Here is a 72089-nt window from a genome sequence, read left to right as displayed (position 1 = left end):
ACTTAGACATCCAGCCATTGAGTGATGACAATCTGCTATACATCTCATCACCACGGTAAGCAGGGAGGGGACCAGAGCATATTACAGTGTCTGACATCGTGCTTGCAAGTTCACACACCTCTTTAAAGTTATTTTTAGTGATCTCCGACTGGCGAAGTCGAACATCATTAGCGCCGGCATGAATAACAATCTTACTGTATTTACGTTTAGCATTAGCCAGCACTTTTAAATTTGCCAAGATGTCAGGCGCTCTGGCTCCCGGTAAACATTTGACTATGGTGGCTGGTGTCTCTATATTCACGTTCCGTACAATAGAATCACCAATAACTAGAGCACTTTCATCAGGTTTCTCAGTGGGTGCATCACTGAGTGGGGAGAACCTGTTTAATGTTTTGATCGGAACAGAAGAGCTGTGTTTTGACCCACGACTACGCTGCCTCACCGTCACCCAGTTGCCCTGCTGCAAGGGCTCTGCTGGAACCGGACAATGTACAGGAATCCCTGAGCTAGACGCATCCAAAGCCATATCTAGAGCCCTAACATTCTTACTGTCCTCAATTAAAGTTTGGATGCGTGTCTCTAATTCTGAAATCTTCTCTGTCAGCCTAACTGTTTCCCTGCATTTATCACATGTGAATCCCTCATCAGCGACAGAGATAGATAAACTGTACATGTGGCAAGAGGTGCAAATAACAATTGTAGGAGAAGCCATTACTCACCGTGCTTGATGAAATATTCTTACTGCGGTTGTTTGATGAACTTGTGGAAAACTGCAGCGTGAGAGAGGAGAGGAGAGGAGAAAAGAAAACGCTAATGACAAGCTAACGAGTGCTAACGCTTTGCAGGTGTGCTGCAGTCACGGAAGAGTGAACGATCAAAGTTAATCTGATAAGATTGATCGGTAATATCAGAAATATGGTGTGAATTAAGTTATATTTTACAATTAAAAAACAAAACAAACAAACAGACAGTGATAGTAAGAAAGATTATAGAGAAAAAATATAAAATAAAAACAGCTACATGGAGCTATGATTAGCTACAGAAGGCCAACAGGAAGTAGAGAAAACACTGTCCAACAGCGACACCAACAGGCACCAGCATAACATCAAGCATTTCATGCTCCTATCGCTGGCCAATCAGTGGTAATCTACAGGCCCCCTCGGTGAGCCATACATGCATTGAATTTGGGCCCAATGACTCGAAGGTCATTTTAAAAGCCAGGCGTAGCTATGTCCCTAAAGTGCTTTCGACCCCGTTCAGAGCACAGGTCATTTCCTTCCCAGCACTGCCTCCATTACTCTGTCCAGTAAGGGTTTTGAGGATATACATTGAGAATTCACAGCCTTTCCAGCAATCTGACCAGCTTTTTGTCTGCTTTGGTGGCCGCACCAAATGGTCTTCAGTCTCCAAGCAGCACCTCTCACGTTGGATAGTTGACGCTGTTGCTCTGTGTTACTCCTCTATGGGCCATAGGAGTAACAGCACACTCCACTAGAGGGATGGCCTCTTCATGGGCCTGGTCTAGTGGTGTCTCTATCATGGACATCTGTGAGGCGGCCGGCTGGTCCCCAAGGTGTCCAAGATAAGTCTTGTCGTTCCCTACCGTGGCACGGCACGGTTGAATTCGTTCCCCATACACAGTATGAGTGAAGTATCGAAAGGGAACGTAATCGGTTACGAATGTAACCTGAGATGACCTAATTTCCTCTGGCGATTTGCCTGCTTATATAGCCATTATCCCCACCCATTTTGGCGGGTTTTGGAGCGCTGCATCACCACAGCGCTGTCATTGGTTTAAAAAAGTTTACCAGATTTAACCAAAGGCAGTGCAGTTGCACAGCATTTTAAAAAATGGCTTCGGTATAGAGGAAAAAAGGAACTTGTCCCCATACGCAGTACTTGTTCCATATCTCAGGGAACCGAGGTTACGTTCGTAACCGAGTACATTTTGTTCCATGAATAAAGCAGGTTTTGAACGAATCAAGAGAGCCAATGATTCAATGGCCCATTCAGATGGACACTTTCCCTGCATACCATCTGCCCTGAATATTACTGAAAATTACTAATATCACATAGAATTTAGGATGGATAGTATGCACATTGGAACGCAGGCTTGTTTAGTTTCTCATTGAATCAACTGTTTTGAGCGAATTGTTTGATTTGAACGATTCAATAAATCATTTATCAAAACAGGGGCTTGCTGCCATCTACTGGTGGTTTTATAGTAATCATTATTAATCCATGACAGGCCTAAACCAGCCAAGGTTTCAGCACAAAAGCACATTTAGCTAATTATTGGTTAATTATCCATTTTGACAAAAATTACTCCATTTCAGGCCCAGGGGGGAAACAGGCTTATAAATAATAGTTAATTAAATGATTACATTTTGTAATCATTATGTAAAATTAGCTACAGGACACCCCCCAACCCTTTGGCCTTCTCAAGCCAACTTAATTAATAACAACAACATTACAGCAGAAGTGACACATGTAGCTCAGTTCAGAATTAAACAATTGCCAATAACCATTCCGCTCATAGAAAAGACATTAGCTCACATTCAGATCAATTCCTCTCAAATGGAATCATTATAAATATTGGTCATTCTTTATTAACATGAATTTAAATAGATTTCTAAATGTTTTTTATATGAAAAAGAAAACAGAACTATTTTATACTTTGATAAAAATGTGACACATTACATATTTCTGAAGCACTAAGGAAGAAGTAATTGTAGATACAGTTCTGCATGAAGCTCCAAGTTGGTGGTATAACGCAACAGCATGATGTGTAATGGCTGAGTAATAGAAAACTAGCATTAAACAGTGATGCCTACAGTTGCCGAGAGAGCTCCACGCGCTGCAACTTCAGAAAACACTTGCAAATAGAAAAAGCATCAGCAAATCAAGAAAACATCTTTATCAGTTTGACAGCAGTTTGACAGCATTTGCAGCATGTGTGTTGTCAAATTGATTGAGTTGTTTTCTTTATTTGCAGGAGTTTTATTTTTTATTTTTGCAGCGCGTAGATGCCACAGTTTATTAGGCTTTTATTTTGAAATACTGTAAAGATTAACTTGGTTCAAAAGTCATCTTGGACTTTTTTTTTTTCTGTTTTTTTACATTAATGGAGTCACAATTTGTAGAGAATGAAGACACCACTTGACATGATTCCGTACATTTACTGTCAAGAGGTGTTAGGACCCAAATCCAGTCTAATGCAGAACAAAGCCTAAATAGACCCACATGCAAATTATTCAACTCTTAATACTTTTATGTTGAATCTATCCCATCATCCAATTCACCGAGTTGAAATTTGTGCTTTGTGAGCTTAGAGGCATGAAAATAAACACAGTGCTGCAATGAGATACATATAGATGGTCTGTGTAGTTCAATGGATGTCTTATTAAGGTTGTAGGAAACCTTTAATGGCTTATCGATCCTGAACAAAAGTGGAGGTAAATAAGGTTTTTATGCCGGGGGCTTCACTTTCTTTTTACATCAAAGGCTTGCCATTAAGCCATCCATTCCTTTGATTTAAACACATTAATAGATTTATTAATACATAAGCACATTTTACACAATAAGGAAAAAGTAAATACGTCCAATAGAGGGAAAATAAAAATACAGATTTTGTAAAAGAAATTAGAGTTTGTGTTTTTCATTTGTTGATTCTGACTGGTTAACTGATTAAAATAGTGGTATGACTATTATAAAAGACATTAAACCATACAGATGTAACTGTCTGATTCATCTTGCAGGAACATAACTTTAATGTAAAGATGTATTTTACTTTATTTCCACAAATGGGATATATATATATATATATATATATATATATATATATATATATATATCCAAATTAAATTGTTTTTTTTTATATTTTCTTTTTGTTTACAGCATAAATTTAGTCACAAATTGTAGGAATTATTTTGTTGATTGGCCTGTTTTTACACGTGTAAAGCACATGTACACACATTTTTTCAACCAAATAATGAAAATTGTGCCTGCCAACCTCATGTCTATGAGGACATACATCATCTTATATGTAATGCCATTTTAGATGAAACATTGACATATCAGATGCTAAGTACAGAAAGAAACAATTGCTTGTTTTAGCCATTTTTTTTTAATCGTGGAACTGTTGCAGGCACCAGCAAGAACTGAAACAGAAAATCACTTTCATAATAAAATGGCATAGAAGAGGTTCCAGATAAATGAGTGTTATATTTTTTTTCTATTACATGATATATATTAAAATATTCTGTCAGTGCAAAACAGACTTTCATATAGCTGGAATCCTGATACATAAAAGCTTTAAACACTGTCTGCAGAGACCAATATATTCATTATTGTGAATGTTAGATTTAATCCTGCTGAATCAAGTTTTGGACTGTAACAAAACAGTATCAGTTTGATGCAAACACATAAAGTGAAAGAAGAAAAAAATCAAGCTTTCACGGCTTATTGATTCATTCATTTCACCCCATGTTGCAAACCAAGCACATCAATTGATTCCAATCCTGTGGACAGATAAGTAATTGTCACGGGAGAGTGTTTAAAAAAAAAAAAAATGCATGCACACACACAAACACCTAGAATGTCTGTGGTATTGTTAATTAGCATCTTAACACCTAAAATAGAAAGGGCAATCCTTGGAAGACTGGATAATTGATTTCTTATTGTTTTCATATTACTGTAATAAGGCATGTCATAAATCAAGTACCCTTAATTAGTCTGAGCTTCAGGGAGTAATGTAACTGTCTGATTCATCCTGCAGGAACATAACTTTTATGTGAAGATTCATCTTACTTTCTTTCCACAAATGGGATTTACTATTTTGATTAATCCCAAGTGATAAGTGTGTAAATTCCTTGTATTTTAAAATCTACTTTTAATAGATTTTGTTGTAGAATAGTTAAAATATACTTCTACAAGCTCATATTGAGTACTGATATAGAACTTACACTTTTGTTTTATTCTTGATCAAACTAAATAAATGTGTAAGTTACATTTGTTTTTTTTTCTGTAGTATTTACTTGACCACAAAATATTTTTATCAGTGTAGGTAGATAGATAGAAAGACAGACAAATAGATATACAGATCTTTTCAATTCATGCATTCCCTGGGAATCAAATACATGATCTTGATGATAATAGCATGCTTTACTACTTGAGGAATGTTATTTTTTTTTAGCTTTCATCCAAACTTCTTTCAAAACCAATCATTTCAAAATGTTTGAAATTTCTTTCTGCAATCCTGCCTGACAACATGTCATATGTAGGCCCTTAAAATGATCTTCATGTTCTCTTCAACTTTACCCATCTGCAATCTACAGTATATTTATCATGGCACACCACTGAACTGAATAGGCAGCATTCCGTTTTAAATTCTTTACCTGATGGAAGCTTTCCATCGAGTGCTGTTGAAATTGCAATTGGACACTAATTGCAGGGACAGATTCCCTCGAGCTACTAGGGTTAAGTGCCATTTACTCAATGTGAGCGAGCAGGATTGTTGACCCAAATGTTGCACTGGAATGAGTCATAAGAACAGTAGCAAGTGCATATATAAAATCACTGATGATTACAAGATACTGATTCTTGTACTGATACACTGTTAAACAGTGTGCATAAAAGTCTGAGATCAATAGTAATTTGCTATGTTTATTTTCTAATTTAATTCCTTTTTGTTTATAAATGAGTGAAAAAATTTTGAATTTCAGGTTTAGTATTCGGTATTTCCACAGGTCTCCAAAATGGTCTCCATGAAACGACAGATTTATTTGAAAGATAACCATGAAATTTGAAGATGTGAACTAGCAATCGTTCAACTTTTGAAATTGAACTTTTTCATCTTGAAATCTGAAATTTAGATTTTTTCAATTCATTTATAGGACAAAAAATAAATAATGAAATTAGAAATAGCAATGGCCAAATCGAAGCGGTTTCCCTAATCAGTGGGCTCAGTCAAGATGTTATGAGGTTTATTGTGTGATATTGCTTACAATAAAGAACAGCTATTTATGTAGTACAGTAGATAACTTACATTTTAAATAAAGAAATATGTATTTATTTATTCATTCATTCATTAGTTCATTCATTCATTCATTCATTCATTCATGCATAGATGCTCTGCCACTAAAATTAGTTCAACAAATCAACAGCAGAACCATTGAAAACATATTGAAATATGTTTGTTTGTATATATGTTTTAAATAATTTTTCAGTGTTCCTACTTTTTTTCCCCAAAATTTGCTAGGAACTTCTGAGTGAGAATTATTTAAAAATGCATTTTATACCAGTGTTTGCTTGTTTGGTTGTAACTGTAATGCATTTAAGCTGCAAAACATTTTTAATCAATAAGAGCAGTTACAGAATCATTTTCTCAAACAATGTGCTTCTCAACATTAAACTGCAGCTGAGGCGATTTTCACTCATCCAAAGAGAGGTACTGAATAGGACAAATAAAGAACTGCTCAAATCCACTCTTAGCCCCAGTTTGTGAAGACAGTTCCATCATTCTCCACAGCAATGATTAAGTCTCCAGCATCAGCTGCAATAAACAGCTCCACTGGAGATTCCTCCAGCTCCATCCTCTGCACTGCATGAGAACCAGCACAGCTGAATGTGGCTTTCCCTCGTATTGCTGCTCTCACCCAGCTTCTTTCTGCTACTACAGATAACATAGAAGGTCTTCTTTTTTGTCACTAGGATCGATAAATGCTATGTCTTGTTTTTTTTCAATGAGTCAAATATTATTGGATAAAATGAAAAATGAGTAATGTCATTTAAATGCCAGAAAAGAAAGTGCCCCCCAAGCACACAGTCATTAGTGAGATTAGTGTGCAAATGGATTTGTTATGCAACACCCTTGATGAATTTTCAAGAAATCCATCCCATCGTTTCCCCGTTTTAGAAATCTGCAATTATTCTGCTATTACATTTGAGAGTATTTTTTTAAAACACCCTCTGTGTTTTTATTACACAAACATAAGCCAATTCTATATCCTTCAGGTTTTCAACAAATGAATGCAAGCATATGAGCATCATTTCCATAATGCTGCTGCACTGTAATGTGTAGATTTCCATCAACTAATTGGAGAACAATGAAAAACACAATCTATCTCAGACTGCACAGGCACAGAGGCTTCCAACAGCCATAAACATATTTTTTCCTAAAGCTATCTTAAATTTAATAATGACTGACACAGCCACAATGGTGTTGCATATAAAGATGCCCAATCCTGTTTCAACAGGATTCAAGTGACAAATACTCAAAGAAAGAACTGCTCCAGCCTCCAATTAAAGTAGCTTCATTACACATGCAGTTTCAATTAAATTCAGCATTTAGTTCATAAATCAAGGCAGAAGGCTAGAGAGTTTATCACTGCCCGAGAGAATTCCTTACCACTATCCAGTACTCTTTCCCTGCGAGAGACAGAGAAAAAAAAACTATTTGGATATTACAAAACCTCCTCAATCAGATGCTTTTAGATTGTAGGTAAATTAATTAAAACATAAAGACAAGGTTTGCTTGTGGGATCCAGAAAAACTGTCTGTGCCATCGCTTTTAGACTTCATTGAAAGTTCCTCACTGAATAGTTCACACTTTGAATCACTAATGCAAAATAACTGCAGGGAAACACTGATGTAAACAGATAGTTCACCCCAAAATGCAAATTGTCTCATGTCAAAATGTCTCATTTATTCACCTTCATTTTGTTCCAAACCCATATGCCGTTGCTTTTTTCTCTGAAATATAAATGTAGAAAAAGAGAGAGCAAAAAAAAGGTACAAAGGTGTCACTGGGAAGATGCCCTATGGTACAAAAGCTAAAAGGTACATTTTTTTTTCCTTATTTACCCCTAAATGGTACCTAAAGTATGCATCAGTAGCCTTTAAAAGGATTTTGTCCCAGTGACTTTTTTTTTTCAGAAGAGTGTATAAACAGGGCATGTCAAGATGCAAACAACGCGCCACAAAAGTCATCCATTATGTATTCCATGTCTGTTGAAAACATAAGTAATTATTCATTGATAATCATGCCATCACACAAGGCTCATATCTAGCACACATTCACCTTAAACAAGTCACAAGGCGTAAAAGGAAACAACAGCACTTGATTTATATAGAGTAGCTAAAAGACAGCAAATCTTATCAAGATGACGAATGATGAAAAATTGGTAAATCTTCACTCTGCAGATTAGTATATTTATTTTGCCCTTCCAGAATTCTAGAATATGAATTGTCCAAATACGTATGCAAATAAATATGCATTGCAGACAATAGCATTTCCAACGGCATCTACCTGTATCTACTTATGTAAATGCTCACAAAGCCCTCCTACATTATTCACCAGATTAAATTATTGCTATTGAAACAATATATTCTACATTCTGCAGGATCATTTACAGCACAATATGTGGCTATAATAAGGATGCCTTTAAAAGCATGTTGTAGGCATTCGATTCACAGATGGTAGTTTAGCAGAAGAACCAGACCGAGGAAAAGAACTGCTAAAGAGATCCGCCCGGAAGGTCAGAACACTAATGGCCAATAACAGATGCTTTTCCAAAGATATGTGGATCAAACCACTTTCATCTCAATCATTTCAAACGCCTCTGTATCACACGAGTCATGACTCATGACTCAGATAACTTGTGGATGCTGTTCTCTGTAACACCTCATTGCCTTTTATATAATCCTGCATCCACTAAGAAATGACTGTCCTGTTTTTGGGTTGCTGTGCAGTCCAATCATTCATAGAACAGTTATAGAAAAGACATATACATGTGGTCAAGATGATGTTTTGATCACCTTTTAAAAATGGCTTTTGACATACAGAAAATATATCACGACACTGACTAACTTGGTTCAGTGAGTCAGTGAGTTATTGATTCAAGAACCAATTGGAATGATTCAGTCCGATAAGTGAACAAATCATTTAAACCGTTTTTGTGAACCAGAACAACAAATTCATTAAGTTGTTAATTAATGTTTTTTTGGGGGGAGTGAGAGTCCATACCATAAAAATCAATTTGAATTGCCTTCTGTTGTTCATGTCTTCTTACTTCAACCACTTGTAAATATTGGCAGGCATTGTGTACTGTTGGTTATTTGGATCGCCATTTGAATCCCCACATGAGTCACTGCTCACCAAAACCTTTTTTGAAATATGGAATATGGAACAGCAATGCAGAAAAGATTTATTGACAGAAAGGTACAGAGCACACATGGATTCTGAAATATTCAAAATAAACACACGTTTATTCTGAAATAATTTATAAAGCAGCTCAGAAAGGTTACTACTTTAATTATAGATGTATATTCTTCATTTATTTTGTTCCACATTCAGTTTCAGGTGTACACAATGCAATAATATTTGAAGAGTTATGTTCTGAGCTCAATAGTATATCTGTAAAGTCATTTTGTCATACATATAAGAGGAAAACAATATGTATTGGTTTTGGATTTTGAGCTAATTATTTTACAGGCAGCCTTGGATCTCCAAAAGTAATATTTCAATAATCACCACAGAAGAACAAATACCAACCCAACAGCTTGTACCTACAACGTTTTGGCAGAAACTGAAACCAATTACAAGACATAATCTGAGAAATAATTCATGTAAGAATTCTTGATTGTCAGAAATTTCACTTGAAGGTTCTATGTTCTGTGCCAAGTCATTAGATCTCAGCTACAGCAGAATAGTGAATATGATGAGATGAGTCCAGAAGATTGAGCTTCCTGCCCTATGGGAAATCCATCCATGCTTAAAAGAGATTTTCATTACATGGACTTTGGATCTTTCTCCAGTAACCAGAAATAAAATAAGCAAGCTAAAAAATATTTAAGTCCATGTTTTGAACAATCATGCATCTGAACCACATACTGTATATGGCATATGCAATTCCTGTCTGGAGATTTGAAACTCAGAAAGTAAATATTGTATGTAATATGCAAATATAAAATCTTCCACATCTCTCTTTGAATTTCTCACTCCTCATGTATCATTCCCTCATATATCATATCAAGATTTGATTTCTTGCTCGACTTAGCACACTAAAATAGAACAGGTTACATCTCAGCATGTCTTATGCCCTTAGGAGTCTGTTCAGAGATATCTGGCCCTTGATCATGACATGCACCCGATTTGAAAAGACCAGTGAACTAAGAGGCAACATCATGCTCATTTCATCTTTTGAAATCGTCAAAGCCTCTTAAACTAAGCATGCCTTAGCTACCTTCAGTTACAGCATGTCAGTGTGCAGTAGCATCTGTTGTGTTTAGACATGGAAATAAAAGTGATTAAAAGTTAATAAATGTTTTCTTAAAATGTATATACAGTATATACCATATAAAATGACAAAATGACAGTTTTCTGTTGATTTTTATGATTATTTTAAATGGTTTAATTGAGTGGTTGGATACACTGATGAAATTTAGAAAAGTAAAATTGCTGAAACTTTGTAGAAAACTTGATAAGTCAAGAATCCTGTTTCCAAAAATATTAGAATAATACCATTTGAGTTTCATTAAATTACCATCCCAACAGAATAAATTCCAGGTATCTCTTGATCTTTGAAACCACAATAACAGGGAAGACTGCTGACTTGGGAATGGTCCAGAAGACGATCACTGACAAAGAGAGTGAGCCACAGAAGGTCATTACTGAAAGGGGGGCTATTCACAGAGTGCTGTGTCAAAGCATATCAAATTCAAAGTTGACAGGAAGGAAGAAATTGTGTCGGAAAAGGTGCACAAGCAACAGGAATTACTGCATACTTGAGAATACTGTCAAGCAAAGCCTATTCAAACACTTTACATTATTATCACAAATGAGTTGAATCTGCTGATGAAAGAGAAGGGGAGGGGGAGGCAATCAGCCTCGAGTGTTCACTTTCAGCGCTGAGGAGTGTTGAGAAAAGGAACATCATACAGGAGTCTAGCCTCCCTTCTGGTATATCAACCAGTCATCATAGAGACGTAAATTACGTTATATTTGTTTGAACATTTCCCAGAGCAGCTGAGCTGATAATTTAACAAGTATTAATAATGAGTAGCGATATTGTATATATTTTAGTGGAGTTGTTCTCCAGATATTAGCATAAAAAAATTAGATTTTTATTTTTATAAAAGTTTAATAAACTTAGTTAATATTAAGTGCATTTTAGGCACCATATTGCCTGTTTTAGCTCTATTTCACCAACGAAAAAAGTTGAAAACTAAGCTACAGCAATTACAGCACTGTAATTGTGTCTTTGAGAAACACACTGAGGAGGTGTTTCCTAACTGAATGAATCTGCTTTTTGAACAAATCAGACATTGACATAATAACTTATTTTTATTTAGCTTTTTTTTTTTTTCTCTCTTTTACGTCTATACTGATCTCACTATACAGTTGTGTATAGGTGTATGTCTAAGAGAGTGTAGTCATGTCTTAATTTTGCTAGGCATGGTCAATGTTTTTATATATGCTTTTATACCTATATTTTTTAATTATAACTGTGAAGAAACAACATTGCTATTAAATGTGCTATATAAATAAATAAATGTTGAAGTTCAAATTCCATTGTATTTTAGTAGCTTGATTGTGTAAACAACTTCAAAAACATTGCAACAAAATGTTTGAAGAATGTTTTGGTCAATTTAGTCAGCTTTTTCATCGAACCAGAAAGAAACTTTGAGAAGAAGGATAATGGAACGGTCTCCTTGCAAAAGTCATTGATGATTAGGGTGCTGTGGCTTCTGCTGGTGTTAATTTTGTTATCTGGTGTTAAAGTCTAAAGTCAATGCAGCCATCTACCATGAGATTTTGGAGCACTTTATGCTTCCTTCTGCTGACAAGCTTTGTGGAGATGCTGATTTCCTTTTCCAGCAGGACTTAGCACCTGCCCAAAGTGCCAAAACCACTTCCAAGTGCTTTACTGACCATGATATTACTGTGCTCGACTGGCCAGTCAACATGCCTGACCTGAATCCCATATGGAATCTATGGGATATTTTCAAGAGAAAGATGAAAAACAGTCGATCAAAAAATACAGATGAGCTCAAGGCTCAATAGTGCCTCAGCAGCCCACAGGCTGATCGCTTCCAAGTATTGATTGCTTAAATGAACATACTTTAAAGGACTTCAACTTTCTGTTTTGCGAATCGTTTTTTGATTGATCTTAGGAAATATTCTATTATTTTTAGAGACTGGATTTTTTTACTTTTATGAGCTGGAGATGATAAATGGAAAAATATACAGAAAATATGAGGGCCCGGTTCCCCAAAACGTTCTTATCGCTAAGTAGTTCTTAACCTATTCCTTAACCTCTTTCTTAACCTTATGGCACGATACCTTACACGTTTGTACGCTAAGTATATCTTCTGTAAGTCACACTTTCATAAGGTTGGTCTGGACCATTCGTAAGCTCTCTCTTAGCGTTGTTTGAGCTCAAGACATAGTTACCGTCACTGTACAGGAGTCTTTAGAAATCAGCGCAGCGCAGTTCAAGTCAAACTATGGTATGACAACAATGATTTTATGTTATGGAAATTTTAAGACTCATAATAAAATACGTTTGCAATGGATACAGGCCTATTTATGAAGTTGTCTTTATGTGGTATCAGAACTCATATGGTGGTAATTAGCATAGGCTATTTTGTAATGTAATTAAAGCGTTTAAATTGGCAATCACTTTTGATAATTAAAATCTGGCAAACAATTTGGCCCTAAATGGCTAAGATCTATAAATGGGTAAGCATGGTGGTGTCCAGTAAGCCACCAAATATAGCGATCCAACGTGTCCTTGTATTGAATCAAAGAGGGAGCCGGACGCTGAGCCGTTTAGTCCATGTCAATTTTTTTATTCGGCAAAACTTAATTTACATTTTGCCTGACGTGGCTATATAAAAAAAAAAATGCCTCCCAAGACAACTCATTATGGAGCTGCTGGACCTTCTCAGACCTGCGCTTGCCAGGCTAACGCGGCGGAATTTTGCTTTGAGTCCTAAAGGCCAGCTGCTTGCAGCGCTACTTTTTTTTTTTTTTTTGCTACAGGGAGCTTCTTCGAGGTCATGGGAGAGGGCTACGGCCTAATCAAGACCTCGGTGTGGAGGTGCGTCCACACTGTCACCAACGCCCTTCTGCGCCATGCTGGGAATTACATCCTAGTGGATGGCACACTCATCCCTATCGCCAATCCATCAGTGATTGATCAGGCCTACATATCGCGAAAGGGATACCCGGCCATAAACGTGCAGGTTATAGTGGACCATAGGGGTGTGATCTCTGACCTGGTGGCAAGGTCCAGCAAAACTTCAAGTTTCTCTGACAAGAGGCTTGGTGCCTTTTTTTACGTTGCTTACCCATCATATTCTGTATCTAACTCACTCTCTCTGTTCATTGTAGATAGGTTGCTTTTTATTGAAAACATTAACCAATGGCAATCAATACTGCATTAAACAGAAGTAACTGCAGCTGCTTGCCAATCAATTCTGATTGTAAAGTACCTTACCATTAATATAAAGTGTATTGCATAATTTTTAGAAGTCGTTAAACCCATGTCAAGAAGCGGCACAAGTGGCACAACAGGATAAGGAGGGTGGATGATTAGCGAGGGATACCTGGTTCATCTACCCGTCACAACATATCGTGTGAACATTTTAGTGACCATCTGATAATTTAATTCATAGTCTATATTTTACTGATAACTTAAACTATGTTAAAATTAATGTTACTGCAATAATTTGAGGAATGTTTAATTTGTATAGAACGTGTTGTCTTTCTTAAAGCTGTATTGCACCTTCGCGTGAAGTGGAAAATCGATTAATGAGCAATCGATGCCAACAAATTCAGCCCCCTGACTTTGGACAGCGCTCTTGTAACGTCGGATGTAAGAGGCAACATGCTAAGAAGCTTCCTAAGGGACACTTCGGGGAACACACTTAGGAACATAAACAACTTTGGTAAGATATATCTTTCGAGGTCTTCTTAGCGCGCTAAGAGTGAGCGTTATCGGGGAACCGGGCCCAGGTGATTCTGTGCTTCCTTCTTTGCTGTAATATCTAGATCAAGAATATTGTCCAGTTTTGGATTATTTTACTTTATGGTGTAATAGGATGAAATTTTATTTTAATCTGTCAAAACAAAAGAAATGATCATCAATTTTCGTAAGAAAATACTTGCACTTCGAAGGGGTAGTCATTAATGACACACAGGTTAATTTAGTCGTGGAATACAAGTGTTTAGGAACAGATGCATCATTAAAAAGTCACATTAAAAGATTGTTTGTGCTGAGGAACCTGAATAATTTAATATACAGAGAGTCATTCTCAGGACTTTCAATACTCAATTTATTGAAAGTATCATGTCCTTTTCCTTTATTTGTTGGTTTTCCTTATTGTCTACAAAGAACAAACCTCGTTTGCAAGGTATTGTTAATATGTGCTAAAAAATGTTAAGTGTTCCCTTGCGAAGTACATCTTATTATGAACCGCTAGTAATGAGGATGGCACATAAAATAACAGGAGACTGCACACACCCTTTGAGTTATTATTTTGAGTGCCCCTTGGGCGACATTTAAGGTCAATTAGATGTTCCACAAATCGGTAAAAATGTTCCTTTGTGTCTGAAGCAATATGTTTATGTAATAAATGTAGTTGATTTACATTATTTATGTAATAATTTTATTTTATGCTTTTAACTCCCCTCCCCCCACCCCACCCCCCATGTATCTGGTGTATTTTTATGTGTGTATTAATTGTTTTATACAGATTGTGAAGCAAAACACGAAAGTCTGAATTAATTGCCTCAAAGGGATTAATACAGCTCTAAATTAAAAACTGTAAACTCTAAAAACATCATAGAGTAACATCATAGAGCAAGCAAAAGGCAGTTGGCTTTTTAAAAAGGATAAAATACATGTCTTTTTCATCATTTACTCACAAAGTTACAAACATGACTTTTTCTTCTTCTCTGAAAAAACAATTTCTCTAATGACAACATATCTCAAGTGTTTCCAGTGTTGTTTTGTACACCACTGACTTGCAATGTTTAGACAAAGACACATGAAACATTCTGCAGAAGAAAAGGTCATACAGGTTTAAAAAATAAATAAAAAAATAAAAAATAAAAAAAAAGATATATATATTTATTTATATTATATATTTATGTATTTATTTATTTATTAGGGCAGTATTTCATTTCATGTGAAGTATTTCTTTAAAGTCTATTTCTACAGAAGCTACAATGAAATTTTGATTTTCATATTTCTGAGTGGTCAATATCATCCTCCTTATTCTGTCTTGGATTCATCCAATCAACATCAGCAAAATTAGAGCTTGATTGGAAAAAATGAACTGACAGACACACAAAGGCCTGGTGTATATTTTTTACTATTATAATCCACATCATATTGAACTGGCTTCTGCATTTAAAATAAGACAAAGCATAGCCATTCCTTCAAACAGATCCAGATATCAGTATCTGAGCATGGCTTATTCACATGATTGCTCAAGTGAAAAGCCCATTCATCTGATTAGTATTGTTATAAACATATTAAGAATGGACTATCTGCAGATGTGTGAAGAATGGTGATAATCCAGTTAATCCCAAATCGAGTGGCAGAAGCATAATGATAAATTGCACACTGGGATGTTAAAGTGAAAACTGGTTAAGATGTGTAATATTGTTTTTGCATTTTATTCCCCAAATGAGCTGCTCAAAGCACCCTAGCAATATTGTTATGCCACAATAACTCAAAACCGTTATTCAAAAGTCATATTTTGCAGGCAGTTAGTAAACAGAGTTGAGTGCTAATGCATATGAAGTATGAAAATGGCAACACTAACAGGTGCTACATTTACAGCAGTCAAATTAACTTATGATGTCAATGACAAGCCTGGCATCATCAGTGTTTGTATACGGAGCCCTGCACATGACATGCAAGAAAGAAAAAAAAAATTGTGCGCACGATTTATTAAGTCGTTCCCTTAATTTAGTAAAACATGCACACGATTACTATTGCGTTCCCTCGATTTACTATTGCGCTCGCTTGATTTAGCAAATCGAGGGAACTAATTAGTAAATCGTGCGCACAATTTATAAATCGAGTGAACGCGATAGTAAATCGAGGGAATGCTATAGTAATCGTCTGCACATTTTAGTACATCAAGGGAACAAATTAGTAAATCGTGCAAACGATTTAGCCTTATATTTTTTCCTGCGTGTCATATGCGGGGCTCCGTATTTGTAGGTATTTAAGGGTGCTATTTATTATTTTTACCTATATATAAAATAATTCAAAGGTAATGTTCGAACATACATATTGGGACATACGTTGAAGAGAGAAGTCTGTTTTTTGGACTAAACATTAGAAGGTTAAGAAAATAAATCAATAAAAACCAATGATACATAAACTCTCAGAAAAAAAATGGTATAAAACTCTCACTAGATGATACCATTTCAAAAGGTAATAATATGCACCATTTAGATACTAATGTGTATATTTAAGTTATAGTTCACCCAAAAAAAATTTATTCTGTCATTAATTACTCACCTTCATGTCGTTCCAAACCCATAAGACCTTTATTCATCTTCGTAACACAAATTATGTCATTTTTGATGAAATCCAAGAGCTTTCTGACTCTGCAACTACAGTACCATGTTCAACACCCAGAACATGGATATCAATAAGGACATCATTAAAATAGTCCATGTGACTTCAGTGGTTAAACCTTAATTTATGAAACTACCAGAATACTTTGTGTAAGTATAACCCATCTCTCCCGGGTCCTCACCTCCACACCTCGTCCTTGCTCGAGTGGGCCTCGAACCCAGGTCCCCGGCATGGGAGGCGGACACACTAACAAGGTGGCTAAATGACTGCAGCCACTAACACCTGTCTAGTGCATCTCTTGAGATCCGGGAAGTGAGGCTTACAGCACACCACCTACCTACTGGCCTCCATTACACTCATCTCCCAAAACCTGACTCCCATCCGGGTCACGGCACCAATGCAATCCCTCTCTCCTGTGTCCTTAGGGCCACACCTCACTCTCGCTCCAAGTGGGCCTCGAACCCGGGTGTCTGGCAGTGGAGGTGGACGCACTAACAAGGAGGCTCCATTACATAAGCAAAGAAAACTAAAATAAGAACCTCTTTGAGGCCTCACAAAAGTTCATGAAGAGATAAAACTAATCCATTTGAACTGAGCAGTTTAGTCCAAACTTCTGAAAAGACTTGATTGATTTATATAATTAATATAATAAATATAATGGAAGCTTGAGTATGCATGTTTGACATGTGAAAACCAATGAGGTTCATTTATGTGTGTTGCGCAGCTTGTTTGAGCTTCAATTAGAGACAATAAGATTTGTTCTCATGCATCAAGCAAATATGGCTGAGCTTCTGTTCATGTTCACTACATATGTGAATAAAAGCCTAAATTTAATTATATTCATCATAAGAAAGTAATTAAAGCGTCAAAGTGTTTAGGCTTGGGTAACATGATAGAATCCTTCAAACATGTTCACCATGACTGTTGGATGTTTTCCCACCTTCAGGATAACAGGTGCAAAAGAACAGGTGGGTTGATGGCACAGGCATTACTATGCATACAGACTACCTCAAATGCTGCGGCTGCATTGTGTCAATGCTTTGTGTTGTGTTGGAATCTGCTCCAGCCCTGCATATTGGAACATCTGGAAACAGACATCAGCTATATTTGATCCTCACTCTGAAGTGCATGTAGGAGCAGGTGGTTGATGAGCAGTAAGGTGACTGGACCCCATTTCCAAATGTCTCTTCTGGGCATTCACTGACTTCAGATCATTTGAACCCCTTTTCTTAAGCCAGAATTGAGGTCTCCTTGACATTTTTAAAGAGATTTGTGAACGCCAGCTCCCTTGGCGCATAGTTTAAAATTACATGGATGTGAGAGACTGGGGTACATTTCTAGCCCCTCAGCATTTGTTGCCAGAAGCATATATTTGTGGGATTTGTTGGACTATGAGAAAGTGGGTCCAAAATAAATTCCTGTGAAGGTGATGCACCACATCGACATGATGAAAAAGTGTCTCGGTCCGTGATTTCTCAATAAGGGGCTATAAGGACAAGCTCTACATAGATCATATCTCTGTGAGAGAAAATGAAAACCAAATGGTCCAATTCAGCAATGTCTTCTTATCAATTATAATGAAAACAGTATAAGACAGTCAACAAGCAATCATATCCCAAGGACCATTTATTGTGGCTCCACTGGACGTTTATAACATCAGGACCATGGACAGTGACCAAGCAAGTGCTTACGTAGGACCAAGGAGACACAGTTCAAAACACTGCATAGTTTAAACACAAATGTACTATAAATGTTAATAATAAGGTATGACAACCCATCCCTCTGGAATTCCTGGATATGCTATCACCTCATATATAAAGAAACATAACATTATTTGGACAAATGTTGAACAATCATCATATCAAATGCATCCCACAAGATCAACATCTCTATATCATTATAAGTCTCCTGTCATGTTTAACAGTAGGTGACAGATTGAGGGTTAGGATCCTGTGGCTTTCCTCAAACATTACCAACATGTATGGGGATGTTGGAAATAGAGTGGATGTTGGAAATAGAGTGGCTGATGACTCACCAGACCCTGTTACTTTTTTTATTTTATTTTTTATGTTATTCATAATTAAACGTAAATCAAACTTTAACAAAGCTGTTGTGTGCAACAAATTGACATTTTCAAATGAACGAACTGAATAAATGTATTTATTTAAATTGTTTAAATATTTTAAAAGTAATTATTTTTGTCTTTTTAATTCCTTTATTTCTTTAATTTCTTAAAATAAAGGGACAATAACCTGCCAAAAATCCCCCCAAATAATTAAGACATGTTTATGGTCTTGGCCCAAATCATACTAATCTAGTTTAATTTACCCCGTTGCTTAACTATCTAATGTGTCATATCACAAGCAAGATTATAAATACAGAAATCACAAACTCTCTCTAAAAATGAAGGACTGCGATTTCTGTCAGTGAAATATGTGTGTGTGACTGCAAACCAGGCATACCTACCAAAAAATGACCACAGATCGGGCATTATTATGCACAAAATGTAGTAAGGAAATAAAAGAGGAGAAATAGAGGCACAGTGAATCAGGTGCCCCAGTTGAGTCATTTCCTGTAAGGAGAGAAATGCCTTGTGGGAGTGTTTCACACACTCGTGTTCCTTTTGTACATTCCTCCATTGATTAGTAACAGCTCTCACACAGTGCAGATAAGGCATCTCTATTTGTTGTGTCTCTATGGCTGCTGGCCACTGCAAAACTGACACATCCTAAATCTTACTGCGCCAGATGTGCAGTTTCAGGGCATGTTCAGAAAGTATAATGCTGTATGCTGTAAATCAATTTTGGCCTAAGGACAAACTGATCAAGCTCTTGTAAAGTGTCTAAGTTGGAGATCAAACAACTCAGGCAAACAGCAAGATGCACCTTCAACTTGTAGTGGCCCTTGAGCGTTTATATCCTTTACTATATTGTGTCTTGCAGCAAATACATTTTATTTATCCATTTCCACATGAGCTTCACTCAGCTTTTATCACTGTTCTGTGTTGGTCACAAGAGTGGATGAGTTTGCTCATATCCCCACTTGATATACTGCATTTTGTTGGTGTATACTAAAATTTGTAATTTCATCAGCAAACTGTAACTCTGGCATATCCTCGCTTATTCATGGTTGTTTTGTTTCCACATTCAAATTCTGCTGTTTTATTAGAATACTTCTTTCAGAAGCTATTTAAAGTAACAGCCCAATAGTTGGTGTTATTAATAACCATGTGCGCAACCATGCTGTTGGAGACCAATTTCTTTATGACTGTACCTTTGAAAATTAACCATGATTTTATAAAACCAAAAACCATGGTTATTATAGTTTAACCATGGTTTTGCCACACTAACCATATTTTAACCATGGTTTACATAATATGTATTAAAACTGTGGTTATACAAACAGTAATCAATATGCCACAAAACCATGGTTACTACACTTTTACTGAAATAAAACCATTGTTAGTTTTTATTTTCTTTGTGACTGTATGACTGTGCATCAATTAAATTCTGCCTAAAATAATTTAGCTTATTTTAGAGGGGTTTGAATTATGCTGCATGTTTTGCACAGAGCATTTCTATTTTACCTTTGCTTAACTCATTCTCTTTACCTTTTTATTAGTAAGTAAGTTCTACTCTCATATAGAAATGTATGATAAAGACAGAAATGCTGTGCTAAGGTTTAGCCCTTCAGTATTCATAAGTATCTACAGGGTCTCTGAAATTGAGCCTCGTAGATTAACCAGTAACCATTTCATATAAAGATTTATTCTTGCAGTTTGTGATGGTTCCTTGTGTTAAATGATGTTGGCTTTAAGATTTTTTAAGCTCACTATTTGGTGTGCACTGGTAAACGCACATAATTTTAGTGTGGGAACATTCCATTTCCAATAGAGCAAGACACCAGGGAGTATCTCAGAGTGGGAAAGAGATACACCAAGTGTTATCGGGAGGTTAGGGATTAGTCTCATTTGAGTTACACCGGATTTAATAAAAATCCTGTGCACACATGACTGATGCTGAACTATTCTTAAAAGTACTCCATCTAGTCCTACGAGTGTAGATCAGTGGTTCAGAAACTAAACCTCCCCATCAGCTTCAACACAAATCATAAACATGTTGAGCCCAGAGGGGCTTTATTTAATTTTATTATTTTTTTACACTGCTCAGCTGGGCCATTTTGATTTGAGTAACAGCAGAACCAAATATTTATTTTCAATCGATGAGGACTAGAATCTCACAGTTGTCATTTTAAAAGCCTTTGAACACATTTATTTTCATCAATCACAATTTGGCAATTACAATAGTTGAACTAGAGTCAGAATATCTAACAAAAACATTGGCAGTACACAGCTTTTTGACCAAACATATTCAAAAAAAAGAGAAAAAGGAGACACTATAGTAAATATTACAGTTATTTAAAAAAATGCACTATTATGTGCAAAATCAGACAACACCATTATCAAAAAAGCTAGTCATTTGTCATTTGTCATTTGCTAGTCAATGTAACACATAGCTTCATCCCATCATTTTTATCCATTCTTAAAGGAATAGTTTACCCTCATTTGCTGAAAAATTTCTCATCCTCAGGCCATCTAAGACATAGTTGAGTTTGTTTCTTCTTCGGAACTGATTTGGGGAAATTACATAATTTGCTCACCAGTATATTCAACGCTATCTCATGACCAATACGTACGTATTTTACAATGTGGCTAATTCGTACAAATTTGTACGACCTCACTCGTATGATTTTATACTATTTGTCTAAGCCCCAGTGACGTTTAGGTTTAGGGGGGGGGTTAGGTGTAGGTCATTCGTACAAATTCATACGAATTGTGCAACTGGTAAAATACGTACGATTTGGCAAAAATCTTATGAATTTGTACAAGTGTGGTTGTACGAATTCATACGAATAAGCCACCTTGTAAAATATGTACAAATCGACGTGAGATCGGGTTGGTATATTCTCTGCAGTGAATAAGTGCCATCAGAATAACAGTCAAAATAGCTGGTAATAACATCACAATAATCCACAAGTAAATCTACATGACTTGATAAATTAGTGCCTTGTGTAGCTAAATGTGTCACGTTTGTAATAAATGCATACAGACATTTTTAACTTCCAACCACTGCTTTTGGGTAAAATATGAGTTCACTCTATACATTATATTGCTTCCTTCAGTGAAAAAGTCATCTTGTCTGAATCAGGAGAAAATGCTCACATCAAGCACACATATATGTGTATGTATATATATATATATATATATATATATATATATATATATATATATATATATATGTTGGTGGATTTTGATGTTAGAGGACAGGACTTTTCACTGGAGGAAGCATTATAATGGATTACTATTGATATGGATTTTAGCCAGAAGCGAGTTTGTTTCTTACAAATACACAGTTTTTCACTTCACAAAATGTTAAATGATGAACTGGATTGAAGTGGATTATTTGTGGATTACTATATGTTTTTATCAGCTGTTTGGACTCTCATTCTGACGGCACCCATTCACTGCAGAGGATCCATTGGTGAGCAAGCGATGTAAGGCTGAAATTTTCAAATCTCTTCCAAAGAAGAAACAAACTCATCCACATCTTTAATGGCCTGTGGGGTAAGAACATTTTTAGCCTGGGAAAATGGCAAGGTTGTGATTTTAAAAAGAAAACCATAGCTCAAACATAGTTAAAAACGTTAATTTTCACAAGCTATCAATAATTTATACAGAAAGTTTAACTTATAGTTACATGACTGATGATTATACAATCATAGACCTACATAAAAGAAAATTGCAGCTTATCTAATTAAATATAATAATACTGTTTTAGATAATACATGTACGCACCAGCACAAACATCCACAAGTATACGGAGTGTTATGCTTACATAACTACAGTATACACAGAAAATCAAATGTCCTTGTGTTCATTTGTAATAGAAATGGCTCACAAAAATCCATTGAGCCTCGGACATCAGACACAATTAAACATTTAAAAGAAGAAAAAGAGAAGTATATCTCTTTAAACTGTACACAATGGAATCAACAAAATGCATGACAAACTATGACATACTGTACAGTTGCTGAATGTATTCCATTAGGAGTATATGGGCCTTTTAACTTATAAACATACATGAATTTCAGAAACACAGTGATAAGGCAATAAGCACATTCTCCGATGCTTTGACACGCATACATTCACAAGTGTTCTTTTAGACAGATGTGAGTTGATAATGGGGTGATCATTTATACATTTTGTCCAGTCTGTTAGCAATGCTGTGTACAACACTGTCAAAACATGTCCATGATGTTTTCTACATTCATGGTTAATACTTTCAAATGGTCTTAGCACATTCACTGGGCAGGTGCATTGGCCTATTGACAAGAACATCAGTTGTAGGCTTGTAGAAGTGCAGTTATGCACAAATTAAAGGTTACTGATATGCAAGATGTTAGACATCAACCATATTAACACTGAAACATAGACACTAATGCAAGGGGGAAAATGGGTTCAATGAAAATCACTAAAAGGACACAGAACAATGCAAGAGTTTGAGAGAGCTGATATGAGACAAGAAACCAGGCTACACAATGCCAGAAGTGCTTTGTTTAAACAACATTGAAGGACAAAGACAATGTTCTTTAATATTGTGACTGTGAGAGTCATTAACCCTATATTTGTCCATAGGTTATGTAGTCCATATTCATTAAAGTAAAAGCGTGATTTATCAGTTCATTGATGACTCTTTAAATGATTATATACAGTGAAATGTACACTTCCCATTCAAAAGTTTGGGGTCGGTAAAATCTGAATGTTTATAAAGGCTGCATTTATTTTACAGTAAAACAAAAAACAATAAAACTGGACATTTTTATGTAATTTATTCTTGTGATGGCAGAGCTGAAATTTCAGCATCAATATCAATAATATTTTTCTTTTCTTTAGGATTTTCATTTAATTAAATATTTAACATTTAATTATTTAAATATTTTGAACCATTGTCACTTTTTATCAAATACATTTTTCCTTGACAAATAAAAGTATATTTTATTATATAAATCTTACTGACCAAAAACTTTTACATATGAACATTAAGGATTTTAAAGATGCTTTTGTACAATTATTTTTATCAATTTCTTAATCTTATGTGTTATCAAGGATATATTCAGGGATTCAGTTTTTTTCTGTAAATAATAATAATAATAAAAGGTATTTGTTTTTGTTTTCTTCCCTTAAAAGCTGGCATACTTTAATAATGCCCACATTAATTGATCTTACGTCTTACCATGAGAAAGACACAAGGTGTCAGAAAAAAAAAAAACTGTAAAAATGCAAACATTACAATTACAATTGTTAAAACAAAACAAATCACTATATTATGATGAATATATGCAGTATGTATATATAAATAACAGAATTGTAATTAATTTATTTATTTATTCGTGGGGGGGGGGGGGTGTTTAACCTGTTTAAATATGTGAGCCCTCCAGATTCCCGTAACACAGAGCTTAACTTAAGAGCACAGACGTGGAGTCTATCATGATTCATGAGAGTCAAGTACAAACCCTGGAAAACAACCTAAGGACAAGATAAGAGAGAAATGTAAATGGGTCACTTGCATCACTCCAAGGCTGAGCAAGGTAAGGTTCATCCAGGTATTGAAATTATTTCCTTCATGTTAAGGAAAATCTTCAACCTGGTTTACTTGTTTTTTTGTTTTTGTTTTTTGACAAGACCAACAAATGAGGTATGACAACATCAATAATAAAATAATTGTTATTAAAAATTATAACAGCTTATATATTATAACTATATTTACTTTTACACTTTTATTAACATTTATATTTACTAAATCAAATTTGTACTTCTGATACATGCAAAGCCACACGTCTATAAGCCATTGCTCCAGTCTTTTGTTACATAAACTAAGAAAAATTCGAATTTACTGTAGTCCTTGAGAAATCTGTGTGGAAATGTTTTTGTTAGTTTTTTTTTCACTTTCTTAGAAAATACATATTTTTTTTTCCTAGAAACATCAGCGCCTGTTCCGTGACTACTGTCTTTGAAGAAAGCAAACGAGATCTAACCAGGGCAGAATGTGGACGGCCCAATGATCAACGACAAGAAGACAAAAATAATTTGAGGAAAATCAGACCCCTCACTGCTGCTCAGCTGGAAGCTTCACTGAACAGTACAAACAAAACACCAGCCTTGCGCCAGAGTTTCAGTGAACAATCTTCATATTCCATTTCTGCAAAGATGATAGGAAATGTATTACACTTGCTGTCCTGTGGCAAAACATGAAGGCCGTTGCATTTTTAAACTAATGGCGATTGATTGCGATACATTTGGTAATAAACAGATTGTGGCAGATAAATACAGTGAGAACTTATGTGTGGTCCCTCTGCCTCATCCGATCACAAGCATCTAAAACCCACAGCTGTGGATGGAGAGCACTTTGAAAGATGCATCCAGATGAGTGCAGATGTAGCCACAGTCATCTTACATCCTGGCCATGTTCTGGATCAAATACAGTATAATATTTCATACTAGTCAGTTGAAATGATTAATCAGCTGGGCTGATTAGGCATTAGATGATTAATTTTACATTGTATACGTTTTGATTAAGAGTTAACTAATTTTAAGCTTTTCAATTATGTGCCAGCTAGCATACTATTTGCAAATGTGAAACTGAAGTATATTATGAACAGTTTACATCACCAAAAATGTTATGTTAGTAAGAAATTAATAGTTATATTCATAAAAGATGCATTATAGTGATCAAAACAACAGTAAGACATTTCCAACAGACAGCAGCAAATCAGCATATTAGAATGATTTCTGAAGGATCATGTGACTCTGAAGACTGGCGTAATGATGCTGAAAATTCAGCTGTAATAATGTTTAATGTACTGCATTTTTGCACAATCGAATGCATACGACTGCACATTATATTTTAAAAACCCAAGACACATTATGCAAACATTTCAAACAGCATCATGCTACATTATTTTGTCAAGACCTTGCTCTGTCCATGTTTAATTTAGCATATAGCGTCTAGTTATTGTAAAATAAAAATAAAAATTTGATCAGCAGACCAACGAAACCAAGTAACAACAAAGAAAACTGACGGTTCTTTCATCACACTGGAAATGAATGGTCATGAAAAGTAATATGCATTGCACGAAAGGGATACAGCATCCCATGCAGTGCTCTCTGCCAAATGAACAAGTCATCCAGCTATTCCATGCAAACAGAAAATAAAATCATAAAATCTGCATACTGTACATACATATAGTGCAGTAGCAGTCTACAAGGTCAAATTTCAAAATTGATCTTTGCTATGCTAATACGATGATGCACAATTGGTTTACCATCTCATCAATTACATTAAATGTTTTAGATGAAACAGGAAAGAATATGAAGCTAACAAATTTCCCTACACGATTCAGCCAAGCAGCTCGTGTGCTGGAAACACACCTGCTTATTTACCAGCTCAGGATCGGTCTCAACCTTTTCAAACATGAGAGATTTTAACAAGAATTGAGCGTTCAGCTCCAGGGAGAAATCAAAACTTTGGCATTCAGGTAGCATGCTGTCCTTGCTAACCACATGATGAAAGAGGACCTGATTGGCATCAAAGGGCAGCCGCTATCTACAATTTCTGCTATAGACAAAGTGCTCCTCAGATGCTGGACAATATTGGTCTTTGTGGTGATGAGTGCTGGGGGTGACTCAAATTTTTTTAAGGCATAGCGCACCAGACATACGCCACAAAACATTACTGTATGAGGATGATGTTTATGTGTTATACACTCACATTTTCAATTAACGATATGACAAATAAACAGTCTACTTTTCAATTCTCATCACCTCCTTCCCATTTACAGAATGAGGCTTTGTTAAAACGGCTGTTCTTGGTACTTCAGTACAAATCTTACGTCAAAGTCCATCTCAGCAGAATTCCTCCTTCAGGTCGCTCGGCATATACGTCACTTCTTTGCTCTTGTTAGGGTTGGAGCAGCCGTTGTGCTGGTGGTGGTGAAGGCTCTTTCGGCCTAGGTGACCGGTTGGCTCTGAGGGGTCACACACAGCTACGATGGTGCTCTCTATTCGTGAGAGTGTGTACATGCTGCTCTGGCGCGCTACTTTATGCTGCATGGCCCGCAGCTCAAGCTCGTCATAGTCTGACACCCGCACAAAAGGGCACCAGCGGAAAACCCGTTTGAAGCCGGCCCGAAACCTGAGCACAGACAAGGACATATACAAAGCCAGATGAAAAACTGAACAAATCTATGGGCAAAAATGCAATAATATATTAAAAATACAGTTATTTCATTAGTTAAAATCTCTAAAAATATTTACTGACACATCGCTTGAGACTTACTGATATGAAAATTATAATGTGCATAATGCACATTTCTTAATAAGCCTAAAACATCCTAATGATTTTTGGTATGAAAGAAAAATGTATAATTTTGACCCATACAATGTGTTTTTTTTTTTTGTTTTTTGTTTTTTGACTATTGCTAAAAATATACCCCAGCGGCTTAAGACATATATTTTAATATATCTTTAGTTGGACCTCAGCCCTACTTCCTCACAATTACAATGCATTAAGTACACAATTAGTTGTTGTAGTTTAACAGACTTTAAGGATACCAGTTTAGCATACTAAAGATACACTTGTAGGATATTTTTATTACATACATAAAAATATACATGTATTTGTAATATACTAAGGATGAGATGAATGCATTTCAAATGCATTTTAGTATATTTATTTTTAAGTGGGGCCTTAATGCATGATTTTATTTCTTTCACTTTTATATGTTGCAACTACAAATTTTAACACAGTGTTTGTTATTTCAAACTTTATTTTACAATTACCTTTTTTATTTTTATTTTTATCTTATTTTTTTACCCTGATGTGCAAACAGGCTTTCATAAGAATGAAAATGGTAAGAAAGAATCTTTGCAAATGGCCAAAAGCCATTAAACACGATAAATTTGTGAAGTCCAAGTACTGCACAGGACAAAGAGAAAACCAATATCACAGGTTAGATATCAGAGTCTTTTTTTTTTTTTTTTTTCGTTGTATTCAACTCTTTGATAATGATTTTCTGGTTATTGGATAGCATATGGTTGCAAATTGTCATGCTCCAGTACTGGTCATTTTGAACTGAGCCAAATGGGACCTGAAGAAAATAGATGTGGATTATTTATCATTCAGTCTTGCATTTTAGCCATGTATTCCATCTGTGGTGCATTTACATAAAGTCAATGTTATGGCTGTCCCAGACTGATCACGTTAATGGTGGATAGCAACAGTTGCCAGGCTACAACTGGTAGAGTGCTCAAAAAAAAAAAAAAAAAAAAAAACAAACTGCAGCGCTGAGTAAAGGTCATTATGGGGAGCCATATAACAGACTTCTATATAGCTCTCATAGTAAGGTGCAGTAAGCCTTTAACCAAACCTGACACAACCGTTTTTAATGTCAATGATTTTGTATAGCCATGAAATAAAAAAATAAAATGTGCATTTTATTGAACATGTCTAAGTGGACAGACCTAATGTCTTTAATCTTAAATAAATTCTAAATATTCACTATAAATCATTTAGCAAAAATAATCCTAGACATGTAGGACTTTATTACTAATGTAATACTTGTGAGGTATTTTCTTTACAGTGCTTCTCTGGTTAATAGATGTACTGGCTTTAAGTGAGTTGAAATCTGGATATAAACATATTTTTACTTCTATAAACATATTTTAATCACACTAATCTCATTAAAATGTCGTTTTTTTTTTTTGTTTTTTTTTTTACTTTTTAACAGCGAACATTTTAATCAGAGCAGTCTCTTCCAATGTAAATGTGCTTTAAACATGACTTCTAGTTTTAACAAACTAAAGAATGTCGAAATTTTCTTCTGTGGCGACACACCAAGGAAGAAGTCGATAGAGCTTAATTTGTATTGAACCAGGAACATTCCTTTAATTAAATCCTTGGACAAAAATCATTGACTCTAAAAGGCTTTCTAATAGTCCCTGTGCTGTTGTCATTCACATCTGTATGTCTTATTTTCTGTCGGCTATACACAGGATGAATAAAGATTTGTTACGCTGCACTGAACTAGTTCACCCATTTTTCATTATTCATTCACCCTCACCTTTATAACTTTTGAAACAAGAAAGGAAAACTTTTAAGAACATTCACATGTTCCTTGGGACAAAAATGTCCACATACATGTTTGAAACGACATTAAGATGAGTAAATAAAGATAGGAAAAGATTGGAATAGTGTTACGTTAAAGTAGATATGAACTGAGAAAACCAAATTCCCTTGATCTCTTGACATGAGGTCATTGTGCTATAAAAACATTCTGTATATTTCAGAACTTTCTTGTTAAACAGCTTATACAGTACTAAAACCTAAAGCTAGTGGAATGTGCAACTTTGTGTGGCTAAATACAGCCTCCGTAGAAAAAGATCAACACCTGCTTCCACATCAATGCTTGTTTAGCCCCGCCCACCAAATCATGCATGCAGTGTAAATAAGAAAGGTGAATGCCGGTCTACGCAAAAACAAAAGGATAACTTTATTTGATTAACCTTATTTTTTATGAAGTGCCAGACTACATCAGTAAGAACTAGATCCTTTGTTCACTTCATCTTACTTCAGATCTGTTTACAAACAAGGCACAATTTGACGTAGGATTTTCATGAAGATTGAAACTAAAAGATGATGCTGTGCCTACTGTATTGGAACTGGCAGTAATGTTGCACCACACAAATTTGAGTGAGTAACTATTTTTAATTGCGTGATCACTTTAGCTTTGTCTGTTATTACAGATCATTTAAAATGTACTGAGTATTTATGCGTTTTTGAACTAAATCACAGCAAAGTCCATCTATGAAGGATGTGGGCTGTCAAACACACACAACTGTTAGCCAATCATAGCAGCTGGAATTTTCCGCTACACCTACTCAAACTGAGTTTTCTGATGAGGGGAGTTAAAAACAGGACAGAAAATAACCTATTATTTCTTAATTATGTTTTTTTTCTTTTTTTTATGTTTTATGACAGTTCATGGCCCCTTTAATTTAATTAATGAATTCATAAATTTTCTGTGTTTTAAGAACTTAAAATTGTAATTCACACAGCATCAGATTAAGCCTGTTTCCTATACCTGTCCTTTTCTTGGAATTATTATTAAAAACACTTTAATTTCAATCATTGATTTATGAGTAATATTCACAAGAGGAACGTCTCAAGTATGTCCATTACTGCATGATATGGCCTATTCATGCAATAAACAGAGGGAACAACACTCATGTTGCTATAACAAAATGCATTTGTGTCATGAATCCCTGTGGCATGCTCTAAGTTGAGTCTTACCTGCTGTTCAAGCAGCAGTAAATAATGGGGTTGTACATGGTGGAGCTCATGGCAAGCCACATGACTGACAAATAGATCTGCTGAATGAACTTCCACCTAACCAGCTGCTTGTTCAACCCTGTAACGAGGAAATATACGTGGTATGGCATCCAGCAGATGGCAAAGGTCACCACCACGATGATCATCATTTTCACCACCTGGAAAAAGGCAATGAAGGCAAAAGTGAAATATTACATGGTAATGCATTATAACTGGTGTGTGTTTAATAAATAATAAATGAGATAAATATCAATGTCACAATGTATATATAAAATACTAGTTATTTATTATACTGTTAATACTATTACGAATAGTATTCTCACGATATATATAAAAAAAATAAAAATAAAACTTTGCACAGGACTGGCGAGAAATGAGCATTGATATACATTTATTACATAGGTTACATGGTTCATTTTGATGGGTTAACTATTTTTGTGGTGATAAAACAAAGCACCAATGCAGCACTTTTCTTTTCTTTTTTTTTGCACTGAACAAGTGAAATTTGCCAAGATATTTTCAAGATGTTCTAAATTAATAGTTGAATGAATTGTCAATTTTGACAAAAAATTTACAGTTGACCTTATTCAAATTTCCTGAAAACAACCCAGCACGACATCCGACAGGTTTTCCCAGATCGCATCACATAAATAGCCTATACTAAACAAGTGGTGCTCCTCATTTTGACATTGTGACTGACCTAATTTCACGCATACAAAAACAAAGAGAACAGTGGAGGAGCAATTACATCACAAATAGTTATACGGCTATGTTTTAATTCATTATGTTAATTCATTAAGACATTGCTTGTCATTCAAATCACACAGCATCCGGCACACCCAAAAGCACAAAACACTGTCAGGATACCAAAATCTTGGTCATGTCATCAACAAGCTTAGACACTCTGGGCAAGCAATGCATCTGCAGCAAGAAAGAAAACCCTGGGCAACACATTTCCAGCAGAGCAAGGACACCACATGAGGTCTTAATGGAATAAGTGCTCTGTGGTGTGAAAAAATAAATACAAAGCCTACAAATTGTATGTTGACAAAGTTGCAAATGCCACAATTCATGTAAAAGTTGTAGCTTCTCATGCAGTCCTCTAATGTGTTTACTGTTCTGCTGTCATTTGTCAAACTGTTGTGTATTCTCCATTCTGTCAGGTTCATTCGGTCCTCAAACTATGCTCTCTCTTCAAGCAAGTGTCCTTCTGGCCCTGCAGGGGCTTCTGCCATAACAAATCCATTTCCCATCCTTCAAGAGGTGAATTGTTTCTGTAACCACTTCATAAAGTCTGATTGGAGGAGCTGGCTGCTTCAATCCACTAATGAATTTAATTACATTGTTCACGCCATCCCACTGAGACAGCGAGTGGAGCTTTCCGCGGTCCTCTAACAATCTGAAAATCCCTAGAGCGCTCCACCTCAGGAATCAATGAACTAATGAACAAATGAATATAATACTACTATCCACGCATTTGGCCCTTGACATATTAATATTAAAAAGGACATGTAATCAGGCATTTCATTAGGGTTTGATCATTAAAACTTTAATGTCATTTCTGCAAGTAGACATTTTGACCATTTTTAACTAAAACAGAAATCTTGAACTGTAATGGAGTCAGCAGACACCGCAACAGAAACTGCACAGACACAGACAGACATATACTTAAGACAGAACTTTTCTCTTGAGTTGTGCATTGCATTTATAAGTTTAAGTTGTTTATGTGTTCCTTAGTATTAAGGTTGTATGTATAAATTAACCTTTTTTGCTTAAAAGAATCAGGTATAATTATTAGTCCCAGAAATATATTCATGATGTCGATGTTAAAAGCAGCTCTGTTAAATATATGTATATATATATATATATATATATATATGTGTGTGTGTGTGTGCGTGTGCATATTCAGAGTAATACTGTATATAAATATCAAGATATATATGTGCTGTAGAATCAAAAGGCTTTTTTTGTTTATATATCAGCTAACTCTAAAATTATGAATATGAATATTCGTGAAACATCAATCAAAGTAAAGATCAGAGGACTACACAAGAGTGTTTCACTGACACTGTTAAAGTTATGCCATTAATATGTTCAGAAAAATTACATGTATGACACATAAAATGCATATCTAATTCTGTAATTCAAACTCTTCAAAGAAATCCTGTTATGATTTTCCATCAGTATTCCACAATGTCTCTGTTTTTCCTAGAGATGCCATAAGAATATCCCTAACATTTCTAAGACACAATCAGATATAGCGCCTGATCTACATTTCAGCAGGAGGTGGAAGTGAGAAGGATTCCTGGGGTAAAAGGAGAGCTTATATGTTTGCCACTCACGCTCACCTTCAAGCCAACGTTTCTCTCCTGATACGTCTCCAGACAGAAGCTTCTGCATACTAAGAGCTGAAAGAAGGGCACCGCGTTTGTCACCACAACAGAGTGACTTGTTTGTTTCTGTTATCTCGCCCTGCCTCATCACTTCAGAGATAGAGAAAAGACAAGGACACGCGGACTGAAATAGAAGTCCTTTTGGTGACTGGCGCTTGAATAGGGACTGCACAACTGTGGCAAATAGAGACGGGAGATCATTCTTAAGATTGTAGAATGAAGAATTGTAAACTAGATAACATAAAGTACTGATCAAAACACTGATATAGATCATAAGAGAGACGACAAAGAAATGGCACTCAAGAAAAAAGAAGATAGTTTCGAAATAGTCTCCGTGTCTTAAACATCATGAATTCATCATTTCAGGTTTACTCTACTAGTCATTCATAATGAGTCACAATGGTTGACTAATAATTTACTAGATTAGTGGCTCTCAAACTTTAATGTGGCAGTCTTCTTTAACACACACAAAAATCTGTGGAGCAGACACATCAAATCTGGTAAACTACCCAAAAGAACAACCTGGGATCACTGGAAATTGAGCGTCTAACCTTAATTTTTGCAAATTCTTATATATTTTTTTTTTTTTTACATTACCATTAGGTTAATGGAATCATTAAGCAGTGGTTGTGTTATTTTCATGAACCTTTTAAGAACATTCACCAGACATTTTATTTCTGATGTAGTATATACAACAACCAAAACTTTGTTGTAGTCACATCGATCTGTTTTAGTTTAAAATTAAACATAATTGTACCCCAGCACAACTGGAGATTTTAAATTGAAAGTGTTGTGAAATGTGAAAGAAGCAACATAATCTAAATTTGCCGAAAGGTTGCCATAGACAGGCTTTCCCAAACAATAACAATACCTATAGTTTTAAGTAGCCTACAAAAACATCTGTAATAATGAAGTGAATATAACAGATAAATCCTTGAATTCGTCAATGAAGATTATAATGTAACAATCATTTTCCCATATAATCTAACAAATGCATCAGAACTAGGGACGCCCGATTCACAAATGAATCACTCTTGTGATCTAATAGGTCAAACTGGTTTGTAAAAATGTCATGAATTCTTTGTGATTCAGTTTGATTCATTAGGACAGTTCAACCACACACTGAAAAATCTACAGCGGTTTCACCAATAGTAATCGAAATAGTAATGGGACAGTTTGTAAAAAAGAAAACAAAAAGAGTGCTGGAGGAGGATATTGACCTATAATCCATTGTAGAAAACCAAACTTGCAAATTAATAATATTGATGGTCAGTGGTGAAGAATATCTTTATTCTGTGCACAATGAACTACTGCAAGTAAAGGCAATTAACAACCATTTATACTAAATGTGGGGCCTGTGCCCCACTGCTGATGAAAGACTAGAAACACCCTGCCTGAAACCAGTTTATTTAATATAGGAAGTTTAATGCTTAATGTAGTTGTCACCCCCATGGACGTTTTGTTGTGTTTTTTCCCCAATGTGCTTACAGTATGTTTGACCTAGTTTCTGTCTCCATTTTATTATGACATTTAGTTCAGGTGTGTCTGGTTAATTATCTTCATTTGCTCCCCTGTTTAAAGTGTAGTCTGTCCTGTCTTCCTTTGTCTGGTATTGATGAATGTTATCCTGTGTGTTAGACCCTCTTTTTCATGTGGATTACTATTTAATTATTTGTTATAATCTTAATTGTGCCTTTGTCTCCTTAACAGCAGTATCATGACAGCAGTTGTTTAGGCAACCAACCGAGAATGCTACAAAAAAAAAAAAAAATCTAAATTCACCTTCGTGAAAACATTTGACTCTAATATGTCAATACACTGAAACAAAAATTTTGAACCTGGCTTAATTCAGTGTTTAGATTTTGGTTATGGAAATGTATGCAAGTTAGTGCCTATTTATTAGATAATGCCCTGTTTGCATTTTTAAATATAATATTAATGAAAACTTTGTTTGCAAAAAAAAAAAAATGTAATCAACCGGCGGGGGAAGCTATTAGTTATACCTATTATATATTTTTCCCCATATTCACATGATGTCATGCCTTAAAAATAAATATTATAATTATGACTTAATTCTTATTTTTCTGCAAAATTATAAGGTAACTATAGGGTTTTATGGGTGGTTCAATAAGGAAAATATTTTTTTTCTTGGGGTGACGTAAGTGACCAGGAAGCTATAAAACCACATGCCGCATCAGCTTCGAGTACAAGCAAGTGGGCATGGTATCGAGACGCAGTGTCTCGTTCCCTCGAGGAACCATGGTTACATGCATAACCTAGAGATGTTCCTCTTCAGGAACTCAAGCCGCATCGAAAGCGCTATAGGGAACGAGGTGCCCACGCTGCCAGACTAAAAAATCCCTGCCTAGTGTGTATCCGAAGAGCACAGCTTAGGACGAGAGAACAGGATCGTCTGGAGTAACTGGCATATCTAGGCCATAAAACCTTGCGAATGTGGAGGGCATGAACCACCCTGCAGTGTTGCAGATGTCCAGCATGGACGCACCTGCTAAGCAGGTCTTGGAGGCCGCCATACCCCATGTGGAGTGAGCCTTGGCTCCCAACAGCGGAGGAAGACCAGAGTCTTGGGTGGTGTTGATAGCCTTGACTATCCAACAGCTAAGAATCTGCAATTGGTCCAATTTTCTCCACAGGAAAGCTCTGTGGACGTATGTGTCGAGCGCTCGAGCTGGATACATACAATTAGCTTATTCTGGTCGGACTCTCGGAAAGGAGGAGGGCAGAAGGCCTGCAGTAATATCGGTTGTGGTGTGACAGAGGGAACTTTAGTAACACAACCCGCTTGAGGGTATAGAAGTGCTTTGGCCATGCTGTGGTGAGCCTCAGCCTCAGCTCACCACAGAGGAAACATGTAACTAGGGGGTGTCTTCCCAAAGAGTGACCATCGAGAGGAACATGGTAGGCCGCAATGGCCACCACGTAAACCTTCAGTGTGGAGTGGGTCAACCCTGCAGCGAACCTGGCTGCAGAAACTCCAGAACTGTACCAACTGAGCAAGTTGGCTGGGTCAAGCTGACTCGGTCTCTGCACCATGAGGTGAACCGTTTCCACCTCAGTGCGTACAGTTTCCTCACAGAGGGAGTTCTGGATTGGAGGCTAGTCTCAACAACCTCGGTTGAGAGACCGGATGCTATGAGCTGTGCCCCCTACGGGGCCACACCCACAGCTTCCACAACTACGGGTAAGGGTGAATTATTGTTCCCTATGCCTGTGAGGGAAGGTCTGTCCTGATCGGTATCTCCCACGGAGAGCCATCGAGAAACCATTGGGACCGACACCACGAGAAACGCTGGCGAAGACTCCCTCTCGAGGAGAGCACTCCGAGATCGAAGTGTCCACACTGGTTCCTACCGGTGCAGGCAGTCGGCTCCCTCAAGAGCCGCAAACAGCATGCTTCAATCCCAGACAGACCACACACAGAGTGTGTATCTCCACTCGTGATGTAGCGAGGTCAGGGAGGAACACACACTCTGAAACGCGATCGGGATTCGCCTTTCAGATGTCTTGTCTAAGCTTTGCTCTTTGACTATTGCTTACTCTTTGAGGAGCTAATAGTGACAAACAACAATAAATAAGACTGACAAGACAGAATAACCTGCTCACACAGAGTGCTTGCTGAAAGATGTGAAGCTGATGCCAGCTGTGCGACATGTGCTTTTATAGCTTCCTGGTCGTTACGTCACCACGCCCGCGACATCACGCTCTTCCATAAAACAGATTACACATGAAAATCAAAGTCACTAACGCTAAACGAGTTCCCCATTGCATTTTGGACACAGCTCAAGTTCCTGAAGAGGAACACTATATTCCACATCACCGGCTTTTATTAAAATTAATACATGATGCACATAACCCATACTGTAGAAACAACCAATAATAAACCTCAATACTCACAGTATTATACTCACTGAACTGGATACTTTATCAAGCTGACAAATTTGACAGCGTGGTGTTGATTCACTTGAGACTGTCAGTAAGGCAAATAAACTCACTCTTGACTTCTGCAGACACACTCACTCTCATCCTAATCAGTATTGATTCAGCCAATGATTGCTTGACAGAAGAATCATGGTATTCTTAAACAGAAGCATGTGAACTGAATCCACATCACCATTTACAATGCTATTATCAGTTACATCACTTCCTCTGGTGCATAGACCTAAATCACTGTTGTCAGAACATATCAATGCACAGAAGAAGGTCCATTACATCAATACATGTGTCAGAAAATTTGATAAAAGTTTATACCTCAAACATTGCACATTACAAACAGCTGATTTAACCTCAGCAGTTATAGTCACAACCTGTCTTTCCTGTATATGTAATACCAGAAAAATTACACTCTGTTTAACACCACAGATTGTGTTGCTTTGCAACCTGTATTTAAAGGAATAATTCAGCCAATAATAAAAATAGTCATCATTTGCTTACACCCATGTCCTCCCACATTATTTTCTTGCTTGTGAAACACAAAGGGATTTTGGTGAATAAAAAAAAAATCACATTTTTTTTCAGATCCACATCAATTTACAGAATGGGACACAGTTGCATGTTGCTGTGTTCTACAAATTATTATATTAACTGCAGCTGAAAACTTTATAAAAGTAAAATGTAACTATGTCAAACATAGACTTGCAAAACAGATCCTGGAATGAGATGACAGATGACAGAAAGGCTGTAACGCTGACCATTACGGTGTATTGATATATTAATTCCAGAAAACAGTGCTGGGATCATTTCGAATAGTTATTTAGTGAAAATGGAGCCTAGCCGAAAACAGCTCCTGCAGAGAAAATGGATCTCAATCTGATTGTGCAGAATATCTGTGAATCTGTCTTGAGTGTCTCACTTTGCTCTAGTGATGTGCTGTTTGCTGTAACCAGCCTGTAGATTGTGAAATATCTTATATTCAGAATGAAGGTATCAGCAGTGGTAAACTGTTTTAATTAATTTGCTTACCATATTCACTTGTTCCATATATGTGAGTTTTATTGACAGCAAAAGCAAAAAAGCTCCTCTGATTAGTAAACTGTCTAATCAGACTGGAATTGAAATGATTTAGCGTCAAATTAAATTCAATAATTTGTTTCCGAAAAAAGGGTAAAAGGAAGAAGAAATGTGATTTTCCTCCACACATATAAATAACCAACTATTATTACATTTAACCTTTCCAACCAATTATTTTCAGTATCAGATAAAGATAGAATAATAGAAATATATATACAATAGGACATAGTTTAAAATCAGTCAGTTAGTCAAATTATCAAATTTCAATTTTAGTAGGTGCTTTTCTTTATTAGAAAATGGTTACAATTATGTTCCAGAAGCAGCTTTTGTTCTGATTTCCAGTGGAGGAGCCACAAAGCTAATATGGATGGAAATGGATTGTGATAGTATTGTTGCTCAGGCACTTAGCTCTCTGTTTTGGATGAGATAAGCAAAACTTCTCAAGTGCGCTTTTGTGATTACAGTTAACACACTATGGCAGCAGTCATTGTCTTCCAGCAGAGCTGGATTGATGCTTTATGCTCCAAAATTGTGATTATAATTATCTGCAGCACACTCTAGAAATGTTAAATAGGTTTGCAACTGAACGCTTTCACATACACTTTTAACAAATTCAATTGATCCACAGTGTCAGATTGTAAACACAAATGAGCACAAACAAATATAAATACACGCCCCAACAGTTACACTTGGTCTTCAAATGTAATTTACTACAGAGCTTTTAAAAACCTTTATGTAGCCATAATGTATGTATGTATGTACCATCTACAACATCCTGTGTATGCTATGTGAAAGAATATTTGAATATATACAGTGGTGGCCTAAATTATTAGAACACTAGTATTTTCACCAGCTAAAAAAAAATGTCTTCAAGTCAGTTATTTCTGTCTTTTGCTGTAGTTTCTCGTAACTGTAATTCATTTTCCTGCACCTCTCCATGCACTTCAGGAACCCGTGGGCTCTCCCTGGCATCTGCCTTCTGGGTCTCTGCGGAATCTCCAGTGGATTATTCTGCCCCTAGCTCGGATTAGCGAGCTGCCTAGCCGGCCTCATCTCCACTGCCGCGGACGCATCTTCTGCCAGCATGTGTCACCAACCCACCTGGGTGGAAGGAGATCCTTCGTTCTCACGAACTGGCCACTGAATTGCTCTCTTCCCTGATTTTTCTGTTTAATAAAGCCTCTGTTGTACCCGCATCTGCATTCAGCTTTTTTCCTGACAGAAAACGACCTGCAAACCTATGCACAAGTGCACCGATCACAAAAGCTGTTTTAAACTCAAATTACGGTCACACCTTTCTCATGGTAAGAAGATCAATAGCTGAATGTTCCATTCTGTCGTTTTTTTATTTATTTATTAAACATGGCCCACCCCTGAAACACAAACAAACACCTTCCAAATAACCAGAGAAAAAACGTGCCTTAAGAACCAAGTGAGGTCAGTCATTGTGACATGATCCGATGTCTGGCTCATCAAAGAGCCCCCTAATCCATAATCATCAGAGCAAAACTGGCAGGATCACTTTCCTCAAGCTTAGATTAGAGTTAATACATGATTCCACAGGGATTAAAGTAACAACAAAAATCCTGGGCCTGAGCTTTATTCCGGGGGTTGGGGGGTATGGGGCCAGACAAAAACATAGGGTTATTTGGCAAACAAAAAAAGAAAAATATTTTTCTTGAAACTAACTAGTAACATATCTGCCATTGCCATTAGCCCTTGACAGGCTCAGACTACAGATTATGGTGCGATATTTGAAAGAGGAATAAAAAGAAAGGTTCTCACTGCTCACTACAATATGGTGCAAACACATTTAACATTTAGGATGCTTCTGGTATCAAGTTTTGCTGGTTAGCTTTGTCCTTGACAGGGTACAAGATGACCTAAAATCTAAAACGTGAAATTTCTGAAATTGTTTTGTTCAAAATGCATAATGGTCAATTAAATGCTAGGAAATTAATAGAAAATAGAAAATATACAAAGACAGTTTAATACATAAAACTACAGTTCAGTTTAAATAACAACAACAAAAAATTTAAAATGTATAAAATGATGAGCTTTATAACACTCATAGACACTAGGGGTGTGACAATACACTTAAGACAAATACTTTGTTCTGGGTTCTACTTTTTGGCATTTATCCAGCATCCGCTGGCATAATAGTTTTTACTTTTCTGTCCACCTCACTTTCGGCAGCAGAAGCAGCCCTATAATTTTTGACATGTTGTCAGAGGCAATCTGCTGCCTTACTTAAATTCCCACACTGCCGCAGCACTGCCAGCTCCCTTAGGAGTTTTTCCATATTTCCCCACTGCCGCAGCATTCCCCGCTCCCGCAGGAGTTTTCTTTTCAGATGCTGCGCCCACTTCCGCAGAGGGCTCTAGTTCTCTCGTCTAAAGCCCCAGCATTGCCACTTCTACAAGTGACGTCCAGCACCCCACCAATCAAATTTTGGGGGGTTATCAACACTCCTCTCTGGCTGCTGTACCATACTAATTGCATCTTTTGGGGAGCACTCTGGGTCTGGGCTAAAAGCAGAGCTCAGACCCCTCTTCATGGACAGCATACCAAATACGCATAACCTTTACTCTGTTCATTATATGTAAGTGTGAACTTGTAAAGTGATGTTTTATTAAATTTCTTGAGGAGCACGCGCAGATAATCAACATGGACAGTTTATCATCAGTAATTACACCATCTATCAAATCAGAACAAAGAGAGACCCCTATAAATAATCAAAGGAACCTAACCTCCATTATCTCTAGTCTTTCAGAATCCCTCCACCTCCCTGACTCCTCACCTTCAGCCGTTCCTACCCCAGCATGGGGAGAAACACTCGGGGGAGCAATCTGGGTCCAGGCTTAAAGCAGAGCTCGGACGACCTCTCCTCAGACAGGGGGAGTTCCACGGGGCTTGAGGGTAATTATCAGGCTCGGAGCCCTCTCCCTGGACAGAATGCCAAATACGCATAACCATTACTCTGTTCATTATATGTAACTGTGAACTTGTGAAATAGCTTTTCTTTGTTAATATGACCCTACATGGAAATCTTTGACCATTGCGCCTTCAGTGTGTCAAGTTCAAGACCGAGGATTATTTTCCCTTCATCGACTGCTACTCGGCAATTGGATACTATTATGCACATCTCATGATCTGATTGGCTAGTAAGGTCAGTTTTGTTGAGAGTGAAAGCTGTGTTCCTGTTATACATTGGTAGGCGAACTCATAAACTCAAACATAATATCAATGTGATGAGTGGGGCGGGGCCGAGAGACATGGGAACAGGAGCGAGGCCAGTGGAGTGATTGGGAAATGAGCGACACCTGCTCGACCCACCGGTCTAACCTCCATCTAGGATGATTATCATTTTTCCCCCCCGCACCCAAATGCCATACAACGGAGATCCGGCACAGTTGTGGAGAACTTTAAGCCCTGAATCCAAAGTAAGCACTGCCTTGGTAATCCTGAAGGTAGATACCATTGGTGAAGCTTTTAACCCATGATGCCTAAATCCTACAAGCGAAGTCAAGTGCAACAGCCTAAGGCTTTCAGCTAATATGTCAACATGTTAAGTTTTAATGACAAAGTTTATGTTTACTAACAATGCATCCTGCTCTGGATTAAGATGATGTCAAGGTTAAAGGGATAGGGAACATTTCATAATGCAGACAGGTGCAGGTGTTGTTTTATCATAAAATAGCATAGAATGTTAGCAAGATTGTCTCAAGTGGATGAATGGACACATTACTTGCAAGGTTTTCCACAATTATATTACAAAGAACAGTGCCGGCTATAATTTAAACTGAAAGTACATTACATAAAGATGATGTTCTTTTAACATATCCATGCCATTTTGCACTCCATTCATTCATGTGAAAAAAAAATGGATGGCTTTTTCTGGTTTGTCAATGGCCACACAAAGCCCTGGAATACATGAGTATTGGTCACCCACTAGCTTCTCCAATCTTCTCAGAGTGTTACATTTGAACTGACAATGAAAATGAAAATGTCCCCAGGCTTAATTGAGTCTTCTAAAGGCTGAAAAGAATGTTCATGCTTCTGAGTTTCATAATCCTCATAACACATCACATAAAGTGGGGGCATATGGAAAGAGCAAGAGTTAACTGGCTCCAAATACTCAAATCTGGCATGCCAGCTACTAATGGAAGAAAGATACATGATGAGGGACAGCCATAGGAAGCGAGCAAGATGTAGTGCTGATCGAAATGCACAAATGCAGCAGGTGTTAATGAAACATATAACCAGCAGACTGAGCTCTGAATGCTATTGATTGGAATATATAATATACAAATTCCTATTGAACCAGTGAACATCTGTATTCCAGGACTGAGCGAGTCTCTTCAAAGCCCTAACAATGGCTTGTAAGACCAGATTCAGTCTGAATGCATGTTCTCTGTTGAGCTGCAATATTGTGAACACTTTGAAAAACATAATTTACACTTAATGGACCATCTGGCACTAATTAACATATTTTCCCACTGGCTACACTTAGAGGTGCCTGCAGGATTCTAGTCCATGATACACATAAGAATACATCAGGGTGGCACTAATGTATTTATACAAGAATCCCAACTTCGCGACAGAAGGGATCACACACTCCAAATCTGATTCTGGTGCGAATCGGAGAAAAAACAAATAGAGCTATGCTTGCTAAAACAACAGCAAATTTATGAAACAAAGTAGCTCAGAGTTGCTTTCCACATCAGTCTACAGAAATGTGTCACTAGTCTACTAGAAAAGAAACCAGAAAGCAATATATTTGTTTTTCATTGATTTCAGTACATACCGTGAAAGAACAGAAAATTGGTAGCAGGCCTAAGCTTTTGTGTTGTTCCCCATAATTGGGAGTTTTTGATTACTTAATTCTTGATTGGTTTAACATTAGCTAAGTCAACGAATGCTATAGATCAACCATGCTTATTTGTTAAGTGTTTTTTTTTTGAGTGTGTGTGCAAATGCCCCCAAGCTTACCACTATCGTGTCAATGTTATCAAGGAAAATTATTGCATTCAGTGCTAAGAACATGTCAATCAATGCCTCATACAAGAATTTCATCTTATTTCATCAAGTGCAATATTTTCCACTTGAAATGAGTAATTATGAGATCTAAACTTTTAATTTGAAATCTTAAACTTTAACATAAAACAAAACTAAAGCATTTAGCATAAATGGAAAAAAGTCAAAAGTAAAATATACAAAATATCACTTGAAAATATATATATACTTTTAAGTTTGCGCTTACTGGTCCTGTATGTTATCACTTCCATTATCAAGAACTACAGACAAATTAGATATGCCATTTTAACACTTTAAGCACAGAGTTTAACAGTGAACATATCTGTCTATTCTTCTTTGAAGGTTTTTTTTTTTTAAATGTATGTCACCATATATGACAAATACTGCCCTATATCAAGAGCTATATGATATATAGCCATATATGCTATCTATAAGAGGATAAAGATGAATATAATAATATGAAAAAATTTAATTCCCATATTAAAATTTTTATATTTTCATGTTAATTTCTACAGTATATGTCCAAAACTGCATGACATTTACTTGTATATAAACATAACCTGGGTTAGATATACATGCAAACAGTGGCGGATCCAGAAAATTTTGATTGGGGGGGGGGGGGCAATGGGGGGTCCTGGTCATTTCAAGGGGGGTCTCATGAAAACCAACAAAAAATACATTGGGCACGGCTAATAACTGCATATTACTGCATCGAAAATACATTTTGGTCCAAATAGCAAAAACTATGAAAAAAACTTTATTCAGCATTGTCTTCTCTTCAGTGTCTGTTGTGTGAGATTTCAAAACACTGAAGTGTAGTGATATCCGGTTCACAAACGAATCATTTGATGTAACCGGATCTTCTTGAACCAGTTCACCAAATCAAATTGAATTGTTTGAAATGGTTCGCATCTCCAATAAGCATTTATCCACTAATGACTTAAGCGGTTAACTTTTTTAACATGGCTGACACTCCCTCTGAACAGGGCCGTGCAGAGACCTTTGGAGGGGCAGGTGCTCAAAGTATAAAAGGGGCACATGGAACAAGGCTTTAAATTAATACAGAGGGGCCAATCTTGTGTTGTTTGAACTGTATATCCAAATCATTTCAAGAGTTCAGTAACCTTTAAAATCAGTAATAAACAGTGATACCCTATTATATTTTAATAGCAGTTATTCACTGCTCTAAATAAAAAAAAAAATCAAATACAATTTGTATTAACTTTTCACTTTACAAAAGTGAAAGAAAAACTGTAATAAATAAAATAATCCAATGTATGAATAGTGTACAACTCACAAATAATAATAATATAATTTATTTATAATAGCCTTATATAATATATATATAATAGCCTTATTTATATAAATGCAGAATAACATTAATAATTCATAGAAATAAATACACAATTAATTAATTAATATAACTAATATAAATTTAATATAATTTCATTATATGTTTTTGTTTATTATCCACATCCCATTCAATTTGCATAGCAGCAGTTGCAGTAAATTTGCATTGATGAATAAACAAAATCTACTTATGTCAAGGCTAATTAATCTTGAGCCTATTGATTTAAAAATATCATATATCCATACTTTGTTAGAAAGCTACTTGTTCAAAAAGGTAGCTTTAATTTAACATGTAAAATATGTGGATCCTATAAAACAGTTTAGAATAGCTTAATTAGTCCAGTGTTATTTTAGTATTAGTTATTTATTTTGCTATTTAATCATGCATTAAATGATTATGTATGATTTTTTTGAGAATGTTTCTGGGTGTCATCAAATGACGTTTTGTCAATAACTTCTGTGAAGGGAGGGAGAGAGAGCTAGAGAGAGAGCTTTCCAGGGTGCAGACAGCAATCGCGGAGCACCATGGTGATTTAGAACGCCAACTGAATTTATGAGAAATCTACAGACGCAAATAGACTAAAGGTGTAGAAAAATAAAGACCTATATGTGTATTTTGGACTTTTTTTTCACCACAAGATTTTTCACCCCAAATCTCAAAATTGACAAGTAAAAAAACGATGTTTTTGCATGTGTCTCACCCATAGACTTTAAAAAAAAAGTCTCAAGTGTGGAGCGTTAAATAAACATTAACACACGATTTGTTTCGTCACCTCACTTGAGTGAAAAAAGTCGCTAATCGACTGTATGATTCAATAATGACTTTATTAGAATTGCTATTATAGTTTTTTTAAACCATTGCTTTAAATTGCGTTGTTGCCTATATCGGCGCGTTCGGCCGAAAAAAAATAAATAAATTGTAACGCAGTAAACCCCTTTTACATTCAGCATCAGAGGAGCATAGTAAATATAATGATTAGCATCTTGGTCTGCTCTAGGAGATAACATCGTCATCGAACCTGCCTGGTCTGTCTAACACCGAAAGACGTTAACGTTAGTACCAAACACTTCTTGCACTGCAACAACTCGCTAATCGAAAAACATTTAAAATAGGTATTTAAGGTATTTAAAATAGGTGCTTTTTTCGTTGGAAAACAGCAGCTCGCTATTCTTGGTCCTCGTTGAGAAGCATCGCGACGCAGTCATGAGTTATTTACTAAACTGAATGATTATAATTTGAATTTGTGAGTGACAGACAAGTAGAAGGGTGGGGGCACACTGGGGGGCCAATCAGTTTTCAGGAGGGGCCAGTGCCCCCATGGCCCCTCCCCTGGCTATGCCACTGTATGGATGGTTATGTATCGATACAGCAGCAAATGCTTTGATGCAGTTTTGAAAAAGAAACAATAGAGAAGACAATTTTAAGTTTAAAATAATAATAGCTCTGGGATTAGAAACTGAAATTGTCCCAACCTGATGGCTTTTTATTCTCTGTTCTATAACATATATAAGAACAGCGGTTATAGTAAAAACTATAGAAAACACTTGTGCCTCTACATTTCCCTCTTTCTCACCAGCCTCTGTCTCCTGGCTTGCTGTTCCCTGCTCTCTTTCTGTCACTTGTGCCTCTACATTTCCCTCTTTTTCTTCCTCCATCTCCATCTCCTCATTTGATCTATTACTTTCCACTCTCTGTCCATCTAGGAACAAGGCTCAATTTACTATTTAAGCATTAATCTATTATTTTAACCATCACTACTACTCTTGCACCTAATCAATAAGTCAAAAAATTAGTTTTAACATTTAAACATAAAACATAAAAAAACTGATACACTGGAATACAGTGATTAATATTATTATTACTGTTGTAGTTGTTATTGTCTAAAATTGAACCCCTTTGCAATGTAAACAAATGACAGGCTACATTTGTTATTCAGATCCTTCACACTGCACTTTGATATATTTTATATATTTGGAATGTTTTTTATTGACATTGATATTTTTACATTTATTTCCAGAGAGATATTATTGATTGTACAGGCTAAAGTGGTCTTGCTATTGTAAACACTGTTGCTATTGTAGAAAAAAAAAATTTGTGTCACATTTAAAATATAATTATATAATTAATTTCTGAATTGTTTTTATTTTTATAATGATAATTCAGAGAATGAGAAAATCTGAATAAGCCTTACCAGTGTTGTGATAATTATTTTAAGGCACTCAACTTGTTAAAAAATAAATAAGTACTGTAATATAATAAAAGTTTAGTCAAATAACATAAAGACCAGACCCCTTGATGCAGTATCATCAGCTCCTCGAATCAGACACGTCTGACAGAAACGGTTCTCGGTTCAGTGTACGAATAAATGTCGAAATAATAATAATTTATTATTGTTCTGCGTAGTTTGAAGATAATCTTTTTTTAAATCTTTATCCCGGATATATATATTTTTTAACCAGGAAGAGGATGTGGGGTCCTATGGGGGGTCAGAGCGTTTTTTTGAAGGGTCTTGAGACACACCTCCCACATGACACATAATTAAAGCAGGTGGCACAGACTGGGTAGAGCTTTTCACACAAAACGCCATCATGCATTTAAAGCATATCGTAAATAATCTGATAATATTTCATTATATTATGCAATTACTGTAGATTACTGTAGATTTTGATTACTTTTTAAATTAACTGACAGCCCTAATAAAAAACAAAATAACTGATTGGATAAAACTTGATCAAATAAGTGCAATTATACTCTGACCTACAGTAGTTCATATTCAGTAAAGTAAAATAGCTGGTTTATGGACAATAAAGAAAAGAAAAAAAGATTAAACACATTTAAAAATGAAACCCTCCAGTATGGATATGGGTTAACGCCTGCTGACAACCATTAAATGCTGAACTCACTGCTGAGTTTTGCGATTTCATCAAAATCAGTGGGAGTTCTGCATAAAAATGACTGACAGGCCAGATTCGGCCAGCAGGCTGCCAGTTGCTGCTATAATCTCCATAGCAGGAGCAAATATTAACATTTAATTAGTTTGACAAACATTTAGCTCATTTTCCCTTCACCATGGCTAGCAGTATTTGTATACAAAAAAACCCCAAAAATTCTAAATCGACTAAAAGCCAGCTCTGTCTGGGTCTATCACTGTCTGCATCTCTTTATGTATCCTTCTCTTTCAATGACTTCCTGCTACCTGCCAGACCATCCACCCCTCTCCGTTTTCTTAAAAGAACTTCCTTCTCTAATATCTTATTGATCCCACGTGTAATGATGACCCTTTAAATGTGAGTGTGTGGTGTTTACTTTGATGTCTGCATGTGTCATTCCATCAGTTGAACACAACATCGCTGTACAACTGAGCTCTACATCAAGCATCGTGGGATTAGTATTTAATGACCACTTAAATTCCTCTGCCCAAACCTTGGACCAGTCTTAGAGTTTTACTTTTTAGGCTCTGGTGAGACGATTTTTTACAAGAGTCAATCTAAGAGACCCTCAAGAATCTGACCTGCTTACCTTTCTTTTGGCTCGCAGTTGGCCCTGATAGTTGTCTGATGAGACTCCAGGAATCTCTCCTCCCCAAAGCGTCAAACCGACAATATTGTAGGTAATTCCCATGACCACCAGGGGCAGAACGTACACCAGCAAAGCCACTATGATATGATACCTGTAACCAGAGAGAGAGTAATACAGCACCTGTGCTGCCAGTGAAGATACAAACAGGAAGTCCCTAGCACTACTTATACAGTTTGGGATTTTTTCATTCTAAAATTAGATTTAATGTGGTTAATGTTGTTGTTAATAAAAACATTGCTAACAAAATAATTATTTATAATGTTTATTCTGACTATAAGGAATAATCTGTATAACAATTAATAACAACTATAAGTGTTATTATTATTATTATTATTATTATTATTATTATTATTATTATTATTATTATTAACAACAACTAGTAGTGGTAGTAGCATTGTGGTTGTTAATAATAATAATATCAATAATAATAATAGTTATAATAGTTGTTAATGATAATAAAAATAGTAATAATAATACTTGTTTAACTACTGTTGTTGAATGATGATGTCAATTATTATAAATATTATTAGTAGTGGTAGAAGTGATATTAACAAATCATTTTGTAATTATTAATATTAAGATTATGAAACCACCACCATCACAGCAACAACAATTACTATTATTAATATGTGTTAAATGTGTTTTATTAATAATAATAATAATAATAATGATAAAACACCTTTCACACAAGATTATACTTCAAAGTGCTTTACAAATAAACTGGGAGGAAAGAAAGAAAATTGTGCATGCATATTTAAAGAGCTCTCACATGAAAGGGTCCTCTGAAGGTCTTGGCCAGGCAACGTAGCAGAGGGTCCGCTTGGGCAATTTTTTGATGGTTGAAAAGAAACACAGAGGAAAGGCCAAAACCACAGCCAGAACCCAAATACACACAATGATCACCTTAGTGGCTGTGGCTGAGAGCCGTGGCTTCAGGGGATGGATGATGGCCATGTACCTGTGCAACACAAACAGATGACTGCTCAATCTCAAATACCATCATCAATATGATAAAACATCAAAGACGCACCACAGTTGGGCAATTTTAAATCTGCAGGTTGTGTAATGATCTATTAACTAATTGATAATGGGCCAAATCAAAAAGACCAATCATATCTGTTGCTGCTGTATGTGTGAGCTAAATATTTCTCTCAAATTCTATGGAGAAATTCAACCTGCCAGACGAATACAACATAACAGAATAGTAATAAGAAGAACTTTCACTTCAATTCTTTATTTTAACCATGGAAACGCAGACCAATCATATGCCATTGATTACTTGTGAACTTGTGGACGATAATGTGAGGCTAAGCCTCTGTGGTTAACGTATTCAAAATTATTCACGAGTCATAATAGGCCATTTGCTTTGTTAACGACTCACTCTTGTAGCAGTGAATGGCTTATTAGACAGCCAATTTTACTCTTGGGCAGAGAAGGTTATTTCTGGATATGGATGTCAAAGCACTTTTGTAGGCATCTTGGATAAACAACAGGAAATATGACAGAGGGGTACACTGTGTATAAGTTATAATAGTCATGAATATAAATCTCAGCAAGTATCTAGTAAACATTCAAAAGCGTAGGTTAATTAGTATACCGCAATTAAAAACAGCTCAGGTCATGCTGTGATGTGTACATACAAGCCAACACATGTGATGGATACAGTACAATTTGGCATCCCATTTAAAAAACAAATCCTGTTATTTATACTATTTAGCATAAATAAACGAATAAATAACATAGCATAGTTTTAAACATCCCATTTGGGCTTTATTTGATTTTTTCTGGTTAGATTATTTTATTATGTATGAATGCATGCATGCGGTTACCAAAAATCTCAATAAAAAAAAAAAAAAAAAAATGTTCTTTAATTTATTGAAAATCAAAGTAATCAATAAATACAAATACAGATCTGACATTTTAGGCTATACATAAATACAGCAGATTTTAGAGTTGTCCTCTGTTTATGTAAAACCACTCAGCTAAATAACATTGCATTGAAGTGTAATGCCACTGATGACAAAATGTTTGAACTGACATTGAACTTAAAGGCCTCCACTATTCTTTAAAAATGTTACACATAACAGTTTCATTAAAGTTTCATAAACCAACACAATGAGGTTTTGTTAGCAATGCCATCTCTCTAACAGTAAAATTAAACATTTATCCTACTAAAAAATACTGTCTGGCCAAGTGGTGTCAGCACAAATCTCACACTTTCCTCTAAATGCGGCAGTGCAAGCACACTGACCCACTGCAAATTCCTGCAGACGTCACAATAGCTCTGTATATAAGAGTAGTGACTGCCTACCAGCAAAACAACAGTAACAGCAAACGTGGGTTGTGAAATATGTAGCCTGGAGCCATGAGCACTATGTGACATTTTGAGCACAGGAAATAACAGTAACTATCTCCTGGTTGCTTATGTATACTGGTTGCAAAAAACAACATACATTTTGTTTGTTTGTTTGTTTCCAAGGTCCAATCTATATTAGTAGTAAATGTTTTTGGAACAAAATAAGCCATAATATGATAATAATTATGACCATTTTTATGACCATATTCCATTTTTCATCCTTGAGTATCAATTATCTATTGAAAAAAGCTTGCATTACACTGTTACAGGATCAGAAAATAACCCAAGCTGAAAGTGCAGCACGGACTATTCATATCAGGCTGAAATAATTAGGGACCTTGAAAAAGGAAAAAGTTAATGTTAATGTCGAAGTCAAGTCAATCGAGGCATTTGTGCAGTCGAGTTTCAATAAATTATCTCATGTTTTTATAGTAGTATGGATTTGGAGTTAATTGGTAACTTGGGATTTAATCTTAAAACATAAATGAAAGGTTGATTGGCTAATGATAGGATATTTTAATAGAATGTATGGTACTTCTGCTTTTACAGTAATAAAACAATGCTGATAAAAGCCTTGTAAATTACTACAGTTGCATCCTCAAAGCAAGTCCACTTTTTGGAATTAATTAATATTATATCAGGATTAAAATGCAAAGCAGTTCAGCTCATCAATTGCCAACTCATCTTTTAAGCATTTTAATCTTATATATATGGAAAATATTCTGTTATGTTGGATGAATAATAGCTTATGTTGTATCTGATTGACCTGACATTTTACTAGAAGTCAGTCAACCTGTGACAGAAACCCAAGCTTCAGACCATGTGCTAGGTATCAGTTCTAAACCTAATCAAAAGTTATGCTGCTTCCATCATTTTCACATGTGCAAAGTGACAACTCGCTTTCTGACATGAGTTCCACTGACAGGACACAGAAAAATCATGGATAGATTCTGACATTAGAGTGATGTCTGTAAGACTCAGCTACAGTTTCTAGCTTTTGGACTCATTGTAAAGCATTGCATTACTCTGAGAACTCATCTTTACTGCAGAACACATACCACTCATGATACAAGGGCCATAGATAGCGTCACAAATAATTTTCCTAAGTAAGTACCCAGATACTGACATTTACACACTGTGCAACTAATCGTGCAAACTAATCGTACCTATCTGTTAAGGTTACTGCTGAAGTTCTAAATTCCCATTTAATATGCAATTATTTTCACTTTATTTTGTTTGTGAGATTAAAATCTGAGTTGTCTAATTACTATATATGAAACATAAGGAAATATCAGCAGGGTACAAAAACATCAATGAAAAAATGTATATTCATTCAGAAAGGATGCATTAAATTGATCAAAAGTGAAAGTAAAGATATTTAGAATGTTAAAAAAAAAATAATTCTGTTAAAAAAAAACTTTAAACAAAGAATCCCGAATATATATATATATATATATATATATATATATATATATATATATATATATATATATATATATATATATATATATATATATATACACATTTTTTAAATATATTAAAATATTAAACTGTTGTTTTAAAATTATAATAATATTTCAAAATCTTACTGTTTTTACTGACTTTGGCTAAATAATGCAGGCTATACTTTCAAAATCATTTAAAAATATTTTTTTAATCATCCTTTTCCATATCTATCACTGTACTCTAAGCCAAGGTACAAAAGCTAAAAGGTACATCTTTGTACCTTATGAATGAATAATTGGTTCTAATTGGTTCTTCTTGAAAGTGCATATAAATACCTTTTGAAAGGGTGCCATCTCGGTGACAGTATCCTACCTTTTTTCTAGGTGCAAGCATATTATGCATCGTAAAGACCTGGATAGTTAGGGGAAAAAAACTTGTAGGATACATTCAAATTTCCTCAAAAGTTCCAAAGCAGTGCTTTTGGCAAAATAACATGATTCGGACAGCACTGAGACTATCTGAAATATTCAGCATTCATTATTGCGGCTTCTATCCTACAGATCTCCCATCAGTTGCACTCATTCACATTAGTTTGAATTGTTATTTTAAATCATTTGATTTCAAACAGCTGATTGGAGGTAAAAAATAAATAAATAAATAAATTAAATAAAAGGATCAAGATAAATGAATGCTATGTATAGCCATAGAAGCACTAGCTCTCTGTTAGTGCTAAATGCAAACAATTTGTCTCTCTCGACTGTGTCCATTGTTCATTGAGAGCCCATTAATTTACTATTGGATTGGTATGGATTCATTTCACTACTCAATATGGTCAGGCTAAATTAATTGTATGGTGCACATTAAAAAGAAAGAAGAATAGAACAATAGTACTTAGATGTCATGTGATATCCTCGAGCTACCCACTCAACAATAATCATCAATAATCTGAATGCATCTTAAATGTGACAAATTCTTGACTGCTTACCAACCTTACATTTTTAAAGAATGCCACTGATTTATCATCAAAATGGATTCAATTCAATTTTGAGCTTTTCAATTCAGTCTACGAATTATACAATAAATTATATTCATGATGCTTATGGTTCCAGTTGCTCTGTGTTATTTCCATGTATTGAATGAATGTGCATCTGCACCTGCCAAGATGCCCCCTGAAGGTGCTGTAAATATGTTAGCAGAGCTCACTGATCCACAATCATTGCGCAGCAATTCACTTCAGTCAAGCATTCTGCTATGAGTAGGAAAAATTGCCTGAGGCATTTTTCCCAGTTAAGAAAAATTACAGGCACATGGAGCACAACAAACAAACTAATATCAGCAGACAAATAACACATAAATGGCAGCTTAAAACAGCCTTAACTAAATCTGTAAAACTATTTGAAATACACATAGAACTCTTTAGAACAAACAAAAGGGAGAAGTGGGGGGGGGCATAACAATTGGCTTTGTAATTGGCAATAAATATAAAAAGCACTGAATATCTCTTCTATGAAACGTTTTCAATTTCTGAATTACAAATTATAGTGTGTATTATTTAATGTATTTCTTATTCATTATTGTTATTATAATAATTATTATTATTGTTTATCATCAGTATTTCCATAAAATATTTCGTGGTTTTATTTATTTATTTACTTATTTATTAGCAAATAAGTTTCACACATTGTTCATATATAAACTTATCTGCCAAATCAAAATCATTGTGAATTAATCAGCATGAAAGCCATTTTGTCGTCATGTGACAGAAAGGACTTTCAATTTAATTATTAAAAAAAAAGGACAAAAATATATATTTATATATTTTTTAATCGCTGTTATGCTACATTTAGATTCAATTTTTGAACTTTTTTGAGAAAAATATTTTCTTCATTCATTCATTTACCAATGTAAAAAATAGATTGCATTTGTAAAAACAAACAACAACAAAATGTGTTGCAATTAGTGTATTTGATCACACTTCCGACAGTGAATGAAAGAGAGCATGCATTAAACACGACACCCATCGAGTTCTCACAGTGATTAAACGTTATCTTCACGTGTACTCTACCTGTCGACTGCTATAGCGCTCATCGAGTAAATGCTCGCAAACACGGAGGTGACGGGGAAAAAGTTGTGAAATTTACAGTAGGCTTCTCCAAAATACCAGTCACCATGAGTGGCATAAACAAAATTAATCAAAGTGTTGAAGGCGGCCATCGATGCGTCTGAAAACGCCAGGTTGAGCAGAAAGTAATTGGTGACGGTTCGCATCCGCTTATGAGCCAGAATGATCCACATGACGATCAGATTCCCGAACACCGCGATCGCCAGGATGGAGCTGTACGCCACAGACCAGAGCGCGACGCGCCACGGCGGCTGCACAAACTGATTAGTAAAGTTTCCCGTCAGGTTAGATCCGTTCTGTGGCGGTGCCATGGCGAAAATGACCAGAAAAATCTTCTGATGTAAAATATCTCAAGTGGACTGGAGACCGCTCACGATGCACACTGTTCCAAACGCGCGCGACAGAGTCTTGTGCTCAAGCGAAAAACGGCAACATGTCACTTATAAATGATCGATCTGATGAGAATCGATGCAAAATGCACCGACTGAACAATTATGTTGTCTTCTCTATCGACAAGTAAACCACTTCTAAGTTCTTAAATGCGCGTGACTGTCTCTTTACTGCTGTTGAACGCAGCCACGAGCGCGACACACTCTGTAGTCAGATGCAGTGCCATGCACAGTGTGACAACTGGTCTAACTAGTGCCACTGGGAGAGAAAGTGATCGATTGATTCACGGTGTAGACTTAAAGTACAGACAAGGACAAATTGAACTGATTCCTGAATAGAATCAATGGGTAAAATACATTTACGAAACAGGTCAATGCACAGTAGTTCAGGAGAGAGAAAAAAACAAGGGCAGAAGCTATTGTCCCCTTGTATTTTATATGAAATTATACAGTTTAAACTTAAAAAAAAAAAAAAAAAAAAACACTGGTTAAGCTGTCAGTTACAATCTTCATTGCAGTCCTATTATAAATGAGTTTTATTTCCTTAAACCCTGAGCTGAATGAAATTCAGTATGCAATTTCTTGTGCACATATTGTAACCTTGGGAGAAATGTAAAATACGTCTGGGGCGATGAGACTGGTTTACAGAGCAACTGCAGCTGAAAGGGATCCACATTTGATGGTTATCATTACAATATTTGAGGAGTGTTATAAATGCATTGCATGTTCTCTCTGCACATAGCAGTGCAAAATGGTAAATGGTTGTAAAGTAAATTAAAAACTTCAATAAGCTCAAAATTCAATAAGAGCATAAAATGCAAGGAAAAGCAATATAAGAAGACTTCACCATGACCATTAAATTGTGTTTAACAGTCTCTTAAATACGATTGAGTGGCATTATTGTAACTGCAGGGGAATTGGAGCTTTTTTACCTAGCAGATGTTCAAGCTAATGAAACAAATCTGGAGGAATTGCATGTTCATTAACCATATGTTTCCTGCTAACCATCACCTGCATTCATTTAAAGGTGTCATATGATGTTGCTAAAGAACATTATTATTATTTTTTTTTTTTTTTTTTGTATTTGGTATAATGAAATGTGTTTATGCGGTTTAAGGTTTTTTTTTAATTATATATATATATATATATATATATATATATATATATATATATATATATATATATATATATATATATATATATATTCCACATACTGAAATCATATACCTCTGTAAATAAATACAATTTAAATTCACGTCTCACACACTTCAGTGCATTTTGAATGTAACATATACGCTTTAAAGTGGAATCATGGTGCAGTATCCTGTGATGTCCACTTCACAGGGCACTTGTGTTCGAATAGAACAAACGTTTGAAGCCATTAAAGAAACATTCAAAGTGTGCAGAGAAGGGGGGCGCGAGGACTGGAATTGATAATCCGCTGCTCTACACTGCTCAAAACTCGTGTTTGAATCACCAGTGGCAAATCCTTTACATATGTAAACATACTAACAGACTGTGTGTCAGAACAGCCGGCATTGTAGCCTTCTCTCCCAGGATCAGGAAACAATCCTCCATAAAATGTGCTGCACACATCTGAATATTTGAGTTGAACTATTCTGGAACAGTGTTGTAAATAACTTAACCACTGATTTCTAGTTGCGTCCTCTTATGAAAGTCCAAACAAAGTATTTATGCTTTCACAACAAAACAGCATCTCCACGATATGTCGCAGACAGCAGCAACAATACTACAGTGAGAATCAAAGGTTACACCTTCATTCTTTGCGTGAACATTTGGGTGGTGTTATGCAAATCTTCCCATATTGCGACGTAGGCATTTTAGGAGGGCATGGATGAGTCTTAACTTTTATAAAGAATATCTCTTTGAGGTAGAGACTTTAGTCTTTGCAAATTTAGAGATCTTCTTTATGCACCAAAAGCTTGTAAAACTCCAATGAGAAAGGAAGTCTTGAAATTGCATCATATTACCCCTTTAATAAGTGTGTTTATGTGTGTGTATATAACAAAAAAAAAATCATCCTAGCAATTGCACTTCCCCATTTTCCTACACACATAAGAAATGTTCCGTTATATGTTAGCTCATTCTTTCAAATCAAATGTATTCAGAGTGAACCTGACTATCACTGTATTCATTTTCAAGGCATTTTACTGAAAATTAACTTTTTCACTTTAAAGGAATAGTTCACCCAAAAATGATAATTTTGTAATTATCAACTCACCCTCATGTCGTTTCCAAACACATAAGACTGTTCATCTTCGGGAACACAGTTTAAGATATTTTAGATTTATTCCGAGAGCTCTCAGTCCTTCCATTGAAAGTGTGTGCACGGTATACTGTCCATGGTTAGAAAGGTTATAAAAACATTTTCAAAATAGTCCACGTGACATCAGAGGGTCAGTTCGAATTTTTTGAAGCATCGAAAATACATTTTGGTCCAAAAATAGCAAAAACTACGACTTTATTCAGCATTGTCTTCTCTTCAGTGTCGGTTGTGAGAGAGTTTAAAACACTGCAATTTGTGATATCCGGCTCGCGAACAAATCATTCAATGTAACCAGATCTTCTTGAACCAGTTCACCAAATCGAACTGAATCGTTTGAAAAGGCTCGCATCTCCATTAAGCATAAATCCACAAATGACTTAAGCTGTTAACTTTTTTAATGTGGCTGACACTCCCTCTGAGTTAAAACAAACCAATATCCCGGAGTAATTCATTTACTCAAACAGTACACTCACTGAATTGCTGTGAAAGAGAGAACTGAAGATGAACACAGAGCCAAGCCAGATAAAGAACAAAGTTTGACTCATTCATGAGTCAAGAACCGGTTGCATCGGTTTTTGGATCACCAGTAGTTCAAGAAGACCCGGAAGAGAAGACAATGCTGAATAAAGCTATATTTTTTGCTATTTTTGGACCAAAATGTATTTTCGATGCTTCAAAAAAATTCTAACTGACCATCTGATGTCACATGGACTACTTTGATCCCAATCCCAGAACTGGACACCTTCTGAAATCCTGCCACCAGCAGTGGACGGGCACCCAGCAGACTCTACTGCCTCGAGTGATGACCGGCCATCCACTCCACCTGCTACTAACACTCACATGATTGGGTCTCTTCCATCCACTCCTTCCCATGTGGTACTTGACCATGGTGGGGGTGCGGTAGGAGGGCAGGACAGCTCAGTGTGTTTGTGTGAATGAGAGTGAGTGAGTGCCCGTGTCCGAGGCGCGCCCCTCCCCCTGTCTGATCCCCGCGAAGCAGCGGATGAGTGTGTGTGAGAGGGATACGGTGACCGGTGCAGGTAGTTAGCTGTGTTCAGGGTATTTCAGTGCAGCCAGCAAAATAAAGCACCTAAACTCTTCGGCAAGATGGCCTCTTTGTTTTTATATGCTACCATCGCACTAAGCAGCGTGAAGTTTAGGGAGTTAACCCCGGGAGGAGAACTTCCGGCCCTGGAGAAGACGGATCTCCCAAGTGTTTTCCAACCACGGTTAGGAAACAGAAACAGGAAAGGTTAACAGCAGTAACTTGTAGGCACACAGCACAAGACACTGGTATGTAAAAATCAAACAAGGCTTTATTGAACTACTCTAATACACACAAACTAAACTAACGAAAACAAACAAACATTCATTCAAACAGTGACCGAGACAAGTGATGTTATTAACGGAGGGTGAAGGGAGTCCCAAGTGTCTAGCGTTAGACACTATTTCTTGACCGCAACCTGAGAGAATCAATTTACTAGCACTTTAATCTTAGTTCGTTTTCTTAATAAGATTTGCACCAGTTTCAGCCAGAATTAGGAGATATTGTGCACTTGCGTTTGGATGCTCCTGTGGGCGCGTTGCTGGAAGTTGCTGGAGACGGATTCTCTGGCACTGATTGATTGGCAGTCGGTTGATGACACTGTCTTTCGGGACAGCACTCGATGGTGAGTGGTTGGTTGGCTTTGCCTTGTGGCTCTTCGTTCGTGAGACTACCAGGGTTGCGGGTTGCTATGCTACAGAGTTTCTCTGAGAGGGTTTTTCTTTAACGAAGTTCAACGAAGGATCTTACGGAAGAGTTGATTAGTTTTGAGTGAGCTCTTGGTGGTTTGAAGAGGAACACGCTGGACGATGGAAAGGTCAGCACAAAACACTGGCAAGAGCCCAAGTCACTGCAAGCAGGGCAAAAGTGAGGCAAAAAGCAGGAGGCAAAAGGTCTGTCATTGGGCTATAAGCGTGTCCATCTGACCCGTCCTTCTTAGTACGACAGCCAATCAGATTTTGTCTTGGGCGGGCCTACACCCCGCCTGTAATTAGCGTAATGTCCACGTGATCGCGTATGTCCAAACTTCTGAGAGTTTAGATTAAACGCTTTAATAAGCAAACTAAATAGTTTAAATATGGTGCATCCTACACACATCTACTTTATATCAAAATTCTAGAAATCATTTACCCATCAAGTGGGTACCAAAATACATATACTTCCCATAGTTGAGGTGGAAGTAAATAAGGATTTAGCAGTGATAAGTGTTTAACACACAAAATTACTTGAGTAATATAAAGCATGCATAATACAGAGAATACACATGTATGAGGCAACTTCTGGTGATTAGTTCCTATAACTTAGAAAACCCTACGAATAGGCTGTAATGAAAGATAAACACAGAAATGATTCCACAGGTTATATAAAACATACATGATACTTAAAAAATGTGTGAGGTAAAAAAACAAAACAATCAATTTTGCTTATTGGAAGCAATTTTCAGATCGTTTTTTTGTATTAAACCACATGTGGGTTAAATTTTAATGTTGGTTTTTGGGAGACAAAGTCTCTGGAATTTACAGCTGCAGCAAGGAGGTGTTCCCTGCTTTAAGGTTTTTGGTGATCCTGGGCCAAGGGAATGCCTTAGCATCCTTCCTTTCCTGATAATGCTGAGGATTTATGCATTGGGGTAACCACAGGGTTCCTGGCCATTTGGTCTTAAGTTTGGGGAACAAAGAGAAATCTTTTCCTGCTGTCCTGACGTCGCTGGTATAAGATTAGACAGGCACAGAAGGGAAAGGAGGGGTTGACATCTCCTTTAGCCATCTTGGCACCATGACTGTGTTTTATGATGTACTAATGGTTCAATGGGGAATCGTTCTGAACTGTGGAATGTGGTGTTGGGTTCTTTTAATTAAATGGATTGTTCAAGGATAATCCTACAGCGTCCTTCTTAGAGTAGTCTGACTTCAGCTGACAAGTACAAATTCAAAAAGTATTGTTATGTCAAGCAAATACAATGGAAAATTATTTTTCCACATTGTCCTATGACATTTGTAAACTTAAAATGGAGACATGGTTTCACAGCCAAATTAACAAAAATATATATATAAAAAAATATTAAATATATATAGAGAGCATTAACAAAATAATTAAATACAAAGAAGTAGAGCGTTCAGAGAGCACAATTTGTATCTCAATATTCAAGAAAAACACAATGATTACTAACATTAGATGAGCTGAGTACTAAATGCAATAATTAGCATTGTTGTTTTTGGGTGTGAATTTATTAACTAACACCACGTTAAACTTGTCCTTTAGTAAAGCCTCTATCTCACAGTCTGGGATTTCTTTCATGTCCACCAAGTCTGAGTCCTCTTTAAATGTGACCTCGCTGTACGTCCAACCAATCAGGGCTCTGAAGCCTGTGGCTGTCTGAAGGGAGCAAATGGATTTGAGCATGAACAGAGAGTCTGCACTAATCTGCAGGCAATCGGACATCTTTTGGAAATGATCTACATCACGCGGTGTTAATGTGAAGGAGTATAATGTTTTGGTGAGCCGTTTATCAATGAGGCTGGAATTATCAAAGGCCTTATCTTGGATCAATTTCTTCCTGCTGGTCTTCTCCAAAACCCACTGCATCCCATTATTTATGAGGCGGAATACACCTGGAGGCTGTGGCTGGTCTTTCCCTGAGATCAACTCTAAGGGATGCCAGATTTGGCCCGACACTCCAAAGCTCACATCTGCAATATACTGCTTCCCATCAATCTCCACCAGATTGATGAGATGAGAGTCCAAGGTGAACACTTTGGAGCCTAGTGTAGTGAATTTGTAACCCATCTCCTTCAGGACCCATGAGAACAAGTGGTTGTTTTCACAACACCAGCCTCCCCGATTGCTCTTGACTATTTTATCATAGATGATTTGCAGGTCCAAAGTGTTCTTCTCGCCAGAATGGATGCTGAGGTTCTCAAATGGAATATTCATAACATGCAGCTTGTGGATGGTGAACAAATTGTCCAGGTCGGCTTTGTCATATTGGCCAGTAAACCCAATCTTGTTCAAGTACTCTTTCAGGTCCATGATATCCCTACAAGCAGCAATGTACAAAGTTTTAACATAAAATGGATAGTCATTTTACATGGCTATACAGTATATGAAAATCAAATTTAAGTACTTACAAGCATGTTAAAGTATGTTGAATAGTGTGGCTTTTTTTTTTATTATTGTTATTATCACATGTAATCTTTCAAATGCCATAATATATTTAAAGGAGCAAGGTAATATTTTTAAATCTTTAAAATACATTTCAGATTAATGAAATTCTTTAATTAACTGTACATCTAAATAAACATGCAAATTTAGATATTTTAGTAAATAAAATGTATTGAAAATGTTATTAAAAATATCTATATCAGTTAATGTTTGGGCTTTTTGTATATATTACAAATAATTTGTATATACACACACATACAAATACACACACACAGACACAATCCAATTTCAGAGAAGTTGGGACAGTTTGTAAAATGCAATCAAGAATCTCTGATTTGTTCATTACTTTTAACTTTTATTTAATTGAAAAAAGTACAAAGAAAAGATTTCTAAAGAACAAATTTCGATTTTGATAGCTGCAACATACTCCAAAAAAGTTGGGAAAGAGGCAAGTTTAACACTGTGTCACATCAGTCTTCCTTTTAATTAATGTTTCTTTGTTTGGGAATTGAGGATACTAATTGTTAAAGCAAAATTTTTGTCCAGTCTCACTTCATACAAGATTTCAGAAGCTCAGCAGTCTGTGATCGTCGTTGTCTGACTATCCTTTTCATGACTGGTCATACATTTTCAATAGGAGACAGATCTTGATGGCATGTAGGCCATTCTAACACATTCACTATGGCTCTACGAGACCATGCTTTTGTAGCACATGCAGAATGAGAGCTGGTATTGTCTTGATCTAATTACCATGGACTTCCCATGAAAGACATCATCTTGATGGCAGTATCTCTGTACAATCCCAATATATGACTCCATGTCAATGGTACCTTTGCACATATGCCAGTCATTTTTCCATATATTTTTTTTTACTATCTGAGATGAGCTCTTGCCCAGAGAAACCGGCAGCTGCATATAACTGATAGCTTTCTACTATTAACAGATATTCAAGTTGCATTTCTTGATGGAGCAGCAGACTGTGGTAAATGACAGTTTGGTCTAAAGTTATGAGACATGATCCAACTTTGCTTGCATTTTATTTTAAGGCACACCTTCAATGAATGGCCTATTTTAGAACTGTTTTCATATATAGGGTGCACCGGATTATAAAGCACATAGAATAGAAGATACTGCAGTCAAACGTTTGACTGGGCTTGCGTTATGCATCCACATGCAGCTGTGCTAAAGGGAATGTCAACATTTTGACAGAGCGCCTTGATCCATATATAAGGTGTTCCGGATTATAAGGCGCACTGTCGTTTTTTTAGAAAATTAAAGGCTTTTAAGTGCACCTTATAGTGCGGAAAATACGGTATTACCAGTTCACCTGCTTACTGTGAATTGTTACAAAACAGAATGCACTATAACCTTTTCAACTTTATTTTTTGCCTCTTATCCAACTGGAATGTGTTGCAGTAGTCAAAAACATAATTTTTTCATGTTTACAAAATACATTTATGTTGGCCAGTGAAAACTTTGGAAATCTTTTATTTGTACTTTTGTCATCTGAATAACAGTTAAAGAGAATTAACAAATATATATAGTGGGTAATGGGTATAATGGGTACAGAAAGTATTGAGACCCCCTTCAATTTTTCACTCTGTTATATTGCAGCCATTTGCTAAAATCATTTAAGTTAATATTTTCCTTACTAATGTACACATAGCACCCCATACTGACAGAAAAACACAATTGTTGACATTTTTGCAGATTTATTAAAAAAGAAAAACTGAAAATATCACATGGTCCTAAGTATTCAGACCCTTTGCTGTGACACTCATATATTTAACTCAGGTGCTGTCCATTTCTTCTGATCCTCCTTGAGATGGTTCTACACCTTCATTTGAGTCCAGCTGTGTTTGATTACACACACCTGTCCATATAAGACCTTACAGCTCGCAGTGCATGTCAGAGCAAATGAGAATCATGAGGTCAAAGGAACTGCCCGAAGAGCTCAGAGACAGAATTGTGGCAAGGCACAGATCTGGCCAAGGTTACAAAAAAATAAGGTTTATAAGAGCACAATGGCTTTCATAATCCTTGAATGGAAGATGTTTGGGATGACCAGAACCCTTCCTGGCCGTCCTAGAGAAGAGCCTTGGTGAGAGAGGTAAAGAAGAACCCAAAGATCACTGTGGCTGAGCTCCAGAGATGCAGTTGGGAGAGGGGAGAAAGTTGTAGAAAGTCAAGTAGTCAACCATCACTGCAGCCCTCCACCAGTTGGGGCTTTATAGCAGAGTAGATGGAAGCCTCTCTTCAGTGCAAGACACATGAAAAAACACCTGAAGGACTCCAAGATGGTAAGAAATAAGATTCTCTGGTCTGATGAGACCAAGATGGAACTTTTTGGCCTTAACTCTAAGCGGTATGTGTGGAGAAAACCAGTCACTGCTCATCACATGTCCATACAGTCCCAACAGTGAAGCATGGTGGTGGCAGCATCATGCTGTGGGGGTGTTTTTCAGCTGCAGGAACAGGACGACTGGTTGCAATCAAGTGAAAGATGAATGTGGCCAAGTACAGGGATATCCTGGACGAAAAAACCATCTCCAGAGTGCTCAGGACCTCAGACTGGGCAGAAGGTTCACCTTCCAACAAGACAATGACCCTAAGCACACAGATAAAATAATGAAGGAGTGGCTTCACAATAACTCTGTTACTGTTCTTGAATGGCCCAGCCAGAGCCCTGACTTAAACCCAATTGAGCATCTCTGGAGAGACGTGAAAATGGCTGTCCACGAACGTTTACCATTCAACCTGACAGAACTGGAGTGGATCAGCAAGGAGGAATGGCAGAGGATCCCCAAATCCAGGTGTGGAAAACTTGTTGCATCTTTCCCAAAAAGACTCATGGCTGTATTAGATCAAAGGGGTGCTTCTACTAAACATTGAGCAAAGGGTCTGAATACTTAGGCCCATGTGGGGTTTTTTTGGTTGTTGTTTTTTTTAATGTGCAAAAAAATGCCAACAATTGTTTTTTCTGTCAATATGGGGTGCTGTGTGTACATTAATGGGAGAAAAAAATTAAGTTATTTTAGCAAATGCTGCAACATAACAAAGTGAAAAATTTAAGGGGGTATTTGTAACAACTTTGTATATAAGTGCTGTCAAACAATTCATCACGATTACTCGCATACAAAAATAAAACTTTGTTTACATAATGAGTATGTACTGTGTTTTCTGTATATAAATAAATACACACATACAGTAGATATTTAGAAAATGTATGTAATACTATATAATTTAATATATAAACATAACTTTTTTTAAATGTATACATTCATGTGTTTTTATATATACATAAATAAACCGTACCAACTCATATTATGTAAACAAAAACATTTATTTTGGATGCGATTACTCGTTTGACAGCACTTATATTTTTAATACACATTTTCCATGCAGGTAATTTAGTTTCAAGCTCCGTTTTGAAACATAGCAGGTTAAATTCATCTTAACTGGGACAGTTTCAGTCATTTGAATGGTAAAAGTGTCCTAAATATAGACCCCTTAATCGCCTACTTCACTGTCAAAAAAAACACAAAGGCTCTAAGGACTATTGACCTCTGTAAATTCCTAGAACTGTTTACATGAAATACTCTTGTATTTTATTTTTCTGTTTTGCTTTGTTCTCGCTATATGTTATATCTGTATTTTGTTCTTAAATTTGCTGTCTGTATTTTGTAAGAATTTAATAAAGCTTTATATATAAAAAAAAAGGCAGAACTCATAGCAGGTGCGCTAAAAGTTTGAGATTTTGACTTTAAAATGTCTTCTTGTTGTGTTTTTGGCTGCCAGAGTAGAAGGAACAGCACTTTTGTTTCAAAACTAAAGTTTTACCGGATCCCGGCAGACATTCCTTCACATAAATCAAGAAGACAATTGTGGTTGAATGCAATACAGCGTAAAGACTGGACTGAGATGATCATAAATAATGCTCGTGTTTGCAGTGCGCCCTTCATATCAGGTAAAATAATATATGCATATGAACTGGTGTGTTGGTTTTATCTAGTAAATCAGCAAGTTTCTGTTTTATAGGTGAAAAGTCGCCAACCTTCAGCGCACTAGCTAACGTTAGTTTAAATGTTAAACAAACATACAGCGATAGATGTTTGTGCCATCCTTTGAATGGTCTCTTAAAATAATACACATTGCTAATCATATTTAGCCCAGCGATAGGTTACATTAAAAAATAAGCATTGACAAAAAAAGTAATTCATATGGCCTTATGGCATACGGGTCAGGTAGCCTGCTTCCATCCACGAGAGTTAATTTACAAAAATAACTCTCACGGTCCCGCAGAGGCAGTGACGCTTGTCAACATTGCGTCCGCGCCTCTTTTTGACTCAAGCTAAGCCCCCCACCCGGAGACGTTCCAATGTTTACAAACTTTTAAAATATTATATTCAGCTTAACTGGGACATTTTCACAGCCATTTGAATGGTAAAAGTGTCCCAAATATACAACAAACAATAAAGAAAATTCTTTAGAATTTAAAAAATCCTACCGTTAAGATGAATCCAGTGAGAGCTGAAGGAAGCAAAATACTCAGAATGTCTGCAAAATGAGAGGACTGAATGACACACACACACAGAGTAATAAATTAACTTTGATAAACAAAGGGCAAAATCCACAAAGGCTGAACATTCCTGTACGACTCAACAGCATTCGTTACTACTGCTTTTTAAAGTATTGTTTCACAGAAAAGCCGTGATGAACACTCAAACCAATGCTGATCTGTTTGTTTCATTTGCAGACCATTACGCAACATGCTTCCTGTCTTGTGAACGTTGCTAAAATGACTGTGCGGCATATACTTCCTGTCATGTGACTGTTGATAAAATGAGTTTGGCAGATACAGTTTGGCCTAATCTTTTGTGTAGGCTAATGTCTCTACTAGAACTGGCTAGAAAATAATATTGTTTCTTAGATTCCCTGCCTAGCTCTTGCATGCTTGCTCTCTCTCTCTCTCTCTCTCTCTCTCTCTCTCTCTCTCTCTCTCATTCGCGATTTGAAAATACAGGGCCAAGCCAGCCCGCTGCACTTATTTTTATTTTTCTTGACTTGCGCGTGTAATCGTGCACTTACGGTACGGGTGCTGAGAGCAGTCAAAATGCATGTAAGAAGCTGTAACACACGTTTCCTTTATACTTTTGCTTATTTTAACTAATTTTTTTTTTTGTTTTGTTTTTAAATAATTTATTTTTGAACATAAAAGTTTGTATTGTACATTATTATGAATCGTTTATTAATGTTTATAAATGTTAATGATTTTCATTCATTGTTTTTTATTTCACGTTTGTGTATATGTATGTGTATATATATATATATATATATATATATATATATATATATATATATATATATATATATATATATATATATATATTCCTTCATCCAGAATCTCTACAGACCCTTTAGATTCCCAGCTCCATGTTGGTGCTTCTTCTCTTCAGTTCACCCCACTCATTTTCTGTAGGTTTCAGGTCAGACGACTGGAATATCCAAAGCAAAAGCTTGGTTTTGTGTTCACTGACCTATTTTTTCAAGTCTGTGTTTGAGTCAGTCACTTTTTTTATATGTTGGTATTTGGTAGAATCCATAATGCCATGTATCTAAACAAGACGTCCAGGACCTCCAGCAGAAATATAGGCCCACAACATCAAAAATACAGCAGTATATTTCATCGTACACATGGGGTACTTTTTATCCCTGTGTTCACCAAACCCATCATGAGTGTTTGCTGCTAAAAAGCTCATTTTTTAATTTCATCTGACCAGCCAGTTCCATTTGAAGTTCCAGTCGTGTCTGATAACTAAATATGCTGGAGTTTGTTTTTGGATGAGCGAGGAGAATTTTTCTTGAAACCCTCCCAAACAACATGTTTTCTGCACTTCTCCAGTTGTGGTCCCTGGAAAGTCTTTAGCTACTCAAACTCTCCTCCTCACCGTGCATTAGGACGATATAGACACACATCCTTTTCCAGGCAGTTTCGTAAAGTTTTCTGTTGATTGGAAATTCTTAATTATTCCCCTGATGGTGGAAATAGGAATTTTCACTGCTCTAGCTCTTTTCTTAAAGCCACTTCACTCATTTGTGAAGCTCAATAATCTTTTGCTGCACATCAGAAATATATTCTTAGATTTTTCTCATTGTAATGAATGAGTAAGGGGATTTGGGCTTTGTTTTCCCTCGTATTTATATTTCTGTGAAACAAGAAGCCATGGCTGGATAATTTCATATTAATAAACACTCTGGAGTGTTTAAAATTGTGAATATGAATGGGAATATACTTCAGAGATATTTTACTCATAAGAATTTCTAGGTATGCCAGTAATTGTGTCCAATGTGTATTTGAGAAAAACATTTATTTCATAATGATAATTCTCCCCATTTTAAATTCTTCTTATTCAATGAAAGGTTAGATTTTTGTGATTTTGTTAAATAAAAGATCAAAAGGATTGACAATGCAGATTAATTTTCACAGCCTTCTTTGATCATATTTACCAAGGGTGCCAATAATTTTGCCAATGACTGTAGGTTTGCTCATTCTTTCAATTGATTCCTGTTCACAGTCACCCTGACTAGTATTAATGTATTAATTCAAATAATAATAACTAATTAAGAGCACAAAAAAGAGGTCAGGAAAGTTCTGTTTGATGACACTTAAAATAAGACCTGGCTTAACTAATTTAACTCTTGCATCCTGTTAAATGCCCTATTTTGAAACCAGGGGGGCAGGGTTTCATTTTTTTAAAGCACCACTGGGCGCCGCCATTGGCTAGCGGACCCCCACCTGCTGTTAGCATCCCATTGACTCCCATTCATTTTGGTGTCACTTTGACAGCGAATAACTTTACATCTGAGCTGAACTCCATTTGTCCATTAATCGTTTCTGAAGAAACACGAAAATGAATAAAAGGCTCCATTACCTTCTATCTTACATAATGGTCCTGTAGAAGCAGTTTTTGTAAAAACTAGGCTAACAATTGCGTCATAACCAGCGACTCTCTGTCGCACAGTAGAGAAATTACCATATGGACAGGAGGAGAAGCTCACAGAGAATCTTTTACTGTCTATGAGGCTATCGGGGGGACGTGGAAGCATAAAGTCAAGGGAGATAATTAATCTGAATACTTACCAAAATTTGTCCACACCTTGCTTTCTCGCCTTGGAATATTCAGTGGTTGATACAGATTTCTCTTGGCACTGCGATTAGAAGACTTACAGGTTGCTCACATCACATCTATGTCATCAAGCTCAGTTTGAGTCTGCGCAGCACACTCGACCCCCAGGAAGTGCTTGCTTCGAATTGACTTAATTTGTCTCGGTTGAAACCAATGGGGTCGCTGTGTCCATCTCTTTTACTGTTTGATACATATAGCTTATCTTTTGAGATTAAAAACACAAAGTAAGTATTATATAACAAACATTATTTGCTATTATTAATATTAGTCTATCATTGTTTCAGTGTGAATGGTAGAAAACAGTCATGTTCATGTTTTGATGGGGAAAATTGTTGAGGTTTCTTTTCCATTATTTTATTTGTTGTTGTTTTTATTGTACATAAAGCTTGTAACCAATTATAGTCCTCATGCCTCTGCAGAACTCCTTGGAGTCATTCTTCCACAGCCTCTGCTGCCGCTTACTCCTATAATAATTTAATAATAATAATAAGACAATTTATTAGGCACCTTTCAATACTCAATGACACTTTGAAATAACAGTAGGTTATTGATTGATCGACTGCAATACAACCTAATGGAATTTAAATGAGTTTTATTAAGACTGAAATAAAGAAATAAGATGTGATAGGAATTATGTTACCTGTGTTATGACTTTTCACAGATACAAATGCAAATATGTTATTTTTTATGCAATTAAACAAAAGCCTTATATGAGAAGATGATTTTAGGTGTATGCATCGGTGTGCAGAAGACAGTCACTAAATGTTCACAGGTGTGGAAGGCCCAGTAGGCACTGTTGTGCAGTCTGATGGGATATGCAAGAGTATACCCAAAGTGTTATTAATTCTTAAGATGTACAAAGTTGTTTTCTGAAACAAAAAATTGCAGCTAAGCAGATCTATTCAATAGACTTATAGTTATGGTAAACCAACACAGCAAAACAAATAATAGCTTTGCAGGCATAATAACCATAAACAAATTCAACAACCTCAGGGCTATAAAAGCAAAGACATAAGAAATTTTACTAAAAATTATAAACCATGCACACAACTAAGTACTGCTTAAAGAGGTGATTAACATAATCAGTTCCTAAGGTTAAAATGAATATTTTAACTTAATTAAATGAGACACTAATAATTAAAATGTAAGAAAAGGTTGAGTGTATGACGTCAGGAGGATATTTCTTAGCAATTTTGACCAATACTATTTACGAAATAAGAGTCAGTTTCATATGGTAATAAGCATGTTACATTTGCACAATAATTCCTTCAAAAACTGACACTTTATGTTGGAAAATGGAATATGAGTGCAACAACACACTCTATAAAAACATTTTTGAAGTGAGTTTGCGTTTATTCGAAACTGTAAAGTAAAATGACATGAAAATTAATACAGTAATAGTCGTGGTCACTGCGAACAGGAATCAATGAAAAAAATGAGCAAAGAAAAAAAAAAATTTTTTATGAGTTTTTGAAAATGGGAGCAAAGGTGCACATAGATACTTGGGGTGAATTTGCCATTAATTTTCTCCCAAACTTTACAGCAAAAATATTTGAAAATTACCACAGTAATATAGGATCACTGTGAACAGTAATCAATTGAAAGAATGAGCAAAAGGTACAAATAAAATATTTTTATGGGTGTTAGAGAATGGGTAATGGTCCAATTGGTAGAATGCACTTTTTTTTTAAAATGATTTTGCCATCAATTTTATTCAAAACCATAAAAAAAAAAAAAAAATCTTCCCACCCCTATCAGGAATGCTGAATCTCTGGCACTTTTCAAGCAACAGATGAAAACTCATCTCTTTCAAAACTACTTGGCTTCATCTTAAAAAAAAAACACCTCTCTTTATTTATTCCTTCTTTTTCTAGCTTGTACTTATTTGAACAATGTCTGAAACTTGGTATTACAAGCACTTCCTGTGTCTGTTTGACTCTTTAAGTAGAATCACTTTATGTATCCCGCTGTTATAAGTCGCTTTGGGATAAAAGCGTCTGCAATATGACTAAATGTAAATGTAAATGTTAATCGTAATAATAATAATAATCATGTAATAGTCAGGATGACTGTAAACAGGAATCAATCAAAAAAAACAATGAGTGTTTGAAAATGGGACGTGATGTCAAAGGGATGACTCAGATGCTTGGGGTGAATTTGCATTTATTTTTCTCCGAAACTGACTTGTAAATGAAGACAGTGACAGTCAAGGTCACTCTGAAAACTTATGATTTGAAAGAATGAGCTAACCTATAAAGGAACCCTTTTTATGAATGTTGGAAAATGGGGAAAAGTGCAAGTGCAACAATGGAGATTGATGTTTTGGGTGATTTTGCCTTTAGTTTTTTTCCAAAACTATACACTAAAATGCCTTGAAAATGTATAATAGTCAGCGTCACTCTGAATACACATGATTTGAAAGAATGAGCTAACCTATATGGAATATGGGACACAGTACCGGTCTTGGAAAGTATGTTCTAAAAAAACTGTCGGTTATGTCTTAAGTGAAAGTAAACAGTAGAGAAAGAAAATGGATCTGTATCATTATAATGGATGCCTTGTCTCTTAAAGTGACCGCGCCGAATTAAAAAAAAAAATATATTAGTGGGTGAAGGACAATATAGTTAATTTATGTAAGTGAGTACAGCAAAAAAAAAAAAAGCAAACTGTAAAATATTATACCCAAGAATTCTTCATAGTGTGGACTACCAGTGAAATTGTTCAAAACTATTTGGGTCCAAAAATGATTCAGACACTTCGGCCTGACCATGTTTTGCTTAAGTGTTTTTCTTTAATTGCCAATTAACCAAAGACTGAACAAAATTAAACATTGCTTAGTATTGATAGTTGTGTAAATATTGGCATACTAACAGTTTTGAGAAGAAGTTTTGATTGTTTTCAACTACACAACTTTTTCAAAAAGTTTTCTGACATTATCACAATTAATTTGTTCTGACAGTTTAACTCTGAATTCTTGTTCTATTTTATTACCATGTTCTTAGCAAATAAACTGAAATGTTGAAGGTATCGGAATATATTTTAATTTATATAATTTATATTTTATTTTACCCCTTGATTATTCGGTTTCTGTGCTTTGACACCTACAAACTTTAACAAGCTTAAACATTGTAAATATCACAAATAAATAGAACGAACATACAAGTTTAACAATTTCAAAGATGGCCCACTGGTACAACCTCCACCGGGGCCCCGCAAACCCCAGCTACGGGCCTGACCGTGAGTGCATGATTACACGAAAAAAAAAAAAAGTGCGGCTGGCTTGACCCTGTATTTTCAAAGAGCGGCTGGCTTGACCGCAGTTTCTCGTTGGCTGCGGCGCTTGCATGGGATGGACGGCCCAGCATCCTGGCCCGAAGGCCGTGTAAACGGGTGTGGTTCTCCTCCAGATCGCGGGTCCGATTGGATGCCGATGATAATCAGGGAGGAGGCAGCTGACTTGTCACAACCTATAAAGACCTGGGGTTTGTAGCTCAAAGAAGCATTCAATCGTTAATATACGGAAAGTGTTAATAGCTGACTGCCTATGAAAAGTCTGACAGCAAATTGCAGAGTTCCCTACGTGCAAAATGTCACACGCAAGCAATGCGTTTATGTGAAATTGAGGACTGAGTCTCAAATAGCTGGAGAATGAGTTTTATTGTTTTGTTGTTTTCATTTCCCGTCAGTGTGATAAAGTGCAAAGTTGCTCAGATACTACACTTAAGTGTGTATATACATGCATTTCTTGTGTATTTTTTAAATGAAGAACCAGAACATTGCATCAGGTTGACTCCCTTTGGGCCCAGTTGTTTCCATCCAACACAATTGCTAATTGTTCAAATGCAGAACATGCACATGGAGCATGGGCATAAGTCAGAATGGCAGTCAAGAACTGCAGAGAGACCTCAACATCGATCCACAAGACATAATGTCTTCAATGTTCTAATTACGGCAGAGATTTATAGGTTAAATTAGCTGCTACATGGAGAGTCACCGCAGAGGTTTCCTTCAAAAAGTCTCACCTCCTTTCAGTTATCACATCAACATGTCACATTCGTAAATGCCGGGAGGAAATAAACAGCTAGCCTCATGGGCTTCACCTGCCACCATCTCTGACATAGCCTAAGGTCACTCAGAGCCATAACCAATATACACACACAACCCCGTGAGCTGCTTCTGCCAGAGTGTGGAGAGAAAACAACTTTAAATTAGTATCCAAATAAATAAAAAAACACAGCCCAAAATTGATTTGTCAAATGTACACAATTTGTCAAACGTACAGTACATCCAACCAAAAAGGAACATCATTTATGGTATTATGAAGGTAGTTTTCAGCTAATCAGTATATCTTCTTTACTTGAAAATGGGGTAACTGAATGTAATTTTTGCACATCTAAACTCCTTTGGTGATGAAGAAAATAGATTTGACTAAACCTTTCAGAAATCGATGGAAAAGTGATTGCTAGACTGAGATGGTGTAATACTCTAAGAAGTGATTTGAAGAAATTTCAGTCCTGACTGTCAGTGTCACAAATGTGAAGTGTAAATAAGTGTCTGTTAAAAAATAAAAAATACAAGGTTACATTTTCTTGATAGTAAGCATCAGTAGCAATGCTTGAGAATCTGAGGCTATATGTTGAGTAGTCCCACAGGCCCAA

The 72089-nt window shown here is 36.1% G+C and overlaps 2 protein-coding genes across 3 annotated transcripts in view; both read right to left on the bottom strand.

Annotated features, from left to right (window-relative positions):
- Positions 1 to 1090, bottom strand: part of LOC127948521 (uncharacterized) — a 1244-nt gene extending 154 nt beyond the window's left edge. The window contains exon 1 of the mRNA XM_052545000.1: positions 1 to 1090. This exon is cut by the window's left edge and continues 154 nt beyond it. Within this exon, the coding sequence (XP_052400960.1) occupies positions 1 to 712 (712 nt within the window). The 5' untranslated portion in view covers positions 713 to 1090.
- A 23275-nt stretch (positions 1091 to 24365) lies between these two features.
- Positions 24366 to 65274, bottom strand: LOC127949349 (neuromedin-K receptor-like). 2 transcript variants are annotated; one of them, XM_052546453.1, is made up of 5 exons: positions 64752 to 65274; positions 48207 to 48395; positions 47378 to 47528; positions 30011 to 30207; positions 24366 to 26854 (listed from the first exon to the last, which is right to left on the bottom strand). In XM_052546453.1, exons 2-5 carry the CDS (start codon positions 48389 to 48391, stop codon positions 26566 to 26568), a joined length of 822 nt encoding a protein of 273 aa, XP_052402413.1. In that variant the 5' UTR covers positions 48392 to 48395; positions 64752 to 65274; the 3' UTR covers positions 24366 to 26565. The 2 variants fall into 2 exon arrangements, with proteins under 2 accessions (XP_052402413.1, XP_052402412.1); XM_052546452.1 differs by lacking the exons at positions 24366 to 26854; positions 30011 to 30207; positions 47378 to 47528; positions 48207 to 48395 and adding an exon at positions 57334 to 60119 and having other exon boundaries at positions 64752 to 65233.
- Positions 65275 to 72089: the final 6815 nt, after the last annotated feature.

The sequence above is a fragment of the Carassius gibelio genome, chromosome B1, assembly GCF_023724105.1.
Source record: "Carassius gibelio isolate Cgi1373 ecotype wild population from Czech Republic chromosome B1, carGib1.2-hapl.c, whole genome shotgun sequence".
Taxonomy (NCBI): domain Eukaryota; kingdom Metazoa; phylum Chordata; class Actinopteri; order Cypriniformes; family Cyprinidae; genus Carassius; species Carassius gibelio.
Note: the sequence above shows the minus strand (reverse complement) of the source record. Positions and strands in the feature narration are given on the sequence as shown.

What these genes read in the sequence shown, in the direction of transcription:
- LOC127949349 (XM_052546452.1), bottom strand. Translation starts at nt 60,112, where the DNA reads ATGGACCTGAAAGAGTACTTGAACAAGATTGGGTTTACTGGCCAATAT.